General features: G+C 43.0%; 2 protein-coding genes across 4 annotated transcripts in view; one reads left to right on the top strand and one right to left on the bottom strand.

Annotated features, from left to right (window-relative positions):
* Positions 1 to 15,205: 15,205 nt before the first annotated feature.
* Positions 15,206 to 46,792, bottom strand: SNX4 (sorting nexin 4). Of its 3 annotated transcripts, none has more exons than XM_048952819.1 (14): positions 46,274 to 46,792; positions 45,189 to 45,304; positions 37,668 to 37,806; positions 37,442 to 37,591; positions 36,462 to 36,509; positions 32,670 to 32,725; positions 28,052 to 28,124; positions 26,484 to 26,545; positions 24,962 to 25,027; positions 21,326 to 21,415; positions 20,005 to 20,104; positions 18,913 to 19,058; positions 17,446 to 17,560; positions 15,206 to 17,082 (listed from the first exon to the last, which is right to left on the bottom strand). In XM_048952819.1, the coding sequence occupies exons 1-14, from the start codon at positions 46,625 to 46,627 to the stop codon at positions 17,035 to 17,037; spliced, it is 1,563 nt and encodes a 520-aa protein (XP_048808776.1). In that variant the 5' UTR covers positions 46,628 to 46,792; the 3' UTR covers positions 15,206 to 17,034. The 3 variants fall into 3 exon arrangements, with proteins under 3 accessions (XP_048808776.1, XP_048808777.1, XP_048808779.1); XM_048952820.1 differs by lacking the exon at positions 46,274 to 46,792 and adding an exon at positions 45,970 to 46,069; XM_048952822.1 differs by lacking the exon at positions 46,274 to 46,792 and adding an exon at positions 45,752 to 45,839.
* Positions 46,793 to 52,456: 5,664 nt separating this feature from the next.
* The window catches only part of LOC125696699 (TGF-beta receptor type-2-like), a 25,042-nt gene continuing 8,476 nt past the window's right edge, over positions 52,457 to 69,022 (top strand). Inside the window, exons 1-3 of the mRNA XM_048952730.1 lie at positions 52,457 to 52,673; positions 65,799 to 65,949; positions 68,500 to 68,702. Coding sequence (XP_048808687.1) covers positions 52,457 to 52,673; positions 65,799 to 65,949; positions 68,500 to 68,702 — 571 coding nt within the window. The remainder of the gene's footprint in view (positions 52,674 to 65,798; positions 65,950 to 68,499; positions 68,703 to 69,022) is intronic.

Genomic DNA, 69,022 nt, shown 5'->3' with positions numbered 1-69,022 from the left:
CCGGCAACGTGCGCGAAGGGGCAGCTGCCGGAAGTCCCGACCCTCCGCGATCGCCGTGTCCGCCGCGACCCCAGACGACCTGGGGACGAGCAGAGGCCGCGTTTCCCTGACGTGCAGCAGTTCCTCGGAACAGCTCTGCACCCAAAGCGTCTGCATCTGCGCGGCTCTGTGTGGCAGCTCCTCACGCAGCCCTCAGCTCCAACCGTGCGAGGCTTCGCCGTGGCTGTAGTTGGCACTGGGGGGCCCGCGCCTCGAGTGCTGTGCTCAGTGTTGGGCCTCTCACTACAAGAAGTACGTTGGGGCCCTGGATTGTGTCCAGAGAAGGGCAGTGGAGTTGTGAAGGATCTGAGAACACATTTGAGGGAACTGGGATTGTTCAGCCTAGAGAAGAGGAGGCTCGAGGGAGACCTTATCACTGTCCTGCTCCCTAAAAGGAGGCTGTGGCAAGGTGGAGGTTGGCCTCTCCTCCTGAGTAACAGCAATAGGCATTAAGATATGCTAGGGAAGTTCAGGTTGGATGTTAGGAAACATTTCTTCTCAGAAAGAGGGGTGGTGCAGTGGCACAGGCTGCCCAGGGAAGTGGTGGAGTCGCCATCCCCAGAGGTGTTCAAGAACTGTGGAGATGTGGCACTGAGGGATGTGATGGGAATGGTCTGGTGGTTTGTCTGTGATCACAGAGGTCTCTTTTACAACTTCAACAATCCTATGATTGCCCCAGCCTGCATGCCCACTGGGTGCATAGGACAGCAGCCATGGGATGCCTTGGTATCCAGACAGAAATCCAAAATCAACGGACTGTCATCTCTGTGATCACAGTGCTCTCCGTGACTCCAAACAACGTGGGGAACTGCGGGAGACAAGATTTCTTCAGGTTGCTTAGAACAGCTCTGCACCTGAAGCATCCACATCTCCACAACTTTGTATCCTGGTTCCTCATGAGGCCTTCAGCTTCTTTCTTTTCTGGAGCTTATAAACACTCCTGTGTTTCTCTAAATAAAGTCTTTAGCCCAACGCCACGCTTAAACACGTGCTTAACTAAATTGCTTGATGTCACTTGCTTATAATTAAGCATGTGCTTAAGTGCTCTGCTGGATGAAAGCCAAAATCCACACAAGCTCTATTGGGTGAAATTTACCAGCTTCACTAGGCTTAGCTTTGTGACTCACTCAATCAGCAGCAGCCCAAAGTGTTTTGCCACAGGCTTAGTTGTTCCCAGGTTGTCCTACAGGATTGCCTTGTCCCCACCACAGGGCTTACATCCTTTGTTGAGTCCTGTTAGGATGAGGATGCATCTGCCTGGTGAGTGAGCAATACTAAATTGCTTCATGTAGGGCTTCTAGTTCCTTTTAACGATGTGCCTTAATAAGATTCTGCAGCCCTGTGGAGGTCATAGATGGTGCCATTTAGTTATGGTGTAATAAACTGCATTAAGAAAGAGTCGGTGACATGAAGACCCAGTTTGAAGATCTGCCCTGACTTTATGCAATAAGTATATTTCAAAATAATTGCACGGACTCTGCATGAACAAAGGAAGGAGTTAATAAAATGCGGCTACAGCTCATGCAGTTGTTTAGTTTTACATAAGTACAAGAAGTGTCATTAACCCACTTGCTGAATAATCACAGAATCACACACAGAATTGTAAAGGGTGGAAGGGACCTTTGGATGTCACCTGGTCTAAGCCTCTACTAATGAATCTGGAATGGCTTGGGTTGGAAAGGATCTCAATGACCATGAAGCTCCAGCCCTCTGCTGCAAACAGGGCCACCAAGCTCCATATCTAATACCAGACCAGGCTGCTCAGTGCCCCATCCAACCTGGCCTTGAACACCTCTAGGGCCAGGGCATCCCACAACCTCTCCAAGCAGTCTGTTCCAGCACCTCACCATTCTTGGTAAAGAACTTCTCCCTGATATCCAGCCTAAATCTTCCCTTCCTCAACTCAAAACCATTTCCCCTTGTCCTGCCATTATCTATCCTCATAGAGTTGACTCCCCTCCTGTTTATGGGCTCCCTTTAGGTACTGAAAGGCTGCAGGGTGACCTAATTGCAGCTTTTCAGTACCTAAAGGGAGCTTTCTTTTCTCCAGGCTGAATAAGCCCAGCTCCCTCAGCCTGTCTTCGTAGGGGAGGTACTCCAGTCCCCTGATCATCTTTGCAGCTCTCCTCTCAACCCTCTCCAACAGCCCTGTCTTTCTTGTACTGGGGGCTCCAGACCTGGACACAGTACTCCAGATGGGGCCTCACCAGAGCAGAGTAGAGAGGGACAATCACCTCCCTGTCCCTGCAGGCCACCCCCCTTCTGATGGAGCCCAGGATACCATTTGCTTTCCAAGCTCCAAAAGCACACTGCTGGCTCATGTTAAGTTTTTCATCCACCAGGACCCCCAAGTCCTTCTCTGCATAGCTACTTTTGGGGATTGCTCCTTCCAATCTGCCTATACACCTGGGATTCCTCCAGGCTTTATAAAGCTTTTAAGTTTCCAAAAATAGAGTTTTAGAAAGTGAAGGAAGATGTACACATACACAGCTTGATTTTTTTCCCTTCAAAGAAGATTAATTTGGTGATTGCATTCATTTATACCTGTCAAAAAAACAAAAAATATCTTTAGAATTTCGTTAAGTCTGAGTCAGGAAGTTCAGCACAAAATCCTCTTTTTAAAAGGCACGGAGCAATTAGAGCTTTCTGCAGGGTGAGCACAAGCCTTTCTCTGAAGACGCATCAATTAGAACCTGCTTTTCAAAAATTTTGTTTAGTAATTAACAGTATAATATGAAGAAGACTGTTGTATTTAAAGCAAAGAAGTAAGACTCATCATATTTGGTTTTTAAACGCATTCAGGGATGGGGACTCAACCACCACCCTGGGGAGCCTATTTCAGTGCTTAAAGAGTCCCACTCTTTCAAACGAATGCAACTGGTGAAAAACTGCAAATATCCCATTTAATTACATGAAGCTATCAGATGCTAAAGCAGAAATAAAACCAAATGCCTTCTTCAATTTCTCTCCCCCTCAATCTGCTGTAGCCCTAGTTAATGTTAGTTTGCACAAGTGTTATAATGAACAGTGCTTCAGAAGGGCCTAGACGAACACCGGAGGTTTCAACATGAGCTGTCGTCTGGAACCAATTGCTAGTAAAAGATTGAGAATCTTCCACCCAGTTTTTTAATTCAAATATCTCACCAGGGATTTAACTAGCACAAATACTCAATGCTGAAAATTAAATGAGTCCATTGTGTGAATATCAACTCACGTTATCTGTAAATTGCTCCTTTTTATTTCAACATCCCTCATTGAATTTGTGTTTTAATCTTCTTATCTCCCTTTTTTTTTTCTTCTGTCTTACAGCAGGCTTTCAGTCCGTGATCCCATGGAAGCCTGACTCAATTGGGGGAGTCTGCACTGCCCTATATTGCTGGCAGATCAGGAATCAATAGTAACCAGTCACACAGTGATATGGTATGCTTGTCCAAACATTAATACACAGAATCATAATTATATATGTCTGAGAGTACCTGTGCATCCAATGCCTGCAGACAAAAAGAATTTATTACAGAAAATATTGATCCAAAGGGAAGTCACCTAGCTCTTGTCCTCATCTTCAAAATCTTTTCTGCCCCTAAATTTCATTAAATAAGAACTCTGTTCCTGAAGCCTTGAAGTCTTCACATCAGATTGGTTTTTAATGGCACAAACATGCCTGACTTGACTTGCTCATTTATTTTACAAACTTGAAGACGTTACAAAAATTCCAGAGAAAATGAAAAGTAATGGTTTGATATGAGATATATCTGTTTGGAAACAGAAAGACAGCAAGTCAGTGTCAGTCAGGATGGTTTTGCGTAGACGTAAGACATTCAGATATCTGTAGTACATTTGACTTGGTCCCACATGGCATTCCTGTAAAATTAACATTATAAATCTCCAGGTTAAAAGGAAAGAGGATGTTTAACGTCCCATGCTGAGATGCCTAATAGACAGAAAAAGCATAAATGATAACACAGTACTCTTCCTAACATGAATTGTTCAAATGACACAATGAGGCAGAAGTTAGAGAATCAATTTCTCTGCCTTAAAACACAAACTAGAAGTGGAGCAGGAATCCATCTGCTCTTACCTTAGATTTGCTGTCTAGCTAAGGCATTTAAGTTGAATTAACCGAAGATGGGAGAGCAAGAAGGTCTTAAGCTCCTAGCATAAACATTTTAGGATTAATCCTTTCAGAATAAAATAAAGGAAACTGGATATTTTAGGTCTTCAAGGGAGAGCATCCATACAGGGATTTGGTGGGCTTTAACTAATGCAATTTAATGTCACACCCTTACTTAATTCATCTTAATCTTTCCTCAGTGTCCCACTTCAGCTGACATCTTTAGTTTGAAGTATTATGGTGGATCAAATTCAAAAGAAAGCATTAGCTGAACCTTTAGTTAAAGCCTTGCCCATTATGGAAAGGTTACCCAGCATAGAATAAGAAATGATAGGCCAGCTACCTTATACCTACTTTGTGTCAATACTCTTGGTTTACTTTGAAGTGTTGTAGCCTGCATCACACCAGCGAACGTATACTGAGAGTTCATGCAAAGTAATCACTGCATTTGAAATTCAGATATACAGCCTCTCATGAGTCTCATACTTACCCAACTAAAAGCAAAACTCAAAGATTGAAAGAGCAGGTAGGATACTTGTGCAATATCACTTCCATTTCAATAGTAAAGCACTGCACTGCAGTGATAACAGAGTAGATATTTATTAACAAGGCACTTGGAGTTAAAACTGGAAAACAAACCAAAAAAGCCATTTGGAGATTACATGAGTATTGCTGAAGGCAATGAAGTTCGTGAAATACATTCCCAGAGACAAGGATAAAGTTATTGTGTTAAATTGGAGGTTTTGGTGCATTGCTTGAACCAATAGGGAAGGCCAAGAGAGCATGGAAATGTGAGTCTATTTAAGCCAGTGGAAAGATTTCGTTTGGTAATGAAGAGGAGGAAAAGGAGGAGGGCACAGATGCACCGAATACAGGGAGAGATTCTTGAACTGGAGAAGGAAATAGTCTTTAAAAGTTATTGGTTTGTTTGCTCTGTTAATTGCTCAACACAGCAATCAAGGGGGACTTAATTTTTTTGTTTTAAAAGAGTCATTTAAGGTTTTGCAGTCTCATAATCAAAAACATCAGAGTTACCCTCCCTTTACTGGAGACAAAGAAGAATGAAAAGATGGAGCGTCTTGACATAGGTCTGTGAACCAGCCATCTCAAGGAAACTGGGAACTCTGAAAGATTCAAAGAGCAACAAACATAGGATCAAGGGCATGGCAATTCACAAAAGATGGAAAAGATTAGGACTCTTCAGAGAAAAACAAGAGAGACAGAATAAAAGTGCATAAAGTAATATCTGGTGCAGGCTTATCAGGAACTTCTTCCTATGTCATATTGTAGAATAAAGGGACGTTGTCTGGAGTATCAAACTAAAGGTGGAATAGTCAAAACTGAGTGGAAAAAAAAGAGATAAAAATATGTTGTGGTTCATCCAAAGCATTGATGCTGAAGCAAAGGGACTGAGAAAGAGAATGGGTTACCAGCCTAAGTATACGAGACACCTCAAAGTTCATGATTCTGCATGCACTTCAGTTTGTCTGACACCACACACTGCTGTTCCCCAGATCCTTTTCAGCTGTGATCTGTCCCTCCAGAGCTGTTCTTTAGCCAAACAGGAAGGACATGCAGCCTTGTGCCAACCAGCCACCATGCTCCTACTGGAGCAAGGTCTGAGACAGGAGACTGCAAACCCACCCCACTGCTCTCTCCCCATAGCATAAGGAATGAAGGTCTTCACTGTGAAGCCTTATTCAAAACAAACTTGGCAGTGAAATCTACTTACTACTGAATAGCACCAGCCATTAGATTTATGAATAGTTACACATTTCAGGTAGTACCAATGAAGAGCTGAACTTGAAAGGGGATCCTAGAAGAGCCAAGAGTTCTAGGTCACATCAGAGACACATCAGCAGTTTAGCCAAAAATTTGTTTAGAACACAAGACAAAAGTCAGAAGACCAGCAACTACCAGGAATAAACATGGCATCACGTGTGCACATTAAGAAAAACTTGACCTTTGAAATGCTAATATATTCAATTTCATACCTGGAAAGAGGTCCCTCCTCTGCTCCTCTCCATGGATCCAGCTGGTAAGGAAGGGTATGGTCTTTCTTTGCAGATGATCTCATTAGGAGCAGCTGGGAGCAAACATTAGGAGCAAACTGAGTTTGTTGGTTTTTTTTTGTTGTTGTTTTTTTGTTTGTTTGTTTTTGGGTTTTTTTGGGTTTTTGTTTGTTTGTTTGTTTTTGCACCATTAGGGCTAGTGATGTAGCAACAACTGATTAGTTTCAGCTAACAGCACTGATATCATTTTCAAACCATACATGACTTCCAACCAGCTCAAGAGAAGAGCCCCATTTCTGCTCATCCTAGCTTGCAGAGAACATGCTGACTACTGCCTGCCTGGGAAATCCAGAGAGCCCAACTGAGCCTCAGGGACAGTGTTAAGATGAAAGTGATCAGAAGGACATCAAAATGGTTTGACTGTGGGCTGGGGATACCCCAGACAATAAAGACTGTTTGGTAAGTACTGTCTTGCATCTGCAAAGCAGATGAGGGTTTAATGCCAAGGATAATTTAAAAGTCAAACGTACGAGTAAAATGACTTGTAATAAATAAAGCCATGTTTCTTTGTAAAGGGAACAGGCCTTGTTTGCTGGCTGGGTGTGCGCACACCAAACCAGACAAGCAGATGAAGGAAAACCACTCCCTGGGTGCCTGCAACACCGAGCTGGTTCTCAGTTCTCAGAAAGGACACGGAGAGAATATATACCAATAAAGAACTGCTCTGAAGGATCTAGATGCTAACTTTGCAAATCGGCTAAAATAAATAAAGGCTGGAGATACTGAATCTTTCATTAAGTACAGAAGGGCAAACCTAAGAAGGTGACCTGAAATACATGCATCTCTGGGGAAAAGAAGATCTTTATTATAAACCAACATGTTATCAAATCTCCTTATCACCAACAGCCAATGCAAGCTGGCGGGCTGAAATCTATGCCAGTTATGGGAATACAAAAACCATTACAAAAAGCTACCACTTCCTTTGAAAAATTTTATATTTAGATGTAGATCAAGGATACTTTTGTTTTGTCAGATTGGCCATTTTTGATCAACTCACTTCAGCACATATAATTCAAGATACAATAGCCAGTCTTATTCCTGACCACATGCAAAGCGGCAATATTTTACAGACCAGTTCTTGTCTGGGAAATGCATCTGTTTGAAGTTCATCCCACTTATGTGCTAAAATGGCCACTTTCTCCACACAGCTTACAGAAAAGTTTACAAAGCTGAAGCTGTCAAAAATTAAAATATCCTGTGCTGTATCTGTGCACAGTAATGAGTAATCTTAATGCTGGTGAGCATTTGTTGAAATCAGTGTCCTTAAAAAGCAAATAGAAATAGGTCAAATTCAGTGCTACAGTCGTAGAGAAATAACATCATTTAGGAGGGCAGAGAAGTAGCATACAAGGTAAGCACAAAACACTGTTTTTCCTCTTAAATTGACTGTGTTATTAAAGCAAATTATATACAGTAAATACAAAAGTATCTTGAATCATAAGCAGAAGAAAGAAAGAGAAGATCAGGGAGCAGGACAGTACCCAGAAGGCTGAATGCAAGCCAGCAGATGGGGTGGGCCAAAGCAAAAAGAGGATGTTGCTGTGCCTTCACCACAGGAGGGCTGATCATAAGCACGTAAAGTGCTGCAGCTTCAAGGCAAAGGCCTGTGAAAGATGTTCTCATAATAGTTTGGAGCTGTAAGAACACATCCTCTGAAGCTAAAATAGAAAAGTCAAACAACAGTTTCAGAGACCACTCAGTGTCACATTGGACTGACCCTAAAGAAATAGAATTATAAAGAGTGGAAAGACCACTACAATCATCTAATCTAACCATCAACCCATGCATGTGACTGCTCTAAACCATGTAATCAGCGTGACATCTATTCCATCACCATCCTTTCTGAGAAAAATGATTTCCTAATATCCAACCTGAACCTCCCCAGCTGAACATGAGGCCATTACCTCTCATTCTGTGGCTGAGAGGCTGGCCCCACCTCACCACAGCCTCCTTTCAGGGAGTTGTTGAGAGCCATAAGGTATCCCCTGAGCCTCCGCTTTTCCAGACTGAACCATCCCAGTTCCCCCAGCTGCTCCCCACAGGGCTGTGTTCCTGACCCCTCACAGCTCCATTGCCCTTCTCTGGTCACGCTCCAAAGCCTCAATGTCAGATGTACTGGTGCAGCCCCCTGACCAAGCAGAAGAGGGAATTTGCCTTCATCTTATATCCTACAGCAGGAAACCTGAATGGCCTCTTCCTCCTTCTGAAAGCACCCAGCAGCCTCAGGCTAACCACTCTTCCTCATCTTTCCACAATGATTTGATTCCTCCACCCTAAGCAGCCCAACCTTATGGTAGGCCACAAGTAGCCATTGGCACCCAGCATGCCACATGACTGCCATAGGACCTGCTCCATCCAAATTTCAGGTTTACGGTCACCTGCACTGTGTCAGTGCCATGGGGAGGGTGGCAGGAACACACCTGCAGCTGAACTCCCCTCCAGCTGCTCTGAAATGTGACAGAAACAACAGGAACGTATGTGTTGCAAGGAAAAAAGATAATCAAGTAATTAGAAGGAAAAAAAAGAAATAAAAATGAAGAAAATAAGAGCTTAGCTGATGGTGCTGAAGGAAGATGAGGGAGGAGCACCTCCAGGCAGCCTGGAAGGAGCCCACACAGCAAAGGGCTGCAGCAAATCCTCTGCCCTGGGGCATTTTTTTTTCCCCCCAACAGAAGGTACAAGCTGGGGCTTTGCTCACAGAGTTCCTGTCAGAGATGATCCCCACCCAAGCATGAGATCCAGAAAAACCTCTGAGGGCAACTTCACTGCTGCTCTGCATCTGGAGCTACATACAGCAGCACAGCTCCAACGCGCATGCTTCGAGCTGAGGAAGTCTGGATGAAGATGTAAGCACAGTGGCAGAGATCTGTCTCTCTGACAGGCCAGCTGTATGCAAAAAAAAAAAGGATTTCTATTGTTTTAACACTTTGGCCTGCAAATGGAAACCAGCTTGTCTCTCAAAGACATTGTTCAGCAGGAAAGTCTTGAGCCAAAGCTTTTAGTTCTCACAGTTACAGCAGGGACAACACATCAGTGTGCAAGGCAGGGCTTATGAGGAACATGAATTAGATTACTTTTGCCACTGTTTCCTATTTCTTTCAAAGCCCTGTTGTCCATCATGCTGTCCCTGTCACAGGAGCTCCTGTCCCATGGAACCAGCTTGGAATCCAGCTACCACAAAGGTGGGAGCACTGCAGAACCACACACATTCCGTCACCTTCTCCATTGCCATCCCTGTGCACGGCACGGGTGCTGCCCTCAGACTGCAGCCCACGGGCACTGCATGTGCAGCAGCACTGAGTGGAGATAGGTGAGAATTGTAGCTGGTGCTGCTGGGATCTGGCTCCAGCAAGCACAGGTACAGACAAGATTTATTGTTCCTGTTGGAACATGTTCATTTGTGGATCAGCAGCTGTTCTGCATGCATGGTTTGAGTTAACTCTTCTTTTGCAGAGAGCTCTATAAATCTGCACTGATCTCATTAGGAAGCAAAGAAATTTTCCCACCCTGACATACTGTGCTGGGCTCTCTAGCCAGGTCCTCTGTGTCTCTGGGACCAGCATCCTGTTCCTTGAACACAGAGAGCAGCAGTACGTGGACCTGCACTTATTCCTCTTCTACAGGAAAAGCAAGACAAAGAAGCATCTTTAAGACAGGGGTTCCCTTTTCTAGAGAAGAGCAAAGCAGATGTTTCTGGACCGCTCCCAAGAAGGATCTGTCAGAGTCCCAATTTCTGATTTTCATAGCCAAAAAGGGGACCAAAATCTTCAAAAGCAGAAAAACAATGACCCACTATGGCTTCTGTTCCTTATTTAGGGCAGACTGGATCCGAGACGTAATTACCTCCCCAAGCACAGACAGGGACATCTCCAGGAGCCACCGCTCAGCCTCCCATGCTCTTACTGTGACTGAATCCATCTCACACCCCATACAGTTGGGCAGATGTAAGGAAACTGCACAGAAACAGCTCCAAGTCCCCTTCTCCTGTGACCTCTGGGTTGGATAGTCCCTTTGTAGAAGAAGAGATTATGCTTCTAAACAAGAGCCCCTCCAAACACTCTGATGTGAAGGAATCACCTTGGTACACGCTGGCCCAAAGGACAAGCAGCTTTGTTTTACCAGCACTTCATTTTCTTCCCTCTTTCCCCAGATTGTGGCAATCTAACATCTGCATGAAAAGTTCAGATACAGCCACATGACAGTTTGTTTTTCCATTCGCTGGATCAGGAGCAGCTGCTGAGAGAATTTCACAACATTTCACAACCATGCAGCCAGCAATGGAGCCGCACCTCCTACCTGCTGTAGCGCACCCATCTCCTCATCTCCTAACCAAGGCAGGATTGAGAGAAGTCAGTGCTGGCCACCGTGCTGCCAGAAGGCAGCAGGCTGGAAGATAAGTGCTGGCACAGCAACAGGGGAATTGCACAACTGAGCAGGAGAAGACTTGCCACTTGGTCTTCCAGGAATCATAGAATCATTAAGGTTAAAAGGACCTCTAAGATCAGATCATCTGGCCCAAATGCCAGCCCATACCTGTGGCCGCTCTAGGCCATATCCCCCAGTGCCACATCCACCGTTTTCCTGAACACCTCCAGGGACAGTGACTCACCACCTCCCTGGGCAGCCTGTGCCACAGCTGCTGTGTCTGATGTTGATTGCAGAAACACCACCAAAACAAACGCTTCACACTTCCAGGAGCTGCAGAGATGCATTCTTGTTTAAGCCAGCACAGAAGTTCCTATATAGGGTGTCTAAAGAAAATATTTTCAGATTTAAAAGTAGCATGAAGTGGAGCAGCCAACAAATAGTCATGTGTGTTTGTTAGAAGGAAACTGAAAGTAACCCAGCTAAGCACTACATTTAGCATTTTGAAGCTAAATATAGCAGTGACCGAATCAGCCAGAAGACAGGATTTGAACATAATGGAAACGATCACCAGCAATTGCTTGGGAATATTTTAAGGACCCTGAAACTGGAAAAGGGAACACCTGTTACAATCCCTGCTCCTGGCTTAGAGAAAATGGGAAGAGGTGAAACATCGTGGAGGGAGAAGGAATAGTAAATCCAAAATACAGAGGCTGGGAATGATTAATTAACCATGAAGAAGCTAGGAAGGGCAGCAGCATTAGCAGTGAGAACAAACTTTGTAAGGAACACAAAGAACAAAAGCATTCCCAGCACATCACAGGAATAGGAGAGCTGCTGGTAATGGAGAAATCAAACACCTCATATTCAAAAACATTCTGTTCTGCCTCTGAAAACTTGACTAAAAGGCAGGTGAGGCAGGGGGATCAGCCCCATTAACAGTCAGTTCACTTGGCTGCCACCCGCCCTAATGTACTCCTCTATCAAACGCTGATGGCTTAGAAAGACCCTGGGACAGCCCCTTCCACAGCCACAGGGCTCAGTGGAAGGAGGAACTGAAAGGCATAGCACAGCCACACCTGAAGCTCCTCTGTGGTTCCTCCCAGCATGAGCTGTGGGGTGGGTTATGTGTCTGGAAAGGGCTCCACCAGAAACCATTCACACCAACTTGCCCCGCGTACCTGAGGAAGCATTTTAGATTCCCTTCATCTCCTCTGATACTTTGCCTTCCTAGGCTGAATGCTGGTCCACAAATAAAGCCCTTTCCCAATGAACGTTCCTGATTCTGGTTTATAGGTTAATTAAGCACTTCAGCTCTGTTTGACATGTAACAACATGTGAACTATACAAGGATATCTATACAAGGACATGCAAACTCTAAGTCATCCTCTTCATTTCATCCTATGAGGATGCTTAAATCATATCACGCTATGTGTGCAGCCTTTGCTCAACCACAGCTGTGTGTCATCCGCTGCACGCAGAGGTGATATCTCCTCAGTCAGGTGCACCAGAGATCAGCTCCTCACATTAGCACACACGCAGATCCCTGCAGCTTCTCCTCAAGCCCCAAAGATCATCCAGCATGAGGAACCTCTGAGTCACTGATGTTGATTTCAGCTATGCTTGAACTTCAGGAGACAACCCATGAGACTAGGAAAGAAAAAAAAAAAAAAAAAAAAAAAGAGTAATATTTCACCTATCTCATTTGAGAGATGGGATTATTATAGGCCTGTCAGCGTGAAAGTAACCCCGGAAAAGCAATAGTTGATACATAATTAAAAGAGATCAGTGCCAATCAAGACATTCATAGAAACAGACCACATCAAATTGGTTCTGGTGTCCGTAGAGCTCAGATTGTGTCACAGAATAGCACTGGTGCCCCCACACGAGCAGTACCATCCACAGAGCAGTGACTTTGCTTGGAAGATAAAGCAGGCAAATGAGACTGGAAAAAAAGCGCCGCTCAGCCTTTGGAACAGCCATTTGAAGATTTGGCTTCTGTCACTTCTTCGAGTTTCAAAGCTGCCACCAGAGGCACGTTTCTTCTAAAAACCAAATTCAAAGCAGCACTGGGCAGGAGGAGCTTTCCCACCCCTCCCAGAGGAGCACAGACAGCACCAGCAATCACAGCTATACCCTCAACTGTGCAGCCTGCACCTCCTCCAAGCAGTTATTAAGCAAGAAGGCCGTCCCACCAGCTCAGAAACCTCTGCCATACATCCAGCTCAGTCAGCCTGCTGCAAAACCTGCCCGCGAGCTTCTGCATATCGCAACCCGCAGCAACGAATGACCTCAACCATTCCAACCAGCCCAGCAGGGCTGCAGCAATGGCACGGAGCGGCCCCCTAACGCCGTGCTGGAGACCCACCAGAGGGCGACGGGGTTGCGTTTTCCTCCCGACTACACCGTTAGCACCACGGCATCCCACAGAGGCTTGCCACACAAACTCGCCTTTCATCTCCCCCATCTGCTTGCAGCTACTTTCTGAGCTGAAGTAGAATTGATTTTATTGTTGTCACGATGCCGACTGCTAGCAGAAAGCACTTGTTGCAGACAAATGAGGTATTCACTCATCGCAGCTTGTGGGATGCCTGTGGTATATGGCACGTCAGCTCTGTGGGTCCCCAGCCTATGTCTGATTACAATGGTTTTTGCAGGATCAGAGTTTTTGTAAAGATTATGAAGGGCTTTCAAAGACAGTAGCTTCTTCTCCTATCTCATCTGTTCAGGAACAGCAAGCAAACAAAGCCAAACAGGATATTAGGGAAAATTTCTTCTCAGAAAGAGCGGTGATGCAGTGGCACAGCTGCCTGGGGAGGTGGGGAGTCACCATCCCTGGAGGTGTTCAGGGACCGTGGAGATGTGGCCCTGAGGGACATGGTCAGTGGGCCTGGTCAATGGGTTGGACTTGATGATCTTATCTTTTCCAGCCTTAATGAGGCTAATGTTGTTTCCATGAGAAACAACAGTAAGATCACACTGATCTATGGTGTCATACCAGAAAGTAAATAAGTCTGAGCTCAACACGAAGACTGCACCACTACTGGTGTTCCACTCAGCTTGGAGATCTCAGTTACCACCATGTTTGATTCTGTCCTACACACTACCATTATCATCACAGACACTCCATTTCAATCTTTGAAAACTCTTGAAATTCTTACCTCCCGTTTCCATCTCGCTCACCACCATCACCACCTCAAAACAAGGGCAATACAGCACTGTTTTCCCCTCCTGCACATCACAGGTTCAGATGCCAAGAAGAACGACAACCCTTCACTTAAGCAGGAGCTCAATGCTCTGGGCTACCAAAGCCAGGAGGCATTCAACACAGCATCCTGCTTCCTTCAGTTGGACCCAAAGTTGTGTTTATGTACAGCTGTGTGTACATATGCATGCATACATGCACGAGAAGCTTCCCCAAGTACTAGCCCTGAGACGCCCTGCTCCAGCTCCAGATGCCTGAGAGGATTTGGGTGGTAGGGAGAGGCATATGGGAAAGCAAGGTCTCTCCTAGCTGAGCTTTGCTGTATCACCTCTTTGTGGCAATGCATTTGCCTACAGGACTGCCCCTTCTCTCCAGCTCACCTGCACCAGGCAAGCTGTTCAGTGGGACTTCAGCTCAGAGGTTTGCTCTGCACCGACCAAATCAATTTCCACACAGAGCTGTTAGAGTAACTCTGCTTTGGTCAGAAACTTAAGTAGCACAACATTTAAAAAATATATATATGACCATTCAGAAAAATGTCTTACCTCACAGCTTCTTACCCTCCCTACATTTCAGGAGCAGGAAAACGCAGCCACACCAAGGTCCTGCAGGTGGTGGGAAGGTCATGGTCAGTACAACCAATGGTAATGCCTGCCTGTGACATAAGTGACAGCTCCAGCAGTAAGTCCGATTATTCACACAGGTAAGCGATTTTATAAATGAGCATTTTGGTGAGATTAAGTTAATCTACCTGACTGCTATTATTCTAAGGCCTCTCACCTATTTTTTACATTTACTAGATAACAGGAGTTTAGCCAAGGCCGTGGCTTGAGTTACAAAATGTAAGTCTGCTCTGTTACTGGGAAGATGCACAGTTCAGTTTGTCTTGTGAACTTTATTAACTGCATGGAAACAGCCAATAACTAGATGATTTTCCCCCTTAAAGAGCTAAAAACTTAAGAAAGGGGAAGAAACCCTCAGTTTGCTAAAATCCACGAGTACACAGACGCAAGCAATGCTTGTCTGGAAACAGCAGAAGTAAAAGGTATAAAGCTAGTTCAAATTATGCTTAACTCAGCTTTCACCCAAGTTGTGTCAAACAGCACAAACCCTTTTGAAATGCAGCTTCTCTCACCCAGACAAGATGTATGAAACTCACAGTTAGGCCTGTTTGGGCAAAAGCAAAGCAGGGCTCAAAGTGGCATATAACAAGCAGATAATTTCAGACTTCAATGCCATGTTCTTCACCTAAAAGGCAAATCAACTAGTTGTGCAAGATTTACTTCTCTACTTTCAAACCAAATTTTGGAGACTGTCTGAGAGCTAAGATGGCCAAGAACCAAATTCAAGAAATTAAGCAACATTTGTCAGCACTGCAAAGACAGCATTTTTACAAAAACAGCATAACAAAAATATCAAAGAGCAATTTTATTTAGCTTATTTGGCACAAAACTTACAAGAACTGTTGTTCCCTTCTTAAATTTAGTACAACTAGCAAGGAAAAAAAAGGCATACGAATACATTTAGTAAGCTGTACAGCAAGTGAAATATGGAAAGAGGCACCAGAAAGATTTACCAAAAATCAAAGTGCATGAAAAATACCTACTGAGCGCCTCATGGTATTGTATTAAGGCACCACTCCTTTAGAAGGCTTACTGAGCACGTCAAGTGTGCAACTTCTTGGTTTGGAATGTAAGAGTCCTTCAGCCTGTATCAGAACTGGATATCGCAATCCTCTGAATGGAACAACACTTCTCCTGGTAAGTATCAAACAGAGAGGCCTCCTTCTGCCCAACGCCACCTCCCAGAAGTGACACTGTCAAAAGCTCTGAAAAAGCTAACATACATCAAAGCACCCAGCTTCTTACTTCCGAGTTTGGAGCTGTAGCGTACACCAGATCTTTACAATGGTTTTACAGAAAAGAAATGCTATGGAGACAGAAGTAACATGGAACGTGTCAAGTAACCACGTTATTGATAATTTATCAAAACAGCTTTTAAAGACTTCCCGGAGCATCTCTTAAAAAAGATCTGAGTAGTGTTACAACCCAGAGAAAATAAATACACTTCCCAACAGAGTATTACAAAGCTTCCTGGAGCATTAGCAATCAAGTGTAATGAATTCCACAAGACTTCAGGAACCTTAGGAATGTAGGAAAAGCCCAATATTAAACAGTGCTAAGTGTTTTTCATAACTGGAAACACTTAATGCAAGTACCTGTAACTACAAACCATGTTATACCGTTGATACCATGTTATACACAGAAACATCATTACAAGAGCCAGACAGACACCTCGGTTCATTGCAGATTCTGCACATCACTACTCTTAAGTACTAGGAAAATTGCACCAGTTTTTGTATTTCAGTTTAAGAACCAAACCACTTCAGTTACAAGAAGAGATACCATAGACTAGATCCACATCTACTGTAAACAAGTTCCAAACAATCAAACAGAAGTTGCAGAAGTTGCATCTGTTTCTTACCCAGCTTTGACTTTGGTTTTGCTGCTCAGATGGACCACCAGTTTCCTTAACTTGCAAGAAGTAGTTTGATATGAAATCAATGCCCATATCAAAAGGTAAGTGGGAACCAGTAAATGCAGAGTATTGCATCAAACCATACAACACCTTTACTGTAGAGAGCTCCAAATATCTCAGGAGCTTAAGACTGCTTAACCTGAACTTTGGAAAAGCACATTTCTCTGTGGGCATGCAAAGGCATTTATATGTGAACCCTATGCATTACAGTATTTCAGTTTTTTGTCCCTCTGATGGTGTAAACCTCAAGAACACAATTGCGTGTCCTATTGTAAAACCAAAGCACCCTTGAGCATTACTAATTCTAAACAGCAAGGGCTGAGAGAAGGGCATCTGGAAGTGATCTACACATTACTGAGCGTGGTGTTCCACAAGTCTCACAAAACAGTTCAGTTCATACTTTCTGGGATAACTTTCCCTACACCTTCGCCCAAGTACAGAGTTGTAGTTTTCAGTAACTCCTACTCCTGAATAATTTGCTACCACATATAAAATATGCCACAATAGTGGCAGCCTGGGCTAAACATTTAACAAGATATCCTTTTTGGCCTTTATTAACAATTGCAATCAGCAGAAAGAAAAACTATTCACTCAACTCATTTATTTCATGATTTATACGTAAGTCATGTAGCAACTTAACATCGGTGTTCAACATTTGTGCTTCCATTCTCTGGCACTTGGAGGAGGAATTCACTTCCAGATAATCACATCTTGCTGAAGCATTCCTTTGCATTCGTCCAAACTTGAATTCCCTTTTAAAATTTAAAAAAAAAAAAAAAAAAAAAAGTGAAAATAAATAGGTGGAAATACACTCAGTTTGCAAACTTTTTTTTTTGTTGTTCCACAGAAAATTCAACAAAAAGCCCCACAGAACCTTACATAAGAACAGGGCAGAAACCACACCAAAATTGGACCATACTGCCTATTACATATATCAGCATGTCTCAGAGTAAGAGTAGGATGGAGGGAGGTTTTACACTAGTGACTTCCAACCTTCTGTGACTGCAACGTTCCTAGATGCTGACAGTTTGTATCTGATCCTCTACTAATGTGATATACACATCAGTTTGGGTATACATACAGACACACATATGGCTCTATAAAGGCAGACGTACCTTTTTGCACATACTGATCTGCATAACAGCGTAGCTTATAAGCGCCTCCTTCAAATCGTGATTCTTCTGCTCTTTAAACCGTTCAATGTCTGCCCAGGCACTTTTCACAAAGTCTCTGGAATTAAAAGCATTATTACTGTTAATGTCTATATATTACAACCTCAGCTCATCTTCCCTCCTCTGAGCCCACAGCAGAGCAGTTCCAGGTATGATAAGCAGCCTGTCTTTCAGCCAGCAAACCAAGTTCTTAGTTGTTATGCATCCCAGAGTTCTCATTTTACAACTGGCTCTACTACTTAATTCTCCATCTACATCTTATGGATTTTAAACCAGAACCAACTTCACACAATTTTTAGCTTTTTTTATTTTTAATATTCAGTAAGCATCACTACCATAGAAGCGGCACAATTCAGAAAATACTTTTCTCTGATTCCGGTGGGATGACTACATATCTTCATACTAACACTCAGTTTGCACAACACTGCACTTTTCTTTTTCATTTGTCAAGTCAGAATTTTGGTCATTACACTGTGAAAATTCATTTGCCATCAGGACTTGAGACAGCAAAGTACAGCATTTACAAGGCAAATTCGACTTGGGCAATTCACTTCAGGAATTAATTTTATTGGTTTGGTGATATGTCTTCAGTACTTCTTAACTAAAATGGAGATAGATTCCTGTAATTCAATGCTTTCATTTGCGCTGGATCACATACACAAGGCAAGTATTCACTTGAAAATTACTTCCAGAGCTAAAAAAGCAGATTTCCAGTACTTCTGTCAAAATGATTAAGAAATTGCATTTACTGAATGTCTTGTTGTTCTGAACTGCTCATGAACTAGTCTTATCTTTTCTGTTCTAATCCTAACATATCAGGAGATACCACATTTACCCCTTCTGTTATATGATGAACATGTTTTGACATAATCACATTGCTTAAGGAATGCTGGTTTCTTGCATTCCTGAAGAAAATTTCATTACAGCATTGAGAAGCAGTTACTAAACACAGCTTGCCAGAACTTCTAATCTCTTTCAAACAGGAGTCAGTTGTCCTCCATAGGAAAAGCTGCAGAATATTAGCTTAGGACCCATGCACACAAGCCAAAAAGATACTGCATTCGAAGCCAGTCGGCTTTTGAGTTTAGGCTATTCAGCTGCAGATCAATATGCCCACCTGCTAAACATATTACTAACTGAACATGAAAGCAAGCAAGTCAGCCATTAGAGTGGGCTCAGTAACTGGGAAAGTCATCAGGTTTTACATAAGTCATATATTCAGACCAGAAGCTAACTGCATGTACTGTACTTTATTTCACAACTTGCAGCTGACAGGAGCTTTTATAGACAGCTCATAAACACCAAAAATATATTAAAAACACTTATAAAACGCAAACACCTTCAAGAGCATCCAGTCAATGACTTGCTAAGACAAGCCTCGTTTCCTTTGAAAAAATAAAGCCTGTTTACCTGCCTTCCAGATTTTTAGACTTAAGCTGTTCTTCCCCTTCCTGTATCTGCTCTTCCAGAACCTTTATCTTGGCTTCCCTCTGCTCAGGGGTTTCCTGCCCGAACAGCTTGCTGGTCATCCCTTTCAGGGAGAACGTTCTCACGGTCTACAAAAAAAAAAAACAAAAAACAACAAACACCCCAAAAGCAAAGACACTCTAGGTTTGGGATTCTTGAGCATGGTTGTGAGACAGTGTGATTTTTACCAGTTACTAGGGCTTTTCCTACATGTCCAGCTCATGTTTGGACTTAACTACCAGAAAATGCTTCTTGCATGTCCCATAGGCACATAGATATGGGAGGCGTGGTGGCTCACATTAGATTGAGAGCTAAGTGAGGAGGCAGAGCTAAACAGGAACTTGTATCTCAGCTTTTATACCCAGGAACTCTGGAATCTGTACACACCATTAAATAACATGATATTCAAACTCTTACGGCTTGTCTATGGATTGGACTCAAGTTTCCACTGATACTAGGAAGTTTCCACAATAGTTTTTCCTCAAATTGAAGCAGGAAAGCACTTAAGTCTTATATTTTGTATAATAAAATAAAACCATAAAGGAGTTCTCTAGAACATCAACAGATTCATGATGAATCAGCACTGTGTTCAGTATTATAAATACACGTTACTAGTGGTAGGTTTCTTTTAGCCATTATCTTCTATGTAAGCAGAACTAGCACCACATACCAGTAACATCCACCTTTCAAAAGGCAGAGAAAGCCTGTCAGAAATCCTACCATTTTTTGACCTCAGGGATAGAGTTATTTGTATTATTTTGCTCAAATCCTATTTCCTGCAACCCTCTGCTTGCTCAATACTCATTAAGAGAAGTTCGGTACCAAGAGCTTACATCAAGAACCAAGTTACTTTTAAACCTCAGAGGCCCACAGCTCATAGGATGCCAACTTCTTATAAATAGAAGCCATCACGTTAGTGCCATTTAAATGTCATTCTAAGAAGTTTGGCTCTCCCTATTAAAAAAAAAAAACAAACAACAACAATAAAAAAACAACAAAACAACCCATCCTGAAGAAGAAAGTGGAAAGACTCACTCCTGTTGCCAGCTCCTCGCACTGCTGCTTCTTAGACGTTAGGTCCTGTGCTGCCATTTCCAAGTCATATTGCATTAATTCATGTTTTCTGCAAACTGCCCTGAAAAGTAATGAAAGATCTGTCATGTATTACTTTGTTTTGCTACGTTTCCCTCCATTTAAACTCTACAAATGGCAAAATGCTTTCTTTGGCAGGCAGTACATTCAGTTATTTATCTAGCTCAAACTCAGCAGCCTTATCACAGAATGCCTAACATTACAATCGCTGTAGTTAAGCAAGCTTGGATCAAAGTACAAAGAAAGCTCTTAGTACAGCAGCATTCTGCTCCTCCGATCTTCTTTTTAGACTCATTTCAAGACACTCTCAGCAGTATGAGCCCTAACACCTACTTAAGAACATCACTGTAAAATAATTTTATTCAAAATACAGTTGAGAAAAATCACAGCTATGACAAAAAGTATCTGGAGATAGAGCCTGTCACAACAGCAACGCCCCACTCAGTCGTAAAATTCCTGGCATTTTAATTTTTTAAACAAAACAAGAAAGTGTGCTTTAAGATTCACACAGTGCCTTTCATCTGGAAAAGAGGCAAGTTTCCTCTGACCACCTGCACTAAGTCCCAGTCCTGTGTGGGCTGACAAGGATGCATCCGTACTCCGCTGCCGGATGCATGATCGTCTCCCAGGGGGGGCTACTTGTGCTCTGGGTTCTCAGACAGCAGCCATCACTCACCAACTTGAATCTCTACAACATTACTGGACCTCTCCAAGAAGTTCAGAGCCAGCTCAGGAAGAGCATAACAGCACTAGGTACAATCTTACTGCATAAAAAGTTTTGCTCCTGTATCCATGCTTGGAAAGGACTGTCCTGGTAAGTCTAGTCTAAAAAACAAACAAACCCCATAGCATTTAGCTGCACAATAATGTATAGCAGATGAAAGCTATACAGCACACTCTGAAACCTGCTGAAATTGTAATAGCTGTAACAGCTCTATTTGGCCCATTTAAAACCTGAAGTTCCCAGCACACCAGGGCACCACTGCATGAGAAGCCAAGGAAACACTGTAACCAAAGGAATAAACAGCACTATCTTCCAGGCTAACCAGATTTTAATGTTTCATTTTACTATTAGTCATCTTAGTTCTAAATTCTTATTGCCACCCATAGAGCAATCAAATGCGAATAAGCAAAGTAAGAGATGAGAATGTGAAGCATTGAATTTGCTGCTGCTTAGAGAAGAGGATATCAAATTAAACTCAGCACCAACATGTTAGAGGAAAGCATGATGGTCTTCACTTGAGCTGCATACTTCTGCACATACCGTAGTGCTTCTGCATAGAAGAGATACTCCTTCAGCTGATCCGCATAATGTTCCTCTTCTTCCAGAATGTCATCAATAGAAGCTGCATATCTGGTGAAAAACAGCCATGGTTAAATAGGAAGTTCCTTAATCTAAACTGTAAGGTTTACACAGACAGTAACAAGAGAGGACACCTGTTTGACAGAAAGGCCAGTCACAAAGTAAAACAGCAGAACACTTCTAAGAAGGGTTTTTCCTCTGTCCTTTGTTTTTAATTAAACTCTGAATCAGCTAATATAAACACTCCTGCAGGCCTGTTTCTTTGGATGTTACTACAATAAATCTTTTGATGAGTACAAGATTTATCATAAGTTTCCTGCTGAAGATCAGGCAGTTTTTATTACAGGAAAGGGACAATTTATTCCTTTTCTTCAGTGGATCGTCAAGAAGCAGCACCAAGGCAAAAAAGAAGATATGATGCAGAAGAACCCTTGCAAGGCTGGAAGTACTAAGGCTTAGAAATGTAAGCATCACAGCTGATGGCAAGCAAGCAGCAGAATTTAAGAAGCTGTTTGTATTGTCTGTTATTCAGCCTTTTCATAAGCCTGAGAACACAAAACTCACAGCGGTGTTCCGAACACCAGAACACGAAGCCCTTCAGCTCCTTGTTTCTTTGGCTGTGTAAGTCAGGCATGAGAGTTCAGAGCAAAAACAAGTCTAATCCTGCCCTTTAGAGAGAAAACTTGAGTAGCATGAGGGCTACAACTCCACAGCTCTTACACTCAGCAAGTTCCATTCAGTATCATTTAAGATATCGTCTGCTAAAAATGGCAAAAAGCACTTTCTTTTTCAGTTTATACTGCCAACTGTAGGTCTTCCACTAACTAGTATGACTGTTCAGAAACACCTGCAGGGTCAGGCCTACAGCTAAAAGACCTGCCCATCTCAGTTGGCACAGTGACAACTGGACGCCATGTCAGTACAAAGCGAGTACCACTGTCATGGTACAGATGAACAGAACAAATGAGATCCTACCACAAATGCCTTCATCTATTCCGAGACTGGGGCAATCCCTGGCATGGAAGAAATAAGCATTCCCACAGCTGCAGGCTCCCTGCTGTGAGCATGTGTCCACGCTTGCCTACTGACCGCTGCATTGCAACCCAAGTGCTAATGAGGGCCTTTCTTGCCTTTGAAGTTTCTGCAAAGTATTTGAGTTCCTCTGTTTCTCTTGGTGTCTCTCTAATAATTACCTCTGAGGAAGAACTGGCAGAGTCAATCTGAACAGTAACTGGTAGCATGACATGGGAGAGAATAGAAAATCCTGCATGCTCCGTAAGAAATAACATCATTTAGACTCCTGGAAAGACACCGGAGGTGTCTGAGACACTTGCACTGAATGTTACCATCAGGCCTGCTATGAAGGAAACATGAACTAAGACTCTGAAGAGGCAACAGCTACCTGCAGGAGAACTGCTACAATGTGGAGCCTGAGGAAAGCGTGGTAGACATGGTCATCTGGTCAAACATGAATTTCAGTATCCGAGCACAAGTTGTTCAGATGCTCTGAACTCAAAGATACAGCAGGGTTTTTCATGGGCATGCCAGGCCTCCTCGTGATAAAATTGCCATGCACATACATGTTCTGAAAAATCCTGCAGTCACACAGGTCACGTGCAGCTCACCCTCCATTTTTAAGTTCTGAAGTACAATAATTTTAGTATAGTGGTTAGATTTCCCAGGACAGCAGATGGAATGCATTTCAATTTCAAATAAGTTCTAAGTTTAGAGAAGTGCCAGAGCTTGCATGTGGCAGAACAACTTTCCCAAAATAAACAAACACACACCATAAAAGATCTTACCTAGACAGGATTTTTCAAGTCACACTTGAGTTTGTTTTCAAGGTAGCTCTATGGCAAACTGTACTTCTGACTGTCTAAGCTGAAATTTAAACACTAGTTTGTCCTGAATGGATCAACAAACCAGGGAAAATATTAAGGAGAAACACTGTAGTAAGTCCTGAAAGTTCCTACTCTTCGAGGGAATCCTCAACTAAAACATGGTTTTAGTTAAGACTGATTCCACCTGTAATGACAGTCCAGTTGATGAACAGATAAAAGGTCACTCATTAATTGCATAAAGGGCAGAAGACAAAGGCTAGGAATATTCCTCTTTCATATTTCAAATGCCAGCATTACAGTCATTCACTTTCTCAGCATACTCAGTTTTTTATTTATAAATTAGCAAGCTTCATCCTATCACACAACACATATCCGGAGGTCTTCCATATTATCATCCCAAGCAATAAGTCCTTGAAAGTTTAAATCTGGTAAAGACTACAGCACATGGGATAGATAAAGAATAATTCAATTTGTCTTCAAGTTTAAGAGGCAACTTTCCTGAAGTAGCTTTCAGTTGCAAAGAATCCCTTCAGTCTAATGTTATGGGAACGTTCACTGGACTTGCAAGAAGTCAGCAGTATCACATTATGGATATAGTAGTAGGTGCTGAACACTGCATTCCATCTCTATTTCAATTATTTTCCTCTGAAAGCAAAATGCATCATTCATTTCTTTAATCTCAGGAGAGTAAAAAATGTAATCTTTTTTTAGGCTGTAAAGCACCATGTTAACCAAGGCACAGAAGTGGGAACAAATTACTCAAAAGTTCAAATTCTTAAAGATCTGATTAAAGCAAAATTTATCTGAAAAGAAAAAGAATCAACAAAACAAAAAAACACAAGGGTGTTTTGGCATGGCTCTTCAAACCCTTCCATTAGTAACAATCACAACCAACACATATGTATGTACAACATACATAGATTTGCAGCATAATCTCAACTTGATAGCTTTGCTTCTACACAAACTACACTTTATCTGTATGAAAACAATGAAAAATTATGATACATACGAAGGAATGACAAACAGTTCCCATCTCTTGCTGGAGTTGCTACTTTACAATAGTACTTGATTACAAAAGAAGATTCACAGTCATGAGAAGTTGTTGCATTCCACTTACTGTATTGCATAGGACTACCTGAAAAGTAAGAACCTGGAGTATTGCTTCTGTGAGCACTATGAAACGTCAGACTCTTATTTTGAAGGCTGCGTTTCATGCAGCTCTGCCAACTGACTCTAGAGATGCAAAAAGGGAGGATTCTCTACTTTATTAGATCCAGACAGTATTTGTTTCAAGAATCCATTAGAGTTTTGGAGCTAAATAATTAAGTTTCTTAACTTTCTGTGATTAAGTCCAAGTCTGTGTACCATCTACTACATGGTACAAAATACTGCTATCAAAAACAAATGGATCTCATCAGGCCTGCAGTACATTAAAGTTGTATTCCACCAGTTTCTGGCATAGTAGCTTAAAAGAAAGGCTGGAAGAATTCCAAACACTTCTACAATTTCAAAATAATAATAAAAAAGAAACCACTCTGGTTCTCCTGAGACCTTTTGAGCTACTTAATACAGTATATGGACGCTAAAATTATGCCTGCATCCAAGGCACAGAAACACTGCACACCTAAAAACAACGTGCCCCCAGCTTTCTTGTTACACTAGTTGTATGTACTTTGGGTTGATGGAAAAGAGAGGAAAGAGGGAGAGTTCTACATCTGGCTTACATCAAACTATCAGATATTCAGTCAGTACTTACACATCCATGTGGTGGCCAGCACTCTGCAACCCATCCCCCATCTCCTTTTCAATGGCACTCCACTCACTGTTTGAAAAACAAATGAGAAGCAACATCACACGTGAAGGGTAAGGAAAGTTAATAAGCTGCATCCTGTATGTAGTTTCTTTCCAGGTGACACCTGAATGGAAACTGCCTTGCAGTTGGACTCTGCCAAACTGTTTTCTTCCTGTGAGCAGCAGCACTGACAGTGTAGCAGCGAGTCTATGAAAGGCGTTCTATTCAACAACTGTCCCTGCTGCATAAAGTTGTCCTGACAAACAAACATACATGGCTTAAAGTTCATTTTGAGCCAAGAGGGTCTTGTTTAAACAGCTAAAATTACATGATGGGTCACTTAAAGAAAAGATAGGAAGGTTTCTAAAACAGAGTTTTGCCTACCTTGTGTTTCAAGTGTGGAAAGCTCAGTTTCTTTTTGGCAACTATCAGATAGAAGCTTCTCATTGCAAAAAAACAGAAGGTGGGATTTGACATTCTCAAGCATTTTACCTCTACTGAAACGAGTTGGTGTATTCTGTTTTCTGTTTCCATTGTAGGCTTCTGTTTAGTTCCACTCATTAAAAATAACAATAATTTCCTCATTACTGCAACTCCCTATTCACATTGAGGAGACTATTTAGATCACATAGGAATCATTTCCAGTAAAGATAGCAGGAGGCTTGTTCACAGCACCCATGTACACTGCAACTTTGTGCTCTCAGCTCTGTGAAACCTCATGAGGTTTATGAGCAATAAGAGTTACATCAACAAGTATTTATACAAAAAAAAAAAAAGGGGTCCACTTATATTTCATATAACTTATGCCTAATGCATTTATTTTGTCCTTTTTCATAAACATTCCACTGTTCACGTTGACATTTGTTTGTCTTTGTATTATTATAGAACTACACCTAATTTCACTTTAAAACCCCCAATGAGAAAGACATCTGCAATCCATTAACCCAGAGAATTAAATTTAGCACTTGAACACTGTGTAGAAGCAGGAGGTTTCCCTTAACCAGAAGTTTAGATTCTTTAATTCTCCAGTGAGATGGAGAACTCGAGCATGCAATTCACTCGTATAAATCAAAACGATTGGCAAATTCACTTTAAAAAGAAACAACAACCAAAAAACCCAAGTTACTAACATCGCGTGGAGTTTTCAGCTATTGGTTTTCAACTATTAAAAGAATCTAGAGGTTTTTCAGAGAAAACTGCCTGAAAATAGGCAGTAAGTGACATTCTAAAGAAACAGCACGCCAATGTCACAACAAAAGTCCCAAAGTTCTGGGAAACAAAACGAAAAGCTGAAGTTGTCCACTTCTGACTAAGAGCAGCAGATCCAGAGGCCCAACACAAGCCTCAGTGGTACTGCAAAACAACACTTTTCAAGTCAGACATTTCAATGTTTCAGATAAGTTGTTCTGCTTTTGATAAACATAACTAAGTTTACTACTCTCTCTAGAATACCTGTGAGACATCTGAAAACTGGATGAACTCTTACCTGAATACTCTTCCATAGTTGCCGTGAACTTTATAGACGCCATACAGCCGGTCTGCTACCCTCTAAAACATTCAAGGTTAGTTTTGGTCATGAACATTAAAATGGAGCTGCTTTGTCAATACCCCTGCACAAACTCTGAGCTGAAGTCTTACTGCTTTCACACAGGCAAACAAGTTTAGCCTAACGTCTAATCTAAGCCACTAGTGAAGGAAAACTCAAAAGCAGAAAATCTTTGAAGACTGAAGTCACAGTCAAGGCTGCACTGAAAAGCAATATTCAAAGTATTTCTTCAGAAGTGCTCACATACAGGATGTGTCTACTGAGACTGTAAATTATCAGTTAATTCAGATTTTGCAATCCAGCTGTAAGGCACAGCCTCTTTCATCTGATCAATGCTAGGTTTACATGCATGCATGCTTATTTAATGTAAAGATAACAAGACAGCAATCCACGCTGACATCAAGACGGCAGGGAAAGTCTCACAGGAATTCAAACAAGTGACTTCATTTTCCCATCCAGCTCAGTGAAACAAAGGAAAGGAAACAAGCTATCCACTGCAGAACACATTGCCACAACTAGACACATCCTTTCAGCTCTTTGGAGAGAGAGGACCTGCTGCAGCAGGCAACAATGCCTGAATAACACGTGTTATAACGTGAATAACACGCTCCCAGGTGTGACTTGCAATCCCAATACTGCCCTTCTAATTGTGACATACCAATGCGTTAGACTGACGTCCTATAAGAGTTAGCTACTGGTCTGTTAAAGCAGTGAAAAGGAAATCATCCTAGAGATCTGATGCACACACAGCTCTGAGAAAAAGGCACCGTTAGTAGAACCCCAGTGATTAATCCTCTCAAGTATTCCAGCTCAGAAGATCAATCAATTACCAACCTATTCCACAGCACAGCTCCCAGCAAAAATGAAATCCCTGTTAAGCACAATAAAAAGGCAGTACCTTGCTGCTCATTGTTGGAATTGTGATTTCCTATTTGTGCCTTCCTTTTAATTATAGTTTTCCACTGTCAGCGCATAGAGAATCTTGATGCATGACATAATTATTCTTATCATTAAAAAGAACATTATTCTTCAGAGATTGAAGAAGTAGAAAAAAAAAAAAAAAAAAAAAAAGTGTGCTGGGAAGCATGCACAATTCATACTAAAAGCTCTGGAAAACAAAATCCTATATATCTGACCAGAAAACTGAGCTTTAGTTCCTTCCTAGCAAAGACATCCTGCAAGCGAAACGTGCCTGCTGAGAGAAAAAGACATTTTGTACCTCTTTGTAACACCTTGTAGACAGGATCATCAGTGGGGACAGCAGATTACAAACACGAATGTTAACCTTGATGTGTGTCACATATGGGACTCTTTCCCCAGCCCCTCCAAAACCTGCTCCAAGGCAATGCTGTCCTCACCATCTCCTGCCCCTTGCTCTAGAGCTGGGCTCTCAGTCAGAACTGCTCTTATTCCAGAATACACACACCATTTCTCTCAACTAAACAAGAAATGCTGCCTTGTAAGTATATGTTGTACTATTTGTCACGACACACATGGGAAATACTTACAGCTCTGACTCTCAGAAGGTGTGATATGACAGACTGCAGTTCATCACTATAGTGTTTTAGTTCAGTAAATCTCCTGGGAGCAGGAAACAGATAATACATCATTAGTCATCAAGAAAGTAAGCTTTCAATAAATGCAAGATAGAGCCACAATGCTACACCAGCAAGATTGTATTGAAGTCTGGATTGTGTTGAAGTGACATTAGCTGATGACTCCTGAAGAAGTGGTTGCAGAGTTCAGTTCCCCTAAAGCAAACAACCCCAACACTTGTCTGACTACTAGTTTTGATATGCAAATGCTGGCAGTTCAGATCAATTTAAGAGATAACATTTTATGAGATGAGTAGTTAACCGAAATCACTGCTATTGATTTTTTTCATGGGATTTATAAAAGCAAGTGTTACTGAATAGGAAAGCTTAAAATAACTGCAAAGCTAAAATCAGCTGAACCATTCTGTTTAATAAAAACACATTCACATTTGTGACCTGACAAAAGAACTTCCCTTTCCAGCTGCTATCTAGCCAGTGTTGAGTACAGCATTTCAGACGCTCGGGGAAGCATTCACAATGCTTCCACCATTCTCACAATGCTTTCAAGGCTCAGCTGCGTGGAACTGTAATAGCTGTGCATGAAACCCTACTGAGAACTGGACCTACTTGTGGCTATAAGCAAGTTAGCACAGCTTAACCAGTCAAGTCAGTCACTGAGTGCTCACGTGCACACTGCCAGCCTGCTACTGCTGAGAAGCTTTTTTATCAGTCACCCCAATTAACCCTTGGTTTTAGTTTCAGTTGATACAAGTTAGGTCATCGCAATTAGAAAGCAGAGTCAATTATCACAGCTTTGCTAGGCACTGGTAACCAATTAAACCACAGCAGCAGACACTTCTGCATGCATAAACCCTCCCTGTTACAGTCAAATCTAACTCACAACTTACTCTGGAAACAGGCAGCATACAAGAACCAATTTCATTTAGGTAGAAAGCCAGAAATAGCTGTACCTAACTTACTAGCTACAGTGATCTGAAAATAAGCAAATCAGTAACATGGAAGAATGCAACTAGAACTAAAGAATGGGAGCCTGAAGTTAGTCTTCCAAGTTGATGGTTAAACACTGAAAGAAAAAAAAACAAAACAACCCCTAATCCCCCCTCATACATATGGCCAGGATTTGTACATCAGTTTGTGGCTAAGAGGCCTTATTGAAATGAGTCACATCACTTGCTTTGGGTGACCAAGTACAAAAGTCCAAGGCTTTTCATTTAACACTCCTTCCCCTACCAGGAAGTTCTCACCTGAAAAACTCTCCTCCCTGTACTCAGGAAGTAGAAGTTTTATTACCATTTCTAGTATTTCTGATCTCCGAGGAGCATCTTTTATAAGACTGTGACACACACACAGGGTTAAAGTACATAAAAAGATTTAAAAGCCAGCAGAGAAACTGTATGGGAAAAATAAATAGTCATTGATCTGCACAGTGGGGTTTTGAGAGCAATCTTTTCAGTTTACACTTTATAAAATATGCACCAGGGCAGCATGTCAGACAGCTGCAGACACAAACAGTGAAGATATTTGAAATAATTGAACTAAGAACAAAAGATTAAAAAGCATGCCTTCAGCTCAGGAAGACTCCCTTTCCCACTCCAGAAATTTATAATGAAAGGTGTTATTTACTCTGTTTTGTGGCAAGAAAGCTTTTAGGAATGCTGTACTCCCTGAAGTCAAGAGTCAGGAACCCAGGACAACTTTCAGCATCCTGGACTCCAGCAGCAATGTATCATCTCCCATACCAATACCTCCCCCATATTAAAAATAAAAAATAAAAAAATAAAAAAAAATCACCTTTGAATCAAGCTGCCCTATTATTGTCTCTGAACAGCACAAACCAAAGTGAAACTGTCTTTTTGCATAATGTTTCCTATAAACTGAGTCTTAAGATTGCCAGCTCTCAGCAAAAAGTGTTTTTTAAGAGATTGATGGTGTTGTAGATCAAATGTTTATTTCTCAAGCATTTGCTCAAGCACTACTTAATACTCATGTAGAACAATAATTACAGTACCACCTAACTTCCAAACTGAGTTTGGAGAGGCGTATACAGAGATATTTACTTCCCAGTGCATTGTAACAAAAGAATCTGTGAACCAAGATGCGATTGTGGCACTCAGCTACTGAAACAAGTCTAGCTCTCTTCCCTTGGTTTTACTGGTTCTGCAACACTACCAACAGTCCACATATTTAAGAACTAAGCAACCAAATAGAGCTTCAGACACAAATGACGAACTGATCAGTCCACAACTCTGTAAGGGAAATTATCAAGTTTCTTTGCATAGAGATGTTATGGTAATAGTACAGAAGAGTATTTCATTTATGGGAGGTGGCATTTCAATACAAGTTATTTACTTTGGGCATTTTACTCAGCTGTAGTTCTCCAAATCAGTAAGGACAGTGCTACAAGGTCAGTACCATTTGCCTGCTTTGTGATAGAGAGCAGTTTTTGTGCTTTGGTGCTTTTCTGTTGGTTTTGGTTTTTAATTTTGCCTTTGGAAACAACATAGAGTTTTCTAAAGAAATCTTTCACCAAGAAGAAAGCTATTGTTTTGATTCAAAGTACTAATGGAGAACAAAGGATAGAAGAAGAGGACGGGTGTGAATTCAAAAGAGGTCTGTAGGAGACAGACTGCAAATTTACCTCTGATAATCAGAACACCCAAGTTTTATCACTATATAATTCCATCAGAAAAGATATTAATTGCCTCACACAGGAAGAGCTTTAACTCCCAGTCTGCCTTTGACCTCCAAGAGCAGCATCACTTCAGCTGTTTAAAGTTCCTCATGTTGCTTTAAGCTAAGGGTGCAGTTCCACAGCACCACAGGACAATCTGAACTGGCAGTTGCAGCAGTTTTTCATCTGGACCCTCACTGGTTCAGGCAGCTGGACATAGGCAGAACACCTACACTCCACACAGCAGTGCCATCAGTTATAGCAAGGTGAGCTTGCTGAACCCTCTTTACCACCCACTCAAACAAGCATCAAAGGTAACATAAAAGAGTAAGGAGCCAGACTGCAGGCAGCTCAGGCATTACTGTGCTAGACAAAGCAAGGCACTGTGCCTTCTCAAGCCACACATGCTATAGTCAGGGAGAGCCTTTTAATAAACAAATACAGGATACGCTCATTGGTTATTATACAACTTGTAAAATAGCTTGCCATTGTAACTAAGTGTTCAATTTGGAAGTTGCGTAGGTGGCAGAACACAATAGAAAGCAGGTGCTGTATCTCTTAAGCACTGTGAAGTCAGATATTCAGGGATTGTTTTTGTTACAATGCCTTCCTCCTATTTTCCTTGTATTAACTCTTTTTGTGCTTTATACCAACCCGTATTTCAACAACAGCTTTGCTTTCTGAAACATTGCCTTGAAAGATATCGGTAAATGTCTCATCTCAGTATTAACCAGCCTTTCTCACGTATGGGCAGATTACCGGCAAAGTTTTCCCATCACATAAGAAGGGAAAGCAAACTCCCACTGCTCGCAAACAAAAAAGATACAGGACTCAAGCATGGGGACAACTTCACCTATTATTACCATGACCTCATTCATAAATGTTCATATGCATTAAATACACGCTAAAATACTCGCTGCCACAGGAGGCTGCAAAAATAAATACTATCAGCAAATTCCAGAAAAGAGGGCCTGGACCAACTCAGAGAAATCTGCCAATGGATATCAAGAAGTTCAGAAAGGTCTGTACCCTCTAACACCCTTGATACAATGCCCATGGGTGCTGGGAAGCATAAAGAGAACAGACAACAGAAAGCAGTCAGGCACATGCCCTGACCCTACAGAGCACACCCTATTGCCACTGCTGGACAGCAGATCAATCCATAAGGGCTCTGCAAGTGTGTCTATCACTTATAAATGGAAATCAGCAAAATCCCTCGTCCTATTGCTGCATACTAATGTTTCTAACAATTACAGACTTGTAATGTTTCAGACTATTACAGTAGACACTCATATCTCCTCAAACCACCGAGGGTTTGATCATCCTCCCATTATTCATCCTCATCCTTCTGACCAGTCTTTTAATCCATCAGATTGCTTTCAGTGCCTGTCTCCAAGTATCCCAAATTGCAGCAGAGCTGAACTGACCTCAAGACCTCCACAAGCATCTGTGAAATCTGGCAGTTTGGAGACAACTACGAACTACAGCACCAGCATGCATGCATCTAGAATTGTATACTAGCAGACTTTTGGAAAGATCTACTATCAATCTGTACTCTGTTCATGTTTGGAAAGATTTCATTGCAAGCAAAAATATTAAGAAGTTATTTCTCTGGTCTGGTGTTGTGTGTTTTTATTTTATTTTACCTTCCCAAGCTTTTAATCTAGCTAGAAGGAAGGACTCATTTTCCATGAAGCGATGGCATTTTCCTGTTTTAGCAACACGATGTATCAAATCTGTTCATATTGCCTCCTTATTGAGCTTCTGTTCAAAACTAAGGTGCAGAAAGATCATTTTTCTTTTCTGAATTTATTCTAAGGAGATAGAATAGTTTGTCATCTGAAGTTACAGTTGTAACTGAAAAGGGGAAAGGGAGGGAGGAAGGATGTGGAATCTTACTTGTCTGGGTTTTTCACTCTGAATGTTGCATTAAGAGCTTTTAATCTGGAATCTGCCTGAAAAAGGGGAAAAAAAGCTTTGTTAATTTAATGCAATTAAATTCCAGTGACAAAAACCTCAGCCTTCTGGCAGCACCATTAGAAAAAAAAAATTCTTGCCTTCCTGGCATATTTAAATCTTCAGACACTGAACAAGTTGACACTAGCTGCCCTACATGTCAGATCTTTTAATAAGAAGTAGAAAACCAAGATATTTGTGTGAACTTGGGTGCAAACAGCATCCACTAGCATTAAGCTGTATAATCCCAAATCTCACTAAAATAGTTCCTTCTTAAAACGCTACACAAATCACGGAGTTAAGATACACAACCCTGCATTCTTTTTAGATGAAGCAATTAGGTAACATAAGACCATATGGACAAACTATTTTATATTTTTCAAACCAAATAAAACCAGTGGTAGAGTGACCTCTGTACGCTCTTTATTGCTAGGAACAGATCCCCAGTGAAATCAAAGGCATACATGGTGTTCTCTTATTTTATGAGTTGCTCTAGAGAAAACATGTAATTTGTATATCAGAGTAGAGCTATTTTTAATGCAGTGTTCTTTTCCATAACATAGCATATATAATCCTCCACAGAGGAAAGTTCATACCTAATTAAAAAGGTAATTAGCTATCTTAATTTCTGTGTTGTTGTTTTACTAATGACTGTAGCAGCACCAGAGAATTTCCCTAAGAAGGTGGGTGGATTGTTTTTTTCTGCTTGCTCGTTTTATTTGTTTGGCTGTCTGGTTGTTTTTAAGTTCAACTGAATTTTTAAAAACTGTGCAATGGGAATTCACTCTGAAATAAAAGATACCAATGCAGATGAGACATCCCAGCCTCATCCACAGAGGTCCCAGATCACAACTTTTCAGGCATTCCACGTGCAGCTTACAGAACGTTCATTCATACTGCACGAAAATCAGAGGATAAGTAAAAGGGCCAAAGTGTACTTCTGATCACAACGTCCTTCTTTCTACTGGAAGTCCAATAAGGAATATATCTTGTGAGATGTTCAAGATTTCCTACAAAGCACTTCTAACTGGCGCCACAACCAGCTAGCAGTAAGTTGTTACTGTTAGTAAATGACACAGCAATACTCTGTGCACTGGTTTCGCCAAAGCAGATTTTAAAGAGCTGTTTTGAACCGTACAGAGAATGGAACATGGCATTCTCCCAGACCAAGAAGGGAAGTCCTCCCTTCATGGCAAGTTCCACTCATAGTGGAAGGTCCACTGAAGAGACATGCCCTGCTCAAGACGGTTCCTCCCATCTAATGACCTGAGCAGAAAATATCTGCATTTAAACATTAGTGCAAGATCCTTTCACCTGGAATCACCTCCGTATTTGGAAGACACTTAGGAAAGCAACCAAGTTTAGGAAAAAACAACTAGAGTGAGAGTTACTGATGGAAAACTTCTGCATCACCATAGTTCTGTATCAGAACAGCAGCTTGCTAAATTTAGCTGTCTGTCTTTCCACAAGCAATACAAAGTCATCCACAAACCGAAATGTAGATGAATAAAACCTGTAAGAGTGATTGACACTGGAATAAAACAAGTTCATTGTCACTGCCAACCAATACTCCTCTACTAATACACTGAAAAGGAAAGGCAGTCGTGGCACTGAGAAGCACAAAGAACACAGAACACTGCAGTAACTCCAGCTCCCAGCCCAGCCTTGTATTTATTTAGAGGACTTCAAGGGCCTGTATGCCCTTGCACTTTTACTGATCTACCTCCACAGGTCATTATATGTCTCAGTCAGGTTTCAGGTAGCTCAGATTCACCCGTGTGTCATTCTCACATGTCCTTTTGCAGTTCAAAAACCACTTCGTTATTCTGCCGTTAATTAAAGCCACCCCCTGTAGGTAGCCACTGCACAAACATCGTGTTTATGTTCAAATGGCAAGCACCAAAGCCACCTGGGCTTCTTGGACAGCATATATGTGGGTTTACTCTTGAAAACAATCATCTCCCTATATTACAGTTACATGGCAAGTTTCTGCATTTTGCTACAGCCATGAAATGCTCTGAAGGAAGAGTGCAGCAAGTATAAGAGCACTGTCAGGAAGGAACCAAGACCTTGCCAGCACACAACATTCTAGGTTGGATTATTTCCTTGCCATTAACAGCATAGTAACTCCCACACACCACTCACAACCGTTTGCACCGCACTGTTATGTAGTCAGAAAAACATCTGTCCAGTCTTAAACTTTACTTACAAGCATTTTCGAGGTAATTCTCTACCAAATGAAGTACAATCAAAGAGGTTTCATACAGTGTATTCCTACTGCAATGCCATAAGCATGTAAGTAAACTAAAGAGTGGGGGGAAATAACAGCTGCCGCTGCTTTCTCATTCCTAAAGGATCTAAGTAACAAATCCCCTGAAGAACAAAATTAAGTGTTGGGGGCTGGGAAGGGGGGAAAGACATGATTAAATGACACAGTTGGCAGAATAAACAAAGCCTCCAATATCAACATTCAACTATAACATGCTCAACTACATTGCATTAATGCCTAATTTAAAGTCAAGTTGGCCTGGTTCAAACCCTTTGGGACAAAATGCACATCCTGCTTTAATGCATCAGTAGCAGAGACAGCAGAAGTGCCAGAACCAGTGGTCTGACTGTAGTCCTGCACGTACAGAGAGCCATTTTTACACATATCTGTCCTCTAGCATAATGCTAAATAACCAGACAATGAGAGCTTTATCTACCCTTTAATGTTGAATAAAGAAAAGAAGCTTTTCCCCAGAATTCTGCAAAAAAGTTACTTTTCTTTAAGGAAAGAAGAATTGTAAAGGAAAAACTACATATAAAATCCAAACCAGCAGGAAAATGGGACTCAGCTCATCTTTCATTAGATTTAGAATGTGTTTTCAAGCATGCAAGTATTCTCAGCACTCTGCAGCAAGTTTTCTTTCCCTTTCTCCCAGAGTGTGCACTCCTGAACATAAGTCAGTACAAACTTCCTGAACTTGTTTGAAAAGGTTGAACTTGTAGCTGAAATAAAGGTCTATGGACCAGGAAAATAGTTGTTGCATTATGAATACCAGCAAAATGCAAGCCCTGCCATGAAAAGAGAAATTTATTCTCACAAAGTACTGGTAACAAAGTTCCTCGGACACTGAGGTTAAGAGCACTAGTAATTTTCTTCAGCTCTAATTATTTGGAAAAATAGAGCCGTGATTTCATGGCTTGACCACATTACAGTGAACAAAAGCTCAGTATCTGTCCCCACATGGTAACTTTTCCAAGCTGAGCGCAGCAATCTGTTAGATTCTTAGTTTCACATCCTGGCCAGCATCAACTCACTGTTATCGATGTGGATAGCACTACTATAGGACGTGTTTCTGTGAAACAGATAAGGTGCACCAAATTCACCTATCTTAGTCCTTTTTAGCACAAAGTCCTACAATTCAGACTCCTCTGCTTGCATCAACATACAAAAGCGCTGCAATGATCTCAAGTTCATTAGCTGTAAAGCTTCTAAGGATGACAGCTCCCACTACTAGCAAAATTACAAGGCTGAGCACTGAATATCATACATTTTAAACTTCCTACAGAATCTGACAACTGAAGACTTACCCATTACATGCTATGAGCGTGACTTTTTTCTTGCAGTTACAAGTAAGCATTAAGAAAAGCCTTTAACTCATTTTAACATCAAAGTCTTTCATAGCTAGTTGAAAACGCGCATGCTGAAGTGTGCAGCCCAGTCACAAGATAGACATTTATAATAATTACCTTTAACTGAAATCCAGTCTCATTCACCATTTCTTTCCATCCACCTTCCTAAAAATACAGAAAAAGAAGGTACTGTTACAATGAATTAAGAATGCCACTGCTTCCTCAACTCTCTGTACCATAACTGTATCAGAGCTAAAAGAAGAGTTCTCAGTAAGCTTGAGTCCTGCCTCAGCCACCCTCTCCACCTGATTTCAAGAACATGAGTTAATAACATACTGTTATGTTCTGCTTACACGCTAAGCTCTGCCCCAAAACCTTAAGGCAGAGCACATACCAAGAACATACAGGTAACGACTGATGTCATCTGTTCACCATGCATGCACAGTCCTCTTGTTCACCTGTAATGGCTGTTCCATCACCAATTCCATACTGCTACTCATTCAGGTTTGTTTGCACATTAAGCTGTGCTAGTGCAGACATACCTACTTGGGCTGCTATTTGGGAATCTCTGATCAAAACACAGAACAAAGACACTCCTAAATTTGAAAACTGTGGAATGCAGTGTTTTGGCTAACAACCAGATTACAACTGTTGGGATTACACAGGAGTGGATCACAGTTCAAAACTGAAAGCTAAAGAAACTTCCAAAAAGAAAATTGGAAGCTAGTACTCTCTCTGCTGGCAGCCATACAAGATGCTATTTCAGGTTTACTTCTAGGAAAGCTTTCCCAACCAACACACACTAACTTGTCAGTATGATGCTCTAAAGGGGTGGGAATTCTCTCTTAGGAGCCTCCTAACTAGACTGGAATAAAACCATAAGGTGCATTAGAAAGCCAACTGTACAACTGCAACAGGCCGTTAAGATGCTTTTACACATACAAGCCTTTTCCACCCAAATGTATTCATGTTGTCCATCCTTCCCCTAAACCGTGAACAAGCTCAAGATCAATGGAAGGAAAGAGAAAGAAAGGATATTATCTTAAAGAAATAATCACTAGAAATATATATTTAAGAAGCACATCATTTTACCATACCTGTGTCAAAAATGAATAAAAGATTTTGTCTTGGCAAAGCACAGGATGCGAAGCCACACGTAACAAGAAGTTTTCCAGGCCAATTCTTCTTCTCTCCACAAAGTCTGGATCCATATTATCTGCTGATAGTTTATGCCAAACAAAGTCAGCCTATTTAAAAAGAAGAGTGTTAATGGCAAACAAATAAGAAACAATATGAAGCAAGCTGCAGTCACAGCTTCCTTACCCTTTTTTCTGGCAAAGGTGGAACAACAATATGTGGGTAAGTAACTAACAAATAATTCCTCAATAATTCAAATTCACTGTAACGCCGCCACAGGGAGTCCACTGGGGAGCACTGTCCCTCATTCTGGGACTCAACAGCTCTGAAAAATAAAACAGTTTGAACATTAGTAAGCTACCATCAGCTCAGTTGTAGAGATGATCTTAAGAACAGTTGCTCAGTAAAGATTAAGATCAAGTTTAGCACTAGTTTCATGTCTACACACTTCATTTAAAAGAAAATAATTCTGCTATCTGCCTGATAGCATTCAACTTCTGCACGTGCCAGGAACAGGAAGAAGTCAATGAATTTTCATCACACCACAAGCAAACAGGTAGGTCACAGTCTAGTTATGTAAGTGGCTTAGATCACATCACTATAGAATTAGATATATTTGTCTTGGAACAGTTGTTAGGCTTCAAGCCAACACCATTTCATGAGCAGCTGAAGGAAACAAAGCATTACAAGAAAGAATTCACTATTCGTTGGGAGTGTCTTCACTTATAAAGACAAAAGTTGTATCAGTGCAATAGCCAGAAGAGTTAAAAAGTATAATTTAGAATTAAAAATAATGTTTAAGGTTTTTTTTCCTGTTTTGAGAAACGTGACAAATTTCAAGTCATATCCAATCTTTTGTTTGGAATAGTATCTTTCCATAAGTAAGACTAAGGATGTATAGTCTAATAAACTAGGTCAGGATAAGGTGAGCAGGTACAAAAATTGATGTATCTGAACATTTTGTTGAACACTTAAAGCCAACAGCATCTAGCAAGGGACTAAAGGATTGTATGTTACTATAAAAGGAGAAATGGAATCTTATAGGATTGAAAAGTAACATAAAAACCATTTTTAAAAGTCTTCATACAAGACATTTAAAGCAACACAAATTCTTTGCAATATCATAAAACAAGCATCAGGACGATAACACTTCTTGGCAGTTAGCATATGCCAGAATAAACAGAGAGACTTCAGACACAGCCCTTAACAGAAACCAGTGATGTCTACGTCTACCTTAGCTCTTACATTAAGTGACTACTTAACGTACGAGCCCTGACAGAAACCTACATGGAACAGTATTAACTCTGCTATGAGATTATCACAGATTATATGAAGCTGGAAGGAACTCTGCAAGTCTGTAGTCCAACTCTTGCTAAAAACAGGTTGCTTGGAGTCATTTCCAGTTGGGTTTGAGCATCTCCAAGTGCAGCAACTCTACAGCCACACTAGCAGCCCATTCCCATGCTTGAACGTCCTTAAAGAAGTTTTTTTCTTAGGTTTAAATAGAATTTCCTGCATTTAAATTTGTGGCCACAGCTTCTCATTCACCCTGCGCAGTTCTTGAACTCATAAGAACTTCACGGAGTAATGTTATACATATATCTGAAGAGCACACATACTATTCAATACTTAACTGTGTTTATCCCAGGTAACTGAAGCTGTAGGAAGAAGACAGACGAGGAGAAAGAATAAGAACAAGGATGCATTCATTTTAAAAAAAACAAAAACAAAACCACAATTCAACACAAGCTGCTGCAGATGAATACTCTTTGAGATTGACTTCAAAAAACAGCCAGCACACTGCTGACAGCCACCAAGTCACACTGTAAACATCCTACAGCTCATCTGTAGGAAGAACTTCCTTACTGTAGAGTGTTTTGACCTTAAGTTGTAACTGCAAGCACAGTGCTTTGGAGAGCCTAGGCTTAGCACTGGTCTGACAGGCTGTGCAGCACTCCTCCCTACTGGAACACTGCACAGCTTAAGCATTTCCAAAACTCTCTGGTTTACTGTGAAGTGGGTGTTTAGCAACTGTACTGCTGTTGAGCTGGAGGCAGATCTTAACAGAAAGGGAATTAAGTTACCATGCCTCAGATCAGTTGCTTGGCTGCAAGCTGAAGGCACAAACCTGACATTCCTAGAGAAGAAACTACCAGTAGGACCTAGTGAATAATTTGACCATTCAAGACAAATAAAAGTACTTAAGAATCAGGGATCCTTCTCACCTCCCACTTCTGCAGCTATCACTCAGTTGTTCTGGCTTGCAACACAGGTTTCAACAGCACTAATTTCTGCATGGATTATCTCTGATGCCTAAGCAAGGCTGCCCCCCATCAATACAGCATAGGATGATGTGGATGCTAAGAACACACTGCACAAACTAACACGAAGAAAATAAAACTGCAAAAACTGCAGGCCAAGACAACAGGGTTCATTCTCACTGGCAGACAGAGGTGCTGCTCTCTTCAGCCTATAAATCCTAACAACTCCCAAGTCAGTGCAAGTCTAATCTAACATTTGTCGCTTTCTGACTTATCTTGTGAGTCCCTACAGCATCAAGGAGGTCAGCTCAGAGAAGAACGAAATGGAAATTACTTTTCTTGAAAGTATCTGGTACAGATACTCCTACATCACTCACAAATATACTATTTTAGAAATGTAATTTCTAAAGACATTAAAAAGAACTACCCAGATTTTTATTAGTGCACGTTTGCAATTACATAACTCAATATAGCTCTCTCATTTCCAATACAAGTTCAGTATAAATAAGAAGCATAAAGTTCAGTAACTTGTTTTCCATAACTGACCTCTCTTAACTCATCCAACTCTGCCTCACCATTCCTCCTCATTTTCACCAAGCTGGCTTCACAACCTTAAAGCTGTATTTTTCTTAACACTTCCCATTCCTGCACTTGACTCATATTATCACCAATTTTAACATAAGTGTGGAAAAAAAACTAAAACTGCTCTGCTACAAATAAGAGAAAACAAACAGAAATCAAGAAGAATCTATTCATAAATTTGAAAGCAACTTCATAGATCAAGGTGTGCTTGATAAAAAGCACGTGCTCTACATCTATAGCGTGGATTTCGTGTTAGAAGGGAACACACTTACATTGCAGGTTCCCATCCTGCAAATACATCAGCAGGACCATCGTGTATTTTAATAGTGCAGCAGTCCATTTATCGTTTGCAGTGGTTCAGGTCAATACACCATCAGTAAATTGTCATTGTAAGAGAACGTGGCCTTCTGATAAGACAATGTTCCAGCAGAAATTCTGTCTTTAATGCTTCGTGACTGTTTTGCATAGATAATTATGAACTGGAAGCCATAAGGACAGGCCGTTTTGAGCCTCAACTGTGCTTCCAGAGTACCTGCTATATCAGCTTCGTACTTGCCAGAACTAACAAGACAACATCAGCCAGTCCTTGGAACCCTGCTCCAGAAAGGAAGGGGAAATCCACAAAGGTACTCGTTACACTTAACACCTTCATTACCATCTAATTTTTTAGACCACGTTATGAACTCTACCATTAAGTTCAAGTACTGCACACCAGTTTCAATTAAGATTATAATCACTTGTTGACATTCTGTCAAACTTCTCAATTTGTTTTGGTTTTAAAAACATAACGTAATACTTGTACGGTCTGCAGGCAGGAAAACCATATGTTTCCTCTCTAAGTACAATTTTAACAATGCATGTTATTCATTGAATGAGACTGCAGAAAAAAAAAAGATAAAACTGAAACCTGAAAGCTTTTACACTCATAACTGATGCTATCATAAGCAATTAGAAGACTACATTACTCCAGAAGCCACATTCATTTGCCTTAATTCAAAGTGCCGATGTGAAAACTTCAGTCCACCTAAACAACTTCTTCCCATTTAAAACTAATTATCTGAAATGAGCCATTAAACAATTCTTCATGTAATAAAAAGAGGAATGGCTGCAAAATATTAGAGAAGGGAACATATTGGTGTGCTTCCTTCTGAATCCTATAAGCACCTCACCAACTGCAGAGGCAGCACATCTGCTTTCAGCCCCCCAACCTCCCCACGTCCCAGGAGCAGCACCTGCACTCCCCTGCAGCAGACAAGGTTCACCCTCTACGTACAAGAACATCAGTTAAGAAAGTTGGGAAGCTTTGTCCATTAGCTATCTAGCAACAGTGGGAAGCTTTGTCCATTAGCTATCTAGCAACAGTCTACATATTTAAGCCTCTCAACAAACATAAAAATGATTGCTACAGATCAGCTCCATACTCTGTAGGTTGCCTCAAGTTACCAGTCGAGCTGTAAGACAGAGAGGCAGTTCTGTTGTCAGAAGGCATCATCTCACTGTGAAAATCATCAGCTAAACAGCACACTGTATTTAACTAAAATACACATCTATTAAGCAGGTTAATGATTCATTATATCAACTGACTAAAAATTCAGCTGGATGGTCAGTTTTCAGCTCTCCCATCTTTCTCCATCTAATGACTCTTCCCTCCTTAAAGCTCACACTGAATTGATTCTCTCCTGCTTTTCCTGACACACTCTTTGAAGGCACCAGCAACTCTCCATGACTGACAAGGACTGAAAAAGATCTGTATTTTTGCCATTATATCAGGAGCTGTTATACCCCTTCAGATATTCGTTCCACGCTCCCCCTGGGAAGCACATGCTGGGCTCCCAGCCTCACCCAACACAGAACAGGACATTTTGAGAAAGGAACTCAAAGAAAGTGCCACAGAGGATAAATCCTTGAAGTCCTACAGTGCAGCACTGGTAGCACTGAACCCTGATCTAGCTGGCTACAGATTTCCAAGTCCATTCTTCCCACAGAGCAGTTTTTGTGCAGTCAGTACTGGGCTGCAAGAAGTTGTGCTCCTTTTTCTTTTAAAAAAAATAGTTATTACCCTCATTACTGGGACCATGAGGACGAGGTTAGAGATCCAAACGCCAGCAGGGACAGAAGCAGAGTTAGCTTAATGGAAATGCTCTGGTACTACAGTAGAGATTGTTTACTTTAAAGGATAACAGGAAAGAAAGGCATCCCCATACGGACTATAATTAAAATGAACTGCAGTTCAACAGAGAGCTTTTAGAGGTGCTCTATATCCTAGTTAAATCTCAAAAAAAAAAAAAAAAAAAAAAAAAAGACCAGGAGTCAAATTCTGAGTTTTATACCATCTCTGTTCTTGTGGTTACAAGAAGAAACTGGCATGAGACACAGATGCCTGAATTTCCAATCAGTAAGCAATTGTGAATATATGAGGTTCTGGATACTTGCCTCTTCCCTTATAGGAAGCAAGTGACATGCTGAGCACCCACATTGCAAGGAAGAGCATTTAGTTACAAATTCTTATCATTAAGTTGTGCATTCTCCTTAATGCCATCTTGCACAGAGGTAGAAGTGTTCATCTGTTCTCTCAGGGAGAGCATAAGAACGGAGTTATTTTTAAGTAACAGTGCAGTTTAACACAAGCTGTGAAAGAAACTGACTTCAAGACTAATTGAACGGAAATAGCTCACCAAAAAAATCCACCAAGCTAATGCAGAAAGGTGTAAACCAACACTGAATGAGATGCTTTCAGGAAGCGTGACCCTTGGAATTGGCTGAGGTTCTGCTGTCTGCAGCAGGGAAGTTTGTTTTGTCTCATTAGGAAAAAAAAAAAAAAAGAAAAAAAAAAGAAAATCTATCCTGAGGTGTAATGATACCAAAAAAAAAAAAGAAAAAGCAAATGAAAGTGTGAGAATGCCAGTAAATCTTCTCACTTCGAAAAGAAAAATAAAGCAACATCATTACCTACATTCTGTAAAAAGTTTTATCAGAGCTAGTGAAACTAATGTGTTAAAAGTTTAGGTACTCAGCTCCTGTTCTATAACAAATGTATGGTGGCTGTAATTGCATCCACCTTGTGCCTCTTATTCAGCAAGCTGCACACAGCTCTTCAATTCAAAATGAAATTAAATCCTAGATAGCAGTACCAGCGGAACCCCAGTTCACATAAATGTAATGCAACTATTATTAAGTGGTCTTCCTTTTATATTACTATAAACTGAGTTTTATTCCTTGGCTACAAAATATCCTATTACCCACAGACAAATTGCTGTGAAGCCCACCTACAGCTACAGGCTCAGCAGGAAGCACAGTTAATAGCCAGCAATTATATTTATGCAAGAAATTTTTGCCTTCTCAGCAAAAGGAATAGAGAACCTATTTTATTAGAGATGTGACAAACCCACATTTTCAATAGTTACGCGACAAACATGAAATTGGTCTCAGTATTTGCTGACCACAGAATGAAATAAATCTTAATGAAAGAAGGCAATCTGAGCAGCAAAACACTTTTGCCACTGAGAAAGAACCAGTGGGAAAGACTGGTGGGGGTGAGCTTAATGTAGGGATGATCGAGAGATGCAGTCAGCATATTCTGGGGCTGCACAGAGGTGCCCTCAGAGTACCCTCCACATCACAGCTAGACAACAGTGATGCCAATTTTCATTCCATTGAGAAACAACACTGAAGGAAAAACAGGATTACTTATGTGAGAAGATAAGATTTTCAATTTCAATACACTGTGGAAGTATTTTTAAAACATCTCAGCAGCTCTCAAAGAGCTGTGATATTTGAAAAATAAACCTTGCTTCTAATTTAGATTTTATTCATAAAATTAAGAAAAATATACTAAATACACCTCTGGAGATCTGCTTCACAGCCTGACTGGCGTGTCACTTCACCAGTTAAACAAATGAAGCAGACTTTTAACCAGCAAATGGAGGACTCATGTTAGTGCTGCATTTTGCACAGGCTGAAGAGTTCAAAACTGTAACTGCTTTGTTTCAGAGGGTTTTTATCAGTACAGCTCATCGCTCCTGAGGCAAGACCCAAAGGTTAGAACTGCTAACGTGGAGAAGCTAGAGACAAAACTCCTAATAAAGTCTGGTCTTAACATCCTTGCTTCAGCTGAGTAACGTGACCCCACATAACAGGAGTCACCTGTGACTAGGAAGGAGCCCTAAGTAAGACATTTCAAAGCTTTGTTTGCTACCCAGTACTTAAAACTGAGAGCTGCGCTTGTGATACCAACTGTGCTAAACATACTCACATTACTAATCTTACCAATAGGATAAGATTAAAAGCAGTGAGTTCTGCAGTGAAAGTTCAAGCTAACACAAAGGAAGGAAACAGTTAATTAACCCTTACCCTAGAACACTTACCAGGAGTTGTGCTCGATCCAATCACACTTCAAACACGAGTGGAGCCATAAATTTTGACCACATGACCTAAGTCAAGAGACTCCTTTATTTCCTTGTGATTCCAGACAAGTCCAACCATTACTTCAGACCACAAAGCACAACCTCTCTCACACGCAAGCTGCACATACAACACTACATATACTCATACAAATTTATCCAGGCCATACAGTTGTTGACACCATGTTAAAGCAATATCTTTCAAGCACACATTTTTCCATCTATCTTCAAATGAAGAATTACAGTGCACAGTTAAGCAAGACCAGCATTAATATTGAACTGGAGATCAGATGCCAAGTTTTTGCAGGAAAAGATCCTCCAGAGTATGTTGTTATCACTTAACAAATCATAAACCAACTAAATCCTCTCAGCGACTGTTCCTGAATATTTTCACGGGGGAGGGAGGGGAAGCCTGTTTGGAATGGCACATCTGAGCCTACTGAGAGCGAGTTCTCATCACCCACCTTGTCTCAATGAGGTAAGCAGTATATGTTTCTTGCATGTTCATGGCATTTCTCCCAGTCCGTTTCTCTGCTTCTGAAACGGTGATTTCCATTTTCTTTGCTAAGCAGTCTTCCATCTTTTCAGAGGAGGGAAAAGAAAATTCATGTAACATTCACTGCACAAAGGAAAGGCTGCCGACCCTACCTCCCCTTTGATCATTACGATAGGATAAATCTTTTAGCAGCATTTCATTCCATATCCGTTTGTAAATCTGGCACATAACATGAAAAGAGAGAACTTGCTTTCAGGGAGGGAAAAAAAAAAAAGTCAACAAGCAGATAGCTTCAGAGACCAGAAGTTATCAAAAGCCAGGAAGAGAACAAACATTTCCCCTGCACATAACAGCTTAACTCCAGAAAAAGAAAAAAAATAAGATAAAAGAAGAAAAAAGAAAAAAAAAAAAAAAAAAACCCACAACAACTAACAGTATCAACAGTGCCCCATACTTCCTAACAAATCAGTTCCCTACTACCAGCACATCCCTCCTCCAAACACCTGGGGCACAGCACTACTCCCCTCTTACAGGAAGAAGAGCACACAGTGAGATTTCAGTGCTTTGCTTTTAACTCTCTGGGAGAAGGATCTTCTCCCACAGTCAGGCAGAAACCAGTAGGACCACATCAACCCCCTGGAAAGGCTGAGCTCCGGGGACCTCCCACTGAATCCAGCAGGGAGAGAGAAACTCCGAGCGTGTATGCGTGAAGGGAGGGGGGCAACCTGATAAGTAAAAATATTAATTACAATTATCAGCATCCGGCGCTATGGCCGCGGGCAGACAGCGCGAACACCAGCCGAGGAGGAGGGGACCCGCGTTCCCGGAGCGGACAGCCCCGGACCGGCAGAGCAGAGCCGCTCCCGGCTGCAGCCCCTCCCGCAGCGCAGGACGCCCCTCGGCCGAGTCCCGCGCCCCTCCCCGCCGTAGCGGCGCCGCGTCCGGGCGGCGCGGCTCACGAAAGCCCGGTGCTCGGCCCCGCGGGTAGGCCGCGCCCGGTCCGGCGCACCAGAAGCGGTGGGACGGGCCGCCCCGCCAACCCCCACACCTCACCGTGGCTGCCGGCTGCTCCGGGAGCGGGAGGTCTCCGGCGGGCAGGGCGCCGTCCTCCTCCGGGCGGCTCTCGCTCGCTTCGGCCTCGGCGCTCTCCATGGCGATAAGGGGCTCGGCTCCTCGCTGCGCGCAGGCGCCGAGGCCGCTCCGGCAGGCACGGCGGGCCCGGCCGCAAGGCACGGGGCGTGGGGCGCCTCGCAGCCCGGCCTGCTCCGGGCGCGGCGGTCCGTCCGGAAGGTGCTGGCTTCCTGCCCTCCGCTGTTCGCTAAAGGCACCTCCGGAGCGTCCGGCCGGCCGGGCACCGCGTTCCTGAGGGGTTTCTGATCCACCCCCCTCGTTTCCGTGCTCTTCCATTGCCGGACAGCTGCCTCTTTGCTTTACGGAGTCTCCTTCACTGGCTACTAACTTTCTCACAAGATGTTTGTTCACATTTGGCAGCTCGCTGTTTTCTTTTTAAAGCTCACCAGCCCGTTATTTCTCCACGCTTGCTCCTTTATGTCACTCCTTTACAGGCACCGAAGGACTCTGTTGTGCTGTGCTCACTCTCACCTCTGCCCCGTGTTCTACCCCTGGTGGGAGATTGTTGGTACCCTTCTTCCTCCCCATTGAAGCCTCATCACTCAAGAGATAACTGAGTGGGTACAGTCCCCACAGTTCATCACTTGGAAAGCTGCTGTTATTTAATAAAAGTTTCAGCTACCTCCTTTCTTCTCATTCAGCAGGAGCAAACAATTCTCTGCCTTTCTACCCTTTTGGAAGGATGTTCAGCAGCTCTGGCATTAAGATTCTGCCAACCATCACCGTGAAAATGTTCCTGGTGCAAATATATCCAAGTTGTGTTGTGTACAATGGACCCACACCTCTGTCATTGCAGCCCTTGGGTTTACTGCCTCACAAAGCCGCAGTGCCACACCGTCTTTATTCAGCTACCAAATCAAACAAAGAAGTTCCTCCAGTTGTGCCTTTCTCAAACTTAGCTTAAAGCCAGCTTAAGGAACAGAAGAGCTGATGGTATAGGTTTCATTGCTTTGCTTTCTTCTGCTTTGAGTAGGAAATATTTTTTTAGTAATAACTAGAGCTGAATTTGCATACATTTTTCATCCCCAAATTAATCTTTCTCTTTCAACAACAATTAAAATAAATCACAAAGTCCCCTTTGAAGACCCCACAAATGAATATTTGGCGTCTGGTTTCTATTCTGTTGTCTTCAATGTTTATTCAACGTTTTCCTCAGATTGTTTGAACTGATACCTCAGTCCCTCCTTTCCCACCCCTCCACCACTGGGGCTGGATGGAGTTTCCCAAGCTTTTTCAGCAAAGAACAAAAGTTTTTACAAATATGTGAACTATGATCTGTCCTTTCAATTGATTGATTTAGGATTTGTTTTCTAAACCCGAAGTCCAGTTTAGATGTAAGAGCGTGATTGTACATTGTAAGACAGAGTCTGTTTTCCATTAGGGTATGGTCTTTTTATGTTTACTCAAGATGTACATTAAGATACATACCTTGTATCAATTACACTCACATTTGCAGGATGTGCATACTGAAATTTTTCAGATCCCTATCAGAGATGTAATGGAAATATTTATGTGAAGCTCATACAGAACATCATCCTTCGTGTTAAATATTTTTATTATGGAAACAATGTTATCAATAAAATACAGCAATATTTTGCAGTTGTAACATCCAGTCATTTCAAAAACTATTTTCAGCTTTGAATTTTTTTTATTATTCCTAAAAAGTAGAGTTATGGCATAGTACGGATGTGGAGATAAATGAATACAGTATGTGTTGGAGAGGGATAATGACAGAGAGTCCAATCCGAGATGACAAACATGGACAGTCCTCAGAGACAATACAGCCTGGGAGCATTAGAGGGAAGTATGAGGGACCCTTTTCATGAACTACTGTGCAACGAGGAGCTTTGATAAGCACCAATGGCACCACAGCCACACAGAGTGCTCCTCCTGAGCCACATTTCCCTCCAGCACAGCCTGCAAAGCAAGCTGTCTTCTCTTACAGGTAAACCACAGCAGTATGAAAGGTCTTCATCCAGGTGATCGACACGCCTGCAAATATGACTCAGCAGTCAGGAACATCTGTCTCCAGATCTAACTAGCAGATCACACAACTTTTTCTATGAACTAATCAGAAGGCTGAGTGTTAGTCAGATTTTGTAAGTGTCCAAGCTGGGAATAAATATTTTCACTGTAGTAGCATGGCAGGACACTCAAACCTTTGCTTTGGGCAGTGTTTCCCCCTAGCTTGACACAGCTACATGTGCTGTCAGGCTCTCTTCAGACCCCCTCCTCTGAAGGTGAGTGTGACTTCCTTCAGGTTACTCTAAGCATGAGGCAACACATCCTTTGTTTTCCAACCATAACGAGGCAAGCTGTACTTGGCTTCCTACCTTCAAGCTCCTTCAGCCTCTGAAGCTTATACTGGAGAGACAGATTTTCACAAAAACAATCTTTTCCAATCAAAGCACCGCTGACTTCCTTAATAGAGAGAAAGGAACATCTCAGGTTCACCAAACACATTTGCTCTTTCTTCCAAGTTTTGCCTTTTCTAAGCAATGGCACCACACAGGGAGATGCAGACTGCCTCACTGACCTCCTCTCAGCTGTTTCTTACTCACAGCATGGTCCCTGGCAAACAGAGAGCCTACCTCTTTCTAGCTTCTAAATCTGTAATTTTTAATCCTGCTCTTACTCTGAATAAACTGCTTTTTGACTGAACAAAGCTAAGCAACTCAGTTCCTGATGCTTTTAGTAAGGTTATGTGTGTTATGTATTGCTCTACCTTTTCTACTTGGTTCTGTTTTGTTCTAGGAACTGACACACCTTTGGCAAAACCTATACACCATATTCATGGGAAATCATTCAGATAATCTCCGCTTTGTCACAATACTGATTTTTAATAACTTCATTTAGACTTTCTCATCTCTTCAACTTCTTTGAAGTGTTTACAATTAAATGATAACAGAAACAACAACAGCTGTCAATTTGTTATTGAGAATTTAAACAAAAACAACTAGAAGAGTAAGTGTGCTTTGCATCTGTCTTCCAGTGCCTGTGGCGTTTCCATAACCTCAAGTTCTGTTCTCCAGGCTGAACAGTACCAGTTCTCCCAGCTTGCCCTCGAATGGGGAGGTGTTCCATCACTTATCTAAAGCCTCAGGACTCAGTTTATGCATCAATACTGATAACTACAAATATCAACAGTTTAAAAAAGAACTAAGCAAATGCAACAGATATTAGTCCAGTCACATAACGTGCAAGCAATTGGGTGGGTCAAGGGAAGATCTACTGATGCAGAAGAAAACTCAGCATCTTTTGTGGCAGTCAGACATTAAAACCAATGCTCTCCTATGTTCTCTGAGTCCCAGCATGCATGGAGAGAAGCTCAGTTTTTTGCACATCCACATCTGCATCGTGGATTATAGCTATGTGGTTCCTTCTTCCCTTTCTCACCCTTCATATTCCTTGTCAAATCAATATCTTTGGCCCTGGGAATAAGAAGTTTGACTCACCTGATTCTAGCAAAGTCCATCTTGACTTTGTTCAGTGCCCGTGCTGGGAGCTTCAAACCCATTGATGGGTTGCAGACTCCTGCCTCCCGCAGTGGAAACTCAGATTATATTGTTTCAGGTGGCCAAAATTTTGTTTTAATTTTCTGGTAAATATCTTCCAGCTCCTAAATGAGAACTTAAGGAAAACTACTCCCAAGATGCAACTTAAAAATCACCCTGCAGAAACCTTATGTTCCTCAGCTTAAACCCAACCTTCAGTAAGTCTTGAGTTATGAGGCTGTCCAGGTCACTAACAGAGAAGCAGGAGAATTTACACCAAAAGGCATAAGCAAGTCAACAATAAAAGTAACCATTTACCTTTTCTTGCTCTTCAGCATCTTACTCCAAAGGTCATTGTGCTCTCTCACTGGAGCAAAGTTCTGTGATTTGAGTTTAGAACTTCAGGCTAAATCCCAGAGTCACCATCCCTGGAGAAGTTCAAGAACCACAGAGATATGACACTGGGGATATAGTTAGTAGCCATGGTGGGATACTTCGGGGTTGGACTTGATGATCTTAGAGGTTTTTTCCAAACTTAACGATGCTATGATTCTTTGTGCTCAAGACACAAATATTTCCCTAAGATTATTCTTCATAAAAGAAGAAACATCTTATAGGGTTCTGTTTGGCCCAGCAGCTGTCTGCATACACTGGGGCACATGGACAATTCCCTCCTGCCCATGGCTTGGGCACCTGGCTGCAGGGAAACTGCACAGCATTCCTGCTGCCCTCCCAGGTTCTGCAGTTCAAACAATAATATCCACCACTCCAGTCCCTTGCACTTGCACTTCCACAACGCAAGGCATGTTTTGTCTCCTGCTGGAGACATTACCTCTCCAAGTGTCCTGGCATGGCAGTGGATCCTTCCTGAATTTAAAGAGGGCTGCCACTGATCATGAATAATCTGCAGCATTCACAGCAAAAGCCTTACCCAGCTTTCTCATTACACGCAAAAGGGCTCAGACTTGAAAATCCAGCTGGCAGCCTGAGTGGTCCATGGGCACGTTGAAATACTGCAAGAGAGCTGGCAGGTCACCAATGCAAACTGCAGTTTCAATATGCTGATTGGAAAATAGTGTCTTTCTCAAAGTTTACTAAACATTTACTTGTCCTTATTCCCAAACAGCCATTCACCAGTGGTTATAACAGTCCAACCCATCCCTTCTATGTTAATGCTACTTAGCACGTAGGAAGATGCCCAACCTGATTTAAAGAAAAGTAGGTGATGGAAATCAATTCTGGACCTTTCTTAGGACTTGAGCCAATGTCCTCCAGGACCAGGAACATGAGCAGATTCCTTGGTCAGGCAAGCCCTCATTTTTCCAAATATCTGCTCTGCTCGTTCCAGGTGGTTTCTTCTCTTATGCCATCCCTGTAGCTTCTGTTATCCCCGGAACAGAAGGCCATTTCTCCACAGAGCACAGGCTTGTGTCTGGGCACTCTGGTGTGAATGGGAGCAGACCAAGCAGCTCTCTGCAGAGGCGTGCTTCTATAGCCATGGCATAGGAGAGCCATCTCATCTAACATTTTCCCTTTTTCATTAAAAAAAAAAAAGGGGGAAAAAAATGCTGTTATTTAACCCCCTAACAGCATAGCTTACATAAATAATACAGAAAATAAGTGGGTGCAGTTTATCAGAAAGATTCATGCACAGAAAGGAACAGGCACTTCAAATCCAGCTGAGCAGAAGCCCGTTGATTATGAGCCAGCATACATGCAAGCATAAACATACATGCATCACATATACATCACACACTGATTAATTAACCAAAAAACAAATGTATAAACAAGACTTACTGACTTAGAATGCTAAGAAATAGTTATATTTGGCAATTACTTTGACAAAAAAATAAAGTAGTCTTACTTTAGGGCAGGTATTCTGGCTGCAAAAAAGAATCTTAACAGTGTAATCTCTTTCTCTGCTCCACCCCAATATAATGACTATTATCTCAGCGTACTGTGAAGGATTAGGACAGAGTATAGTACAAGTGTGTGAGGATTTTACTTTTGCCACTGAATGAACAATCAAGGCCAGTCAGATTTCTGCTGTATTTCACAGTTTTACTTTTGTAAGGAGGGATAATATTTCTCCCCTTTTTTTTTTTTTTTTTTTTTTGGTAAAGCAACTTTGAGGTCTTGGGGTGAAAGAAGCTATTTAAATGCTCTGTTATTATTTTAGGCTCTGATTCAGTAAAATGTATCAGGATACTCGCAGTTTGAAAACACCTATTTTGGGCTGAACTCATGGTGATGCCATCTTTCTGTAGAAGTTACCGTATACTCTCCAGTTATCCCTATTGAAGATATATCCCACTGCAGTTTACTCATAGGGTAGAGCCGATTTCTAAAAGGAGAAAAAACAGTGAATTAATGGCAGCTCAGAGTACTGAAGCGTTCCTTTCCATGTTTTATTCAGACAGAAGAAGTCTGTGGCCGTGCCCATGCCACTTCTAGGCACAAGGTCCCCTCTACAGCTCCCTGGGCTGCTCAAAGCAGCTCAACTCCACAGTTGGAAAAACCAAACTTTTCCCAGAGCCAGAGCTCTTCCCCCAGCTCCCCCCCCTCCCATATTTGTATATATTTCACGAGGAGAGCTGGGCTGAGTTTGTTCATGAGCTGCAGTTCCTGGGCGGACCCCACGCACAGCTGGGTTCGCTGTGCCTGGATCCGCCTTCCCAGCCTGCAGCCTCATGAATGTGGGGCTGTGGGGTTGACATCGGAGAGGAAGAAGGATGGACGGGTCAACACCCTGAAGCCAAGCTTCTGGATCCAGAAAATGGGTTGCTGGAGGAGACTGGGTCTGCTTTCCTTGCTGCTGCTGTCCTTCTGTGAGTACAGAAATGTTTCTACTTGGGCAGTGTTAAGCAGAGAGGTCGTTTAGTTTTCCTTGCTCCAGAAAAACAGCAAATCGTTGACTTCTCCCCTGACAGCAATTAGGTGGAGGGTTGGGAATAGTGGAGAGCTTTGCAGCGATCTGATCGCAGTGCTGCTCCGATAGCATCAGCTGTGCGTTCCTCTTACGGAGAAGGGCGAGCGCTTGGCTCGGCGGAGACCGCTGCGTGCTCGCCGAGAGCAGCTCCCAGATGTCAGTGTTTACAGCGCAGAAGTCTGTACGTCGGTCAGCATGACTTGGTGGAAGCTTTTACTTTATTGAGGAAGATTAAAAGCGACCGAAGTGCACCGTGAAATGATCTGGCTTCAACAGTGTCCAGATGTGGTGACGTTTTATCAGCCCGGGTTTATGTGCAGCATTAATCGAACTATTAAAGATGGAAAGAAGTGGGGAGGGGGAGGAGAGCTGTCCTTGCAACAACATCTGGTTCTTCAGCAAACCTTTCCAGCACTTACGTAAAGATTTCTTTGTAACGAGTACCCTGTTAAGGTTTTGATAGCACTTCTCCAGGACTGCAGATAAAACCCTCCAGCAGCACTTGAAAACGTGCCCATCCGAGGTTTAAAGTCTCTTGTTTATATCCCGATGATTGTTTCATAACAAGGAGTAGATTTGTATATGAGCGAGTGTTATATACACATCTCCTAAGTATGTGTGTGTGCCGTTCTGTATATACAGCCCCAATGTATGTGTATACACACATATATCCCTATATAGTATATATTTATATATTTGCTCCCTTTTTGCAGCGAGCCCCTTTCCAGATACAGACCTGTTCCCCTTGGTACAGAATTTCCAATTCAACTAAAACTGCTTTTTGCTCAAAGCAATGAAGCCCTGGGGTTACAGTGCCCATATATTTGCATCCAATTGAAACAATGGGGGGCAGGGATCTGTGTCCGCGTCCACTTTCCATGGGTCCCCCTATCTACAGAAATGGGGAATGAAAGAATACAGCTGGTTGGTAATTTCCTTGTAGCGAGCAAACTCTTGCTGTGACTTCTGAAGCAGAGAGCCCCACGCAGGGGGATTTACAACATAAGGTCAGGCCAACTTTCAGAATGCTGCAGAAATACATAGCAGTCCTTACTGCAGATAATACCCTAAAGTATGGGTTGAAGTGTAGGATGCTATACTGATAACATCCTGCTAAATTAATCACATTTGGAGCAGCACTGAAGGAATTACTAGAAGGTGTTATTTAAAGCACAGCCTTGGGTTGTTTTTGGTAAGAAAGAAGACCACTAATTATCCTTCAGAAATACCTAATTTTGGAGTTATTTAACTTATGGTTTCCTTTTTCTAAAAGGCAGGGTTTTAATCTGAAAGAAGCCAAACCAAAACATATCATGATTACTAAGTTCATTTGAAAGGTTACGTGAATGATATGATGACAGCATCTGTCCCGGCATGGGGAAAAAAAAATAAGCCAAGGCGCTCTCTCTCTGATTTCGCTCAACAATGATATATGTTTACTGGAGCTACCTCCCATCCATCGAGTCCAGTGTTAATATCAACATTACAGTAATTCTGTGACAGTAAAAGCACCCTGGGGGCCCACTTTCCTTTGACGTTGAGAGAGGAGGGAACAGCAAGTTCCCCAAAATGGCTGAAAATATGCATTCAGTTGTTCTTCCAGCAGCAAATCCCCATAGTCACCCAGCCTCCCTGCAAAGAGCGACAGCAGTGGCTTGGTGACGGCAGTAAAGTAGCTCCTCTTAGCATAGAGATTTAGGAATTACCATAGAGAAAATGGCCGGATGGTGTTTGGTTATTCTGGAAAAGATCTCCCAGTGCCAACTGAGTGTCCTCAGAGACTTTGTTATTCTCTAAGGGGTCACCCCAGGGCTGCTGAGACACAACTGTGGGATCCACACTGGCCATTCCCAACTCTTCAATCACCAGCATGGTCATCAGAGTATCTGACTTCTTTGGTCCATATGCAATGGAAAAAAAGGCTGTAGCCTAAGAAATGCCTGAAATTTCAGCTCATGGATTTCCCTGATTCCCCTTTTCACCTCCTACCTCCAACAAAAAATACGAGGATCGTTCAGGATGGGAAAACCTGTCCTACAGTGGAGGCTCACATATTTTACTGCCTTTAGCAGCTAGGAGCTGGGAGGTGAAATAGTCATGGTCTACAAAAAGTTCACAGAAAGCTTCTGTCTGGCAGAGGAATTCCTCTTCCATCAGACAAAGGAGAAGCAAGATTCACATGCTGGAAGCTGAAAATAGGTGGTTTTGTGTTAGATCACAACGTAGCAAAGTTACTCCAGCAGATAATTACTCAGACTCAGAACGCAGTAGGCTTTTGTTGCTCAAAGCCTTTGATAACTGCAAGACTATCTCCTAGGTAGATCACCACCCATCCAATGTCATAGGTTGGATATGGGGCTACTGCACTGTGCACGCTGTAATGCTCCGGCCTTCAAATTTATAATTAGGATTTTTCCTAGGGAAACATCTGCCCCGGAATTTCAGCAAGTATGTTCTCTCATGGCTTGCAGTCCTACCTCAGGATGTGGTACTGAAGAGGCCTATTCTATCCTCACAGTACTATCCAATGCCATTCCCACTTCTCCATTACCTTTTCAGCTGTCTCTGCCCAGAACTCGATGGGAGCACAGACCTCCTGCCTGCTTGCTCAGGGGATGGTCACCCTTCTCCTCTCACCAGGCTATGGGCCACACAACTCAGTGTCCCATGGCATGTATTGTAGCTGGCTCATAACCCAACATCCAGCTTTTCAGAGAGGGAAAATCACATGCGCTGCTTTGAGTCCACAGCTCCCAGCTTCTGAGTTTGGTCTCTATTTTCCTGTAACCATCTCCCATTAAAATGATGGCCCATTAACATATCCTGATGTTTTCTGCCATCTATTTCACTGCTTCCTACATGGCACCCTGATGGCTCCACAGAGAGCTGGAGGTGGTATCTCTTTTTGGATGGTGGCTCTTTGAAGCTGCATGCTCTTTCCTGCTTGCACGAACCAGTTCCTGTTTCCCCACTGAGCCTCTTTTGCTAAACACATAGACTGTATGTAATTCATAAATCATGACTGGGAGACCCAGGGCTGTCAGAGAAACATCTCTGTCTTTTGATCCATCCAACTCCTCTCTGACCTATCTCAGGCTCCTCAGGCATCTCATTCAAGAAGTTGGTCTCCTATTTCTGAGGTCACCAGCGCGAAAACCAGGGGCTGCACTGTCACCAGAATGCCAGCAAGCTCCTCAGGCAGGGGAGCTATCAGGATCACACTGCAACAAACAGCAATTCAGACAGGAACCTAGGGTCAAATATGAATGAGTGAGAGGGTGAAAGAGAGGAAAACAATGAAGGGTCACCCTCTACTTCACAGACTGATACATGCATATGCAGAATGGGGTCCAAGCAGCAGTCCAAGACTGATCCAGAGCAGTGAAGAACAGAGCCCTTCTCCCAAGCCATGAAGTGTATGGAACAGGGTGCTACTCACCATGGCAGCAGGGTTGGCTACAACAAAGCTTCTCAAGAAACATCTTGTTTTGCTTTGACTTTGGAGCAACATATTCCCCAGTAAAGGGAAAAGCACAAGGAAAGCCCTGACGCTGTAAAACTGGAATCCTCTGCACAGTCGTGACTGGCATGAGACTCTGAGATAATGATGGATTATCCTGAATTCACCTTCACGCTTCGCCAAACCTGGTACTGTATTTTCTGCCACTGATGCAAGTTAGATAGACTCAAAAATAAGAAAACCAGCAGTGTAAATCTAGATTAAGTTTGCAGAGAAAAGTCCGTTTAGAGATATAATTCCATAGCACTTGAAATTAAAACACACTGCTTTCTAAAAAAGCCAAAGCCAATTTTTGCTCTTAATGCTGTTATCAATATTGGATGACGGTCATAAATGATAGAATGGCATAAGTTGGAGAAGACCTTAAAAATCATCTAGATCATCCCTCTCTGCCATAGGCAGGACTGCCAGCCACCAGATCAGGCAGCCCAAGGTCACATCCAACCTGTCCTTTAATTTCTGTGTGATCACAAAGACATTTTGTGTAACGGTGATAAAAAGGTTCAGTCAGCTGAAGTCATGGTATTTGTTAGTCCTCTTAGAGACAGTCCTGAGCAGATGTGTCCCATGTGTTCATTAAATAGGCAGAGAGCAACCATTGGCATTAAAACTAGTTAACAGGAAGCTTTTATTCTGAGGAAGCATTCAACTCGATTGCTTGTCTCTACAGCTTTATATTGCTCCATGAAGTTGATTTCCTTAGGACACATTTTCCTCTCCCCTTAATGGTAACTCTTTGCAGTAACATTTGCTTTCAGATAGCTGCCATGCTGTTGCAACTTGCCATAAGCTAATGAACTCTCCCATGGATTGTCATATTTTCAAGGAAGTGCCACAGCTCATCTTGCTATTAGAAAAAACAGTCCCACCAAGGAGATGAAATCAGCAGCTCCCACACACTTTGCTCTTTCCACATCTAATGCTTTGCACCATGTGCCAAGTGAAAGCCTCACGCAGGAAGAGCCCCAGTTCACAGGGAGACAACACCAATGATGGCTGCCTGCATTATGGGGCAGAGCTGCTTCTTCTTAGTGCTGGACTCCACTCCACAAAGCACATTCTTAGGGATCTTCAGAGAGAAACAAAGGGGTGGCTGCAAGGATGAGACCACTGTGATCCTGCCTCCAGAAAGGCTTTGTAAGGTCCATCGAAGTCATGTTTCTTTTCTCCATTTAGTTTTTTTAATGAGAGCCATATAGGGCTGAAACACTCCTGCCAGCTGCTGGTAGCTGTCAAGCTTTTAGGAGAAGTGGGAGAGCCTGCTTATCTTGTAATCGCCTCTGCAGCCCCTGCTCCCACCAATTACACCGCTCCAGGACATGGCCTTTCTTGGAGCTCTCACACTGCAGTGTTTTACTTCCCATTGATAAGCCAGGAACATGCCTGACAAGAGGCAGCTGATTTATACCACAGCAAATGCTTCTCCTCTGTGGGGCAATTAGTGTATCCATCTGTGCCCTGCAGCCATCCCTCTGGCTACTGCCCACATGGACTTAGGCAGGTCTGGGAACATACCTTCACCAAAGTGCTGCCCTGGAGTATACAGGATCGTTTACAGCTGGAGTCAAGATTTAAAGGGGAAAAGCCTTTTCAACATTTCCAGTGTGCGATTTGCAGATATCAGCAGAAACAAACTGCAATGGAGAGCTGATGCTGGGTGTCAATTTGCAGAGCCCCACTAACCATTTCAACCCCATGCCTTGGCTGGAGTACCTGAAGCAGTCAGAGCTCGATATGTGATCTTTGCAGCAACGCTGGGGGTGGAGATACTGTCAACAGTCCCTCCTGACTTCAGCCATCCCACACCAGAGTGCTTGTGCTCATACAGAATGAGCCGTGGTGTCCCATCAACCAAGGGTCTGGCTCAGCCATGGAGCACAGCTGGGACATGACAAGGGACATCTGCCTGATGTCTCTAAAGAACTCACTGCCTGAGAGCATCTGAACACCAGCATCCAGCCTAGAAGAGACTGAATCAGCTGCTGTCTCGCTGCCTAAAGTATTTTTTCCACGCTAAATCTATCCCAAAATTAGCCCCAGTCATTGCACGAGAGCAGACAAGATCCTTTGCCATACAGAGGGAAGTGACACAGAGACATGAGCAGCAGAATTAATCATCCTCCCCCAAATAGCCTCAGGGTACAGGCATCCCCCGGGGAGCCCGGTTCCTGTTGTGTCTTTAATATGTCAAAAGGCATTTCGTGCTGGTAGGAGGTGGTGGCAGACATTCCCACCAGGGGCATAGAGAGCAGACCAGTTTACCCACTTACGTGCTGTATGAGGGACGCTTTAGGAAAAGCAAGAAAGATTTTTGCATCTGTATCCATGCTAGCCTTGGGTTGAAGTTCCCTCTGACAGCACAGAGCACTTTATGACTGCTAGATCCGGCCTAAATGAGGGCAAAACTCAGTGTTACACAGTAATGTTAGCAGACATAAAGAACAGGCACCACTGGAATGTGTTGGTGGCAGTGCACTGGTGGGAAGCTATTGGTGCATCTCAGCCCAGGGCTCAGCCTTGCTCCCTCAAGCACCCATGGAACTGCAGCAATGCAAATCCAACCAACGCAAACCGGTCCATCACAGAAGTCCACCCAAAATACTCAGACCAGCTCCGGTCGAATGTCTCTTTGTGAACTCATCAAAGTCCTTCTAACACATGGCAAATCGAATGTGTGCCAGGAATTGCAAACTCCTCAGGAAGTTCATCTAAACGATCAGCAAACCATTCCACTTAAAATAGAGCAAACCCTGTTGCCCAAATGTGACCCAGATAACGTTTCTGACACGTTTACCTATTTGGATGATATCTTTAAGTTGCACTTCCAGCCACCCACAGAGATCCAGGTTCCTGCAGAGCCTGTGAAGCATATACAAAGATAATTACTGGGCTTAATATGAAAAGAATTATAAAAACAAAACAAACAAAAAAGCTGTGCAGTACTTTTTCTTGGATTGCAGTAGTCAAAGGCAGAGAAGTGTTTGTAGCCAACTCCCATCTCTTTCTTCTGTTGTTGGATCTGCAGTGAGCCGGGCCCAAAGCAGCTCCAGGGCTGCAATCTGGATGCCTCTGAGGATGCAGCATGTGAATCCCATTCATCACGGGGTGCCTTTCAGGGGGGATGTGCTAACTCAGCCCTATGCCAACACATTGCTTCACCCTGCCAAGTCCCAGGTCAGTGGAGGCACTGGCAAAGCTGCTAAAATTGTTTATGAACATTGTACTCTGTGACTTCATCTTGAAAAATCTGCTTTCCCCCTGCCCCTGAAGGCATCTTCTGTCCTGATCTATCACCAGCGGGTAATGCTGGTGGATGGATGCAGGCAGCCCCCATCTCAGTCCATTAGCCCAGCTGCCCCAATGCAGCTTGGTTTGGGCTCAGCTGCCCAGTGGGTTTCAGGGATCTGGGGTCTTCCCCCAGAGCTGGCTTGGCTGATGATTTAGTGCAGGTTACATTCTACGATTCTACGATACATGCATGGCTAAATGGGCTCAGAAGTAGAAGAATACTACCAGGTATCAATGACTGTTTCAAAGACAGAGAGAAAAAACAAGCAAACAAAGCAGTGCAAGGCCATTTCACTGATCCACGTTTTCTCCATCCTCAGTTCAACTTCACTGTGTGCCAACCAGCATTAATGGCCAGAAGGGTGTCTGTAGCACCAACAAGAAGGGTTCCTGGAAGAGCCATAGTGCATACACTGAGTAGTGCCTGATGGAGTCATTGCTTTTGCTTCACCTGGTGCTCAGAGTCCTTCCAAAGCTGCAGAGTGCGCAGTGCCCTCCCCATTGTTTTGGATGGGGTTCTGCTGAGCTCTGTAACCACAGGTACAATTAGCAAGCGGTTTTCTTATTCGGAGGAATCCTCCTTAAGGAGAAACATACCAGAGTAACCCATTTCAAGGAGTATCACAAAATCCAGAAAGATGCTTAAAAATAAGTAAAATAACCTTGGTCTTAATTGTTTTGTGCATAGAGTAAAGAGAGAGGATTTGCTTATACCAGCCTGTTGTGTGCTGTACGTAAATTTTCCATATCTCTTTTCTAATGGGTTGCAGCAGTGCTTGGATGCAAATTAGTGGTGAATAGATGGGGAAATCCTCCAAGGACTGCTTTGAACGTGGAAATGAATTTCAGCTCTGCCACTTCAGAACGCTTTTTGTTTACTTTCCACTGACATGAAATCGGCAGCGATTTCGTAGCATGCGGGATTGGTTAGCTGGTTACATAATGCTTAATAAATCCAAGAGAAACAATATAAAACACATCACCCAGTCTGGGAAGAGCAATGATAGCTCAGCTGTGTCACCAACCCGCCTGGCCACTGGCTTTTGGAGAAACATCTGACCAGTGCTGAGAGATGTGGGATGTGAGATGGGTGATGAGGAAAAATGCTCTTGCTGTCTTTGGAAGCCTCGAAGGCAATGCTCAAGGTACAACTCTCCCTTCTCATCCCATCCAGTTCTCCCAAGCACGTGCTCACACAACCAGATGCATCTGCTGCTCCAGGAAGCAGTGTAGTGTCACCTATTAGTTGTCCCCAGGATGTTCTGCAATAGCATAATGGCCCTGCAAGCAGCAGGAGGGAGATGTGGCATGAATTAGCACAGGCAGTGGCTGTGGAGATGATGTGGAGAGGGGACATTTGGCTGAGTTGTCAGCACTGGTGTCCCCAGCAAACAAGGTGGAAAAAGATGCAAGCAGGGACTGCCAGATTCAACAAGAAAAGACTTGCACACTTAAAAGAGAGATTTGCAGCCCAACATCCTGCACCTGACCCCTTCTTCCTTCTTGCCTCCCCCTGCAGGCACCTGCCTATACCTTTCTCCTTCTTGTAGAATCATTAAGGTTGGAACAGACCTCTAAGATTGAAGTTCAACTGCTGAAGTTCAGCACCAACCCATTCCCACCATGCCCACTGACCACATCCCTCAGTGCCATATCTCCACTGTTCTTGAGCACCTTCAGGGATGGTGACTCCATCACTCCCCTGTGCAGCCTGTGCCACTGCATCACCACTCTGTCTGAGAAGAAATTCTTCTTAATATCCAATGTGAACCTCTGCTGGTACAACTTGAGGCCATCACCTCTCATCCTATTGCCGTCACCTGGGAGAAGAGGCCAACCCCCACCCTGCCACAACCTCCTTTCAGGGACTTGTAGAGAGTCATAATGTCTCCCATGAGCTTTCTCCAGTCTGAACAACCCCAGTTCCCTCAGCTGCTTCCTGTAAGACCCTTCTCAGCTCCATTTCCCTTCTCTGGACAAGATCAATGTCTTTCTTGTGGTGAAAAAACCATTGCTCCCCTGCCAGTGTTGCCCTGCTGACCCTGTGCCCCACTTTGCTTTGTGGCACCCCTTGGTGCTGGTGCTGCCTCTGTCCCACAGTGTGAGCAGGAAGAAGAGCAGAGCTGGGGATGCAGGGGTTAATCCCATTCAGCACAGTGCTGGGGCCAAGTTTGTAAGTGACTCTTTGCTATTTCGAAAAGAAGCTGCCTGGAAAGGGAAAGGAAAGGGAAAAAAAGAGAGAGAGAGAGGTTTACTTTACAGCCATCGTTATTTCATCTGCACAGTTTATACAATGGAAAATAAAAGCCAGGGAACGCTAAGTCAAATCATTTCTGTTTCACTAATGGTATGGAAATGGTTTTGTTTTTATAGGGGAAAAACAAATGTGAACTTGATGTGTGTGTGTGCGAGTGCTCATGCAGCTCCCCTCATTGCAAAGGGCAGAGCAGCGAAATCCAGAAATAAAAAATGACTCAGAGGCTGTAGGATCTATGAGTCAGTGGAGCTGTTGTTGTTTTTAAACACGAGTGAGAGCACAATATGGGCGACAATCACCCGCACAGCCCTCCCAGCCCCAGCAGAGGGGTGGAAAGCAGGATCTGGGGCAGGGAGCTCGAGTTCTCCTGGAGGAGACTTGTTGCCTGACTTCAGTGCCTCAAGCATGGCCAAGGTGGATGTGGTGGTGGCCTGAGGATGGAGGATCCCAGCACTTCTGAGAGCAGATGGAGAACCACTTGCTCCGTCCTCACCCATAGGCAAAGACATAGAATCACCACAGAAACAGGATTGGTTTGTGTTGGAAGGGACCTGTAAGATTACCTAGTTCCAACCTCTCTGCTATAGGTAGGGACACCTTCCTCTAGACCAGGTTGCACAAAGCATCTGCTGACTGAAATCAAACAGAAACCATCCCTGGGTGTTTTCAAGAAGCTAAACATGGCATTGAGGGACATGGTTAGTGGGGGATGGTGGATATGGGCTGATGGTTGGACAACATTACTGATGCTATGAAACCTCCCTGGCCACGTCCTCACCATGAAACATCCCCAAGTCCCAAAGCAGCACGAGATCACTTGCAGGAGGTACACCAGGAACATTGGAGATGGCCAAAGCAGAAGGACACACAGCGTTTGGCTGACCTCGTCTCCCCAGAGTGAAGTTAGATCATGATGCCATTCAGGCATCTGAAAAAGATCTGAGAAGTCTTCTTGTACAATCCATACCCAACTCACTTTGTAATAGCACTGTGCATTATTTGCTAAACACTTCATACAAAGGCTTATTTTCATGAAGAAAAAGTAAGCGGTAGAGTAAGTTGGTTTCCAGCCTGTTTGAAGAAGGTCCAAACACACCAGAAACGTATACTGCACGTCTTTTTTGGCACTGGGAAGCACTGATGTCTAATGCAATCAAAATCAACCCCTTTCTATTCACCAGGAAACATTACTGGCTCACTCCTCACTCCACACGCCTGCTGCCAAGTCCAGTATTTGTTACATGGGACGATGCAGGACCTGAGGGCAGAGCTGCTCCCTTGAACCTGATGCCATGTGTGCATTGCCACTGTCCATGGAGAAGCCTCACAGGGGCAAGAATTGGGATATTGGGTCTGCTAGCTCCACTTAGTCTCCCAAAGCAGGAAATCCAGGGCCATGCTAGGCAGCTCATACCAGACTGCCAGAAGGTTGCACAACCCTGTGTGTCTTCCCCTGGAAATTGGGGATGTAAGAATTGCCCTGCTGCATTCTGCCCATGACAGCTCAGGAGTGATGGGGACAAGACCTCACACGGGACAGCGAGTGAGCAGAAACGAGTGTTGTAAATAACAGGGAAGGAATTTGTTTGTTCTCATAACAATTTTATGAGTGGCTCTGTTATTGCAGAGCCGTGTCATTGGCCATGGACCACAGCCCAGTGCAAAGCCTGCTCCTGAGCTGGGAGCAAAGAAGGGGCTCGTGGCTGAGCCCAGCACTCCATGCTGTGCCCACACCTCAAGTTAGCACCCAGTGACTTGCCACGTGTCCCTGCTGCACCTCAGCCTCATCCTTAAATCCAATTTAAGGACAAGATGGAGCAAAACCTGTAGCTCACATGCAGGTCACCTGAGCAGGTCCTCTTCCGGTGCCTTCCAGGATGCAGGAGGCAGCCCTAGCACCTCACACCAAGTGCCTTTGCTGAAGTCCATTCGGTGTTGGGTTGTCACCAAAGAGAACAGCAGAGAGGATTTGAGAACCAAAGCTTTTCATCCAGCCCTGCAGCAGGGCAAATTGCCTGCGTGTACCACTGCTTTGGCTACAAAGTGATTCCTCTGCCTTCATAGTGAACACACTGAGCTTCCACCTCCTTGCACTCAGGCTTGCTTCTTGCTCATTCACCCTGCTTGGGGTCAGCGCAGGTAGTGGTATCAGCCTGCTGCTGTCACAGGGGAGGCACTTCTGGCATAGTTTTCCCTTCCTCCTTCTACTTAAAAATTGCTTAGTATTCTCCCCATAGCATCTCTGAGGTCCTAGTTATAGATACCAGAACACTCGATCCCATTCTCATCTGCAGGAGAACAAGCCTTCCTATTGATAGGGAGCCAAGCTCCCTGGGAGCCCACCTCATCGGTGACTTCAAACCCTTTTCCCAACTGTCTTTCCACAGTAACTTTGACTAACTGTACTATTTATTGGCTCACATCACATCCTTATGGCTTCAATTTATTTTTTGAAAACGCAACCCACATTTAATTAGTTTATAGTTTGTTCCAAGTTTTGCTTATCCAGCTTTTTTTTTTTCTTTCTTTCTTTTTTTTTTTTTTTTTTTTTTTGAAGTTTGTATTTTGATGTTTAGCATTTGCCTTAGCAACATCTGGAACCCCTTTATGGAAGCGTATTGTTACTTTTACTGCTCGTGCAGCTTTATTAAATCATCCGCGTATTAATATTGAAAGTGTTCATCTGGGTCTCATCATGGCCAAGACAAGTGATGTGGCAGCTCAGTTGTACCTACGAGCTCATGCTTCAAGGACACAATGTTCTGGAGAAACTCGCAGTGGGCTTTGTGTACTTCGTTTGAGTTTTAGTGGGAGAATTAGGAGGGGGAAAAAAAGAGATGTATTCCTGCTCTGACCTTTCTTGCAGATAACAGCATAGAGGGCTGAGCTAGTTTAGAACAATTTGTCTCCAAAGAGTTTTGTCTGGTTACTGCTGTATTTCTGGCTCTCATTTCCATATTTAACTCTTTCATCCTCCCTGGCTGCCTTGCTCTGCAGTGTAGCTGACTCTAAGGCTGGCACTGTGCTCCCGTGGGGTGTCAATAAGTAAATATCAGCCCTGTGGGAATGAGTAAATAAAGAGCAAACCCCCAATGGGTGCTGAGCAATGAGGGTGGTGCAGGCACAAGAGGAGAACACTGACCAGCAGGCACGGATGTAGCAATGGCCATCCTTGCTGTCCCACCAACAGACCTTTGTGCCTCAGCAGCCCAAAATAAACCTTGTTAACAATGGCAGCACAGAGCAGCCCGGTTGTGTTGGGATCCCAAAATGAAAGGAACCCAGGGAAGAGCAGGAGCACTGAGCTCTGTCTCCACGTGCCACAAAACTTGTATTTCTCAATGCATCCATTCAGCAAATACCTTTTTTTTCCCCTGGGTACTTTACCAGAGGTTGTAAGGGAGCAGCTTAAAGGTGGGCAGACTTCCTACAGGAATGACTGCTTTTCTGCCCTGTTTGGAGTTAAAATCTCCCACACAATCCTTCTCTACCTGCAATGAAAGTTCACTGTAAGATGTACAGATGGTCCATACCTCTGCAAAGTAGCTGCTGTAATTCAGGTTCCCATCTGAGTGCTGCTGAGTCTACTTATCAAGTACATGCTAGCATGTATTTATACATAAGCCTTTCAGTGGCTTCATAAAAAAAAAAAAAAAAAAAAAAAAAAAAAAGTCAAAGGAAAAAGAAAAATACATCTAGCAGCCTTAAAACAGGAAGTTTAAATTTAGCTGGGATTTATTCCTTAACCAAGAATAGTTCCTTTAAAAATAGAGATAACTTGCTCCTGTCTGGAGGAAGCTGCCTCCACGGGGCCAATGCAATCGCATCAGTTCATTGCTTTGCCATCCTCTAAAACACACTGGACTAAGCAACGGGGTAGAACAAATGCATGCAGAAGGAGAGTCACTTTGGGCTAAAACTCACTGAAAGTGGCCAACTGCTGTCCCCTGTGCCCACAGCCTGCTGTGCCGGTGCACGCCGCAGCCTGAAGACCAACCTGTGCAAGTGGTGTGACTCCACGCCGCCAGCCTGTGAGCGGGAGGTGTGCTACAGCAACTGCAACCTCAACTCCTACTGCGAGGACCCCTTTGAGATCTGCGTGGCCATATGGTGAGCTGGGGATATGGGAAAAAGGGTTGGTTGGTGGGAATGTGCTCGTGGGGACCCCATGCCATCGAAGTCACTAAGGGCTTTCTCTTCCTCCCCCATTGCCTCCATTGTAATCATAACTGAGATGCAACTGGATCTTAACTATAATTAGGAGTGGTTTATTTTCTAAATAATTTATGCATATATGTGCCCCACACAGCACCACAAGCATGTTATGTTTCCTCTGTACCCACATAAACCTGAATTTAGCTTTGCAAGCTGAGCCTGCTGCACAAAGCCAGCAGACGTGATGCCCAAAGCTGTGATTTCCTCCTGCATCAGGATGGGAAAAGCCTGCTCCAGGTGCAGGGATGCAGAGGGAGAGTTGCTGCCCCAGAGGTCTGTCCCCTCTTGGGGCACAGACATCTACACCGGTACTAGGCCACTGGCAACATCCCCAGGGAAAAGCCCTATTGGCTTTTGCTGGAAATGCCTGGAAAGGAAATGTGTTCTGGCACTTCAAGCATACACCAGGATGAGTGAGCACCTCCTCCAACTTTCTGGCCTCCCATGAGCAAAACTAAAGTGCATTTTGGGTCTAACCAAAGTGATTTTCTCCTCTGTCCCTTCTAATTCGGCTGCCAGAGTGAAATCCAGGAAGCACATATTGCTAGGCTTTATCTCAACCTGCTAATTAGTGTGAACACTGGATTGCCTGGCTTTCAGTAGACTTTTACCTCAATGTAATTACTGCATTATGGACTGGAAAAAAATAACAAAAGCAGAAGACCAACAAGAAACCCAAACAAATAAACAAGGTTGCCTCTGACCCAAATTTCCCTGAGCACAGATATGGAGAAAACCTTAAAGAAGTCCCATGAAGACCCAAAAGGACATGGGGAGAACAAAGGACAGGGATGTTTCACCCAGTCCAGCAGAAGAAGGGTGACAAACGTGGGTTATTTCCCTCAGTTCTATTTCCAACATCCCAGCTGACTCTGAAAGAATTGTGAAATCTCTCCGTACCTCCATCTTCCTCCAGAAACAAGGGTCTACAATGGCACTCTGCCTCAGCAGCTGTTCCTTTGCTCCTCATTAGCTCTTAATTACTCACTGGCTCTAGAGAAGATAAGTTGATCCACCTTAAGTGAAGGTCTTCTGAGCGCTGAACTGCTGCCCCTCATGCCACGTGAATCACCCCAATTAGCTCTGCTCCAGCTCTTCCCAGCAGCTTGTCCCACCTCCAAGCTCTAGCAGCTACCACCACCTGCTCTGGAAGGAATATACCCCAGTTCATGCCCAGCCATTCCTAAATGGATATCTTGATCTCAAAGGTCTTTTCCAACCTAAATGATTCTATAAATCATCCAGGCACCCACATTACTGAGGAGCTTTGCCATTTGCTCCCCAGGCTTCTTCACCTATCTTGGTAAGTACAAGGCCATCTTCCACCCCACAGTCTTGCCTCTATAATTACTTTCCTCCAACTATTAGTTCAGTTAGTGATGGGAGAGAGCAAGCCCAAACAGGGGAACATTTATCTCCCTGCATTATCTTACTTGTCTCAAAATTAACTCCTTTCAGAAGGACCATACCCCATGGAATAAAATAAAATCTGTCTACCAACAGGACTAGCCATAAGGCAAGCAATGCATTTTAATGTGCTCTTTCTCTGCCCAGCTGGTTCTTATCTCAATCACACTGTGTTCATGCTGCAATTGGCAGTGGATGCTGGTGGTGCTCAATGAGCTTCACCTGGGGGTTTGGAGGCAGATCTGTTTCACCACGTTCTAGCACAGCTTATAAACACAGCCATGGCCTCACCGTTGTCCAGGAGCTGTATCAAACTCAGGTTACTATTTTGAAGTGCCAAATGTCAGAATGTCCCTGGAGGTGTTCAAGGCCAGGTTGGATGGGGCCCTGGGCAGGCTGGTCTAGTATTAAATGTGGAAGTTGGTGGCCCTGCCTGTACCGAGGGGTTGGAGATTCATGATCCTTGAGGTCCCTTCCAACCCGGGCCATTCTGTGATTCTGTGAAATAGTTCCCGGTGACCGGTGACCCAAGGGCTCTTTTCCCTCAGGTGGGCACAAGCAGTCATGCAAAGATGTTGTGTAAGCACCAGCAAATAGCCCAGGGCAAAAGATGGGGCCAAGCAGCTCTGCCAACACATGTGCTGAGAGGAGAAGGATGGAGGAATGGTGCCTCTGGCACTGGGAAAGGAAGAATTTTACTCAAATCCTGCGCTCAGCCTCAGGGCTGGCCCTACCTGACCCAACAAACTTGTGAATTATCTGTGGAAAACAACAGAGTGCCTGGCTCAAGTCCCACTATTGGCGTGCTCTAGAAATTTCTCTTTTGCCATCTGGAACAGAGAAAAGGATTAAATAAATCCTCTCAAAAGTATATATAATGAGAATTACATTAGAGCCACCACTAACACATCCCCTCATATACAGCACAGAACCGATGATCAGCAGAAGGTTCAGACGGCGTGCAGGTGACAATGGCCTGTGGTTGTGGGTGGCTGCGCCACTAACCTAATGCTTTGTTGGTTCATTTGGCCCCTGTAGGAGACAGGACAATGACAGCATCAGGATCAGCACGCTCTGCCACAACCCCCACCGCCCCATAGAGAACCTCATGGTCCCCAACTACAACACCTCGCGCTGCATCATGACCCACCAGCCCAGCGAGGATGGCATCATCTACATCTGCGGCTGTGTGGATGAGCAGGAGTGCAACGATAAGCTTATCTTTGAAAATCATACTAATGGTGAGTACCTCTGCTGATGTTATTTGAAGTGAGAAGGAGCACTCAATGCTAATGTCAAACAAGTTGCATGCTGGGAGCCACGCAATTTCACATTTCCAAGAAAATGGGCACACATGCAATGTCTGTTTTGACCTCCTGTATGAGGTAGGAAACATTTGTACCCCATTACTGATGCCTTGAGCCCAATAGTTTTCCAGTGGCTTGCCCTTCCCTACCAGAAATGCCTCCTGAGAACATCAGGAGATGGAAAATCCACTGTGTTGTCCTTCAGTAGGCTGCACCCTTTGGCATGGGGTGAATCAACAAGGCACCCAAAAGCT

Source organism: Lagopus muta, chromosome 8 (assembly GCF_023343835.1).
Source record: "Lagopus muta isolate bLagMut1 chromosome 8, bLagMut1 primary, whole genome shotgun sequence".
In the NCBI taxonomy this organism is placed as follows: Eukaryota; Metazoa; Chordata; class Aves; order Galliformes; family Phasianidae; genus Lagopus; species Lagopus muta.
Note: the sequence above shows the minus strand (reverse complement) of the source record. Positions and strands in the feature narration are given on the sequence as shown.

Excerpts from the sequence above, each read along its gene's own strand:
- SNX4 (XM_048952819.1), bottom strand. The coding sequence starts at position 46,627 with ATGGAAGAGCACGGAAACGAGGGGGGTGGATCAGAAACCCCTCAGGAA. Across the intron at positions 26,546-28,051 it reads ACCTTCTGAGAGTCAGAGCT|AGGGTAGCAGACCGGCTGTA; the intron begins GTAAGTATTTCC and ends TGAATGTTTTAG. Across the intron at positions 21,416-24,961 it reads GCTGGCCACCACATGGATGT|ATATGCAGCTTCTATTGATG; the intron begins GTAAGTACTGAC and ends GTTTTTCACCAG.